The 72,089-nt window shown below is 37.1% G+C and overlaps 1 protein-coding gene across 1 annotated transcript; it reads left to right on the forward strand.

The window, feature by feature from the left end:
- Positions 1 to 25,223: 25,223 nt before the first annotated feature.
- Positions 25,224 to 52,018, forward strand: LOC139122530 (prolactin-releasing peptide receptor-like). Its single transcript, XM_070687996.1, has 5 exons — positions 25,224 to 25,297; positions 34,648 to 35,227; positions 42,302 to 42,703; positions 43,304 to 43,519; positions 49,682 to 52,018. The coding sequence occupies exons 2-5, from the start codon at positions 34,799 to 34,801 to the stop codon at positions 49,898 to 49,900; spliced, it is 1,266 nt and encodes a 421-aa protein (XP_070544097.1). The 5' UTR covers positions 25,224 to 25,297; positions 34,648 to 34,798; the 3' UTR covers positions 49,901 to 52,018.
- The last annotated feature ends 20,071 nt before the right edge of the window (positions 52,019 to 72,089 follow it).

Below are 72,089 nucleotides of genomic sequence, written 5' to 3' on the forward strand. Positions count from 1 at the left end.
AACTGCAAAAACGTGACCAGACGAGTTTTGCTGTTTGGAAACCCAAAACATAAAAACATAAAAAAAACACCAGGAAGAACATAAGCAGAAATGGAAGGTTAAACAAAGATAAGAACTCAGAAAGATTCTCAGATTCATCAACAATCTTGCAAATCAAACCTTAATCAAAGCATTGAGTAAGGCTTGTAATTTATTCCCACTCCGGAGTGCCTCTACAGAAAAATTGTCGTATGAGATATCAACAAATTTATTCGCTTCGTGAGATTGTACGATATCATGAGAAACAATCAATCAATCAATCAGACATCTGTTCTAAGATAAGTCCATGTTCGACACTACTAACCGCGGAAAACCCAAAAATTGCAAAACTGTCTCGAAGCAACTTAGATCGATAGAGGAAATTCCATTCACAACCCACATCAGAAAGAACATGACTCTGGCAGAAAAGACTGTCCTGAACAATCTGTCTACAAACAAACAAATCTCAATGAAACCCAAATAAAGGATGAGGCATAGCAATTGTGAATAAGATAAATGACATTAAAGAAAGTTATAGACAGCTGCGAAATGTTCACTATTACACTTGGCGACATTGACTATACGGTGGATATTGCATACGAAATCATTTATCTGCGACAAGAAGATCATTGACGAGGTGATTTACAGTTTCCCTATACCCAAAGTAGAATAATTTGTACACCACGATGGTATTTCCTGCCAAAAATACACAGAACCAAAGCAGAAGAAACAATCATCACCCAACGTCTCAATAGAAATGGCTACTCGAGCCCAATAAAACAAATGTCGGAATTTCTAGACCTTGTCATAAAACAATCGTCCAAAACGGCATATATATGCCAGGGACACAAAAAACTTTATTCTCTAGTTAGAACCAATTAAAAAACATGCAAACTCTATTCTGGTAACATTAGTCGTGATATCAATGTAGAAAAACATGCCAAAAATGAAGCAATGAATGACTCTGAAACAGTACCTGCCAACTGATATGATACAAAAAACCCACCATCAATATATTTTAATTCAACTGAGAAAAATACAAACGAATCTATGGATGCAGTATGGGCTCACCAGAAATAGCTGATATCTCATACCATGAAACGGAGAAAGTTAAAGTAAATCCAAATCCGGTCAAATATTCGTAGGGAAATTTAAAAGGTGACATGTTCATGGTTTACACAGGAATCGAACATCAACTTCTAACATTCAGAACATTTGTCGAGGAGTGCAACACCCTGTACTGTACGTTCAACTTGGGAATTCATAATTGAACATTCTATCAACAAACTCTCATACCTTGACACAATCGGGAGAGATGGCTCGATTTTAAAACCCACACAAAACCATCTGACGATATTTATCTGCCTTTGACTTTCAAATGCTTCACTGAAGGTGAATTACTCAGATATGTACATGCAACAACACTATGGACTTCATAAAAAGGTCAATTTCTCAACGCAAAATCTTCAACAAAGAGATTACAAAAAGAAAGACATAGCTTGTATAAAAAAGAACGTAACAAAACGTCAGCCATCCTTCATTAACAAAGTAAGAGTAATGATGTAACAAAGTACTTGTCAGCACAGCCTCATCAAAACCAGCCTAATCAAACAATGTGATAAGATCTTGGAAATTATGAAGGGCGATTAAACGCTGGTCATGGTTTTCCAGAAAATCTATAATAACGTACAAAAGGAAGAAAAACATACAATATATCCTCCTTCAAGCAAAATTCAAACACAAGGAGAGTACAAATGAACGGTCTGAGCAACAATTCACGCAAAAATCTGGCCAAAACATAAAGATTTTAGCATCTCTCTTTGATGAACAATGGCTACCATTAAACTGAGCATGTGGGAATACAAAACCATTCAAGTGACTGAAGAAGGGACCCCACTTTGGCCCGAAACGCCACTAGGAGGAATAACCAACATAAAACCTTATTTCCGGGACCAAGGTCACATTACGAGGGTCACAGCACAATCGACTCACTGGTTTCTCACCATTTTCCCTTATCACCAAACCACATTGATCTACTTACTATACCGTATCACAAGCAAAGGTAGAATCAGTGTGTGAAGTTGCCTTCATTTCCTTTATATCGAATCGATTTTTCAAACACAAACCACATTTAATAATCAATAATCTCATAAGAGTTTGTTACTTGTGTTGAACTTATTGGCTAAGTTTTGATACAGTTATCTTTTATTTTAAGTTTATGGAATATTAATACAAATTGTACATTACTTTTATGCTATCATTTTGTCACATAAATGGACTATTGTACCAAGCATAGTAAACTTCATAATCGTCCATTTTGTAACTTTTGGTTGCCATTTTGGTTTTATGACGTCATCTTAATGATTAATTTGCATCAATTATCTGTTTTGTCTGTAATTTGGGGTGTTAATTTTAGTTCAGGTGATAAAATGCTGAAAACAGGCTTCATTATCTGTGTTTTAACATTTTTAGACAATATTACGGCGGACATTTTGAATTTGGTCGACCATTTTGGCTTTATGACGTCATAATAATACTTAAGTTGCGTCAATTCAATGTTTTATTTATAATTGAGAATGTTTGAGTCAGTTTATTTACAAGAATAGTGAAAACTGGCTGAATAAACTGTATTTTACCATTTTTAAGCAATATAATGGCGGCCATTTTGAATTTATGACGTCATCGAGCCTTTCTAGTGGTCCAAATTTTTGGAGCAATAGCTAATTTTGATCTAAACACATATGTGAACCTCTGTAGCAAATTTGGCACTTTTGTCATTCGTGTAACGATCTTGCTGTTTTTTGTTGCTAAGCCACCTGACTAATGAAAGCAGAATACAAATCATTGCGTTCACTCCACTCAAACATTCACAAATCACAGACTTGAACCAAGTCTAATAGTTTCATTTCATAGTTGAAAGGTAATGCCTGAAGCTAATAGTTGAATGTACATTTCGTGATCAGTATACATTTGGTAAGATAAAATGAATCTTCACTGTCCTCATTCTATAGAAACTACTCGCATTGTGTAGATAATGATCTCTGAAGTCACATTCAATGTGTGCGTGACAGTGTTTGCTGAAAAACGGTTTGCATGGTAGTGGACCGAGGTCTATTAGGAAGAGGTTTTCTAAATGTTGTTCTGATCGATTTTCATTTCCCTTTGAATAAGCTGCATACAGAGTTTATGTCAAATATGGTCCGGGCTACACGAAACGACTTCGAACTTATCGTCAGCCCTGTGTCGTTTTGAAGGTTAAATACTCTCAACAAGCAGCAATTATAATACCTAGTTCTTTGTTTACAAACCTATCCAACGTTGTGTTTGTATATACAGAATGTGCATCAGCCGACGTCATCGACTATTATTCAGATGTAATTAGTAATTTCTAGAATCAGGGGATGAAGAAATAGTACCAATGATGATTTGCTGAGGCACACACCTAAATCTTGGAGTATTTGAGAGTTTCCGAGATTAAAGTATAGGAGAGGCAAAATGAAAGTGGACGGTTGGACGGCCATGGGATTTAAATTTGTTCCCTGTTTATAAATTCTGAATCGGGAACGCAATTACTGCCAATGCAAAATCAGCCATATTTCCTGAAGGCGCTTTCTTTATCTGATGCAGGGAGAAATAAAAAGTCACGGCTCCAGCTGATATTTTACGCCTAGTAATTTTTATAAAGGCTTGACTATGAATTGTCAAGGTGTCACGATTATAGGTGTAATGCTGCTTCTGGATATTGAATTTGTGCATTTTTTACGAGTCAAGCTACCTCTCTAGGGAGAATTAATTTAGTACAGTACATCAAATGAAAATATAGGGATATCTAGGGCAGTTTTGGTCATGTTTCACATGATTTATTTTGAAGTCAATATATTTTCAAATTGATACCAGCAAGTTTGGCGTCTGCACTTCATGTATTCATTTTATCGACAAGTAACTGAATCCCTTTAAATAAATTTGTAAGACTATGGGCTGTTCACATCGTGAATACTTACAACTATTGCAGCTTAAACTCAATCAAGGTCAGTTGCAAGTGAATTATAATCAGGGAGTTAGGTTCATGCTCATGCAGTATTTATGGCTTCATGGTTTAGTACTGATGAATTGCTTCTGCCGTTTCATTTACTCACTGTATTTCCTGTATTCAAGAGTAAACTAAACTCGGTCATCTACCTATGGTAACATCGTTTCGAAATTTTGTATTTTCGAAAGATTAGTCACAGTTAGATTGTGACTTAACTGATCACATTTTATCTTTAAACTTTGCTTTGCGTGGCTCACACAAAGAAAGCAAAGATTCGTCACATTTTAAGGTCATGCAGATTCTTTTAATAATATGGGAATGGCGGCTGCATAGTTTTCATAGGTAGGATGAATTTGTTGAAAGCAACATTACATAAATTAGCGGACGTTGTTTCCAAATATAGTCATCACGGGTTCATACCTACTCATATAACGCCGCGAGACACTTGCCATATTCAAGAGTTTACCATAAAAGAGATATTTGTCGCTGGTTGGATGCAAACAAAATCCGTATTTGAGAACTTAAAATATTCAGTTGAATTATCCCTATTCGACCAACGACCACCAGTCCACCTTTCCCATACTCTAATGCTGTGTATCGTAAGCAAAATATATAATTCTGAACGGAGCTAATGCTGGAAAACGGGCTCGACCAGCGATGATCATGACCAAAGGTCAAGTACAGTAACTCCCAAGATCAGCGACGAGACGTTATTCTTGCACATCAATTTTACCCTTTGTTAATTCACTCTCTGTACGTTGTCTTGCTATATTTGTCTAAATCGAGTCACCTAAATGGCTAAGCTGATCATGTATTTGTTATCTTCATCTTCAAGTTAATATTTACCACCTTTTTTTACTACTAACTTATTAAATTATTTTGGATTTGCTTCAGCTGGCTAATTTTATCATTTGAATACTCACGTTAATCATATATCAACAGCTATGATCACCTGTCAGAGCTCGATATGTTGGTAGAATGTATAGTACGAAAACGTTTTCATAGCCGACGAATAATACCTGAAGTAGATAGCCAAACGACTTTCTTATCCATATTTGCTCAGATAAAATGAATCTTCACTGTTCTCATTCGTTGGAAACAACTCGAATTAGGTCTCTCTTTTTTTCGTGTTCACTGGTGCCATAGATGACGAGTTTGCCCTATGGCTTCATACCCCAGTGATACTAATGACACGCACCACTGCTCTTCGAATTAAGTGTGGAAGGCCTTAGGTTATTTTCCGGCTTATACGACTTCTCCTTCTTCTTCTTCTTCTTCTTCTTCTCCCATCTGATAATCAAATATTTATTCTTTAGTATTCACGTCCATGACATGACTTTCCTTTGGCATTGATGGTTGAGCATGTAAAGAAAAATTTTGACCGCAATTTAGGACAATTTCATTGTAACAGTTACCATATAATGTATGCTTTTGCTTGTACGTTATAAAATCCGCTAACTACCTTACTACTTTAAGTGGGATCTACACTGATAAGGGAATAGCCTCGCTCTCTCAGAAAATCCGTCGACCATATCAGAATACATTAAATGGATGGTTAGTTTCGAAGTCACGCCAGTAACATTACTATCAGTTTACTTGAAACCGTGAACATAAAATAATTTAGGATGCTTTTAATCATGGTATTTTTTGCTTTTTGTTTGGTCATTATAAGTATGGCAATAGGTAACTGGGTACGGTTACTAGGCATTAAACTCATCGGTGATTATCTCCGTCATACGAGTACCAGCTCGAGTGCTGGCAACAATCGTGATCTTGCCCGTACTACCACGTTTTGTTTATTTTATCACACCGAACAAAACATTCTGTGTCCGAACCTAGGCGTACAAATACTAGCCACGGCACAGAACATGGTAACAGGCAGGTAAACTCGGGAACGGTGTGTCCGCTGCAGTCAAAGTCACCCAACCAAACAGGTCTCCCAAACCAGGTTTTATCACATTTTTCAATATGTCACGTGACTAAATCAAAGCTACTCACGAATCGAATGATATGTCAGATACAAAGATGAACTTTATCATGAGAAGATAACACAACATACAGGTTATTTGAAATGCAGAAACGTGGTATAGTAAAATAAACAAGTGGGATTCGATTGCGGGATCTTAGCCAAAGAGACGTGGGCCGGGAAAACATATATTGTTGCTTGTCAAAGTATATCATTAGTTCACTTCGAAGTATGAAGCTTGCTTTAATTTCCTGACCGGAAGCGAAGTTCACCACTGCCTCTAATGTACATGAAGATGACCACAAAGCTGAAATTACGATCAAATCTTGGTAAGTTGTAACTCCGTGTTCGCTTGACTGCTACACTTGCTGACCTTAATTTGCTAATGTCAGATTAATTGCCCATACTGGAAATGAAAGCTAAATTTATCTCAGGACCAATAGTGCATTTTTCATCTCACAATTTCCCAAGAAATATCTTTGTAGCAATTCATTTCGTAAGATGTTGTATTTTTCATCTCATCAGCTAACTTCCGTCAGCCACCTTTGTGTGCTGCGACTTCATGTCTTACTACTTGTTCATATTTAAATGTTTATATTGTTTTTGACTCCATCACCATTGTAGAAAATGTCGCACAATACGGGAAACCAATAAAATCGACATCAGTATATTCGGCAAATCTGCAAATGAACGTAAACTTTAGCTAACATTCTTAAAGTTCGCTCTGATGAGATTTCTGTTACGAAGATTTTATTCCAACCTATACGAACTTTTAATTCATCTATAACATGCTGCGATCAATTGAAACTGTTAAGCAATATTTATCGACAACTTTACAAACACGATAAACAACAGTGGATTTACTTATCGTACTTTAATCAAGTGTCGTTTCATGGAAATTCGAGAAAATGAATATGCCTCCTCAGCTATGCAATGGCAATGAAGGAGACGGCAAATAATGAAATTATGTCAAAGAGAAGGCTAATTTTTTAAATAGATAAGTAAAGTTCTAAAACTAAAATGTCATCAGCTTACCTCCTTGCTTTTTGAATGCGACATTTAACAAACTGCCTCACGCCCGTTACGGCATCATTTATAACGCTAATTGAGAGGTCCGTTTACCACTCGTATGAGTACTATTTTACCACATTCGGTGTTACTACTTATTTCGAAACAATGTAACATTTAAAGGAGATAAGAAATTGTCTTAGTTACGTGTTGATTAGAACACTATAGAATAAACATTGGATTATGTATACGTTGCCATATACACAGGCTTGCCATAGTTCATGCTTTGCGAAATGAGGAGCACTTCTACTTTAATAAGGACGATACATTTGCGTAATTGGTACAATTTGTCACATGATTCTTTATTAAATCGAACTCTAGGTGCTTCTGGTACAAAGAATCAATAATCGCATACGATTCGGGATCATTTTAGTCAAAATTCTGCCAAGTAGTTTACATAAATATCATTTTGTAGAAATACATGAAATCCTGACATTTAGTGGCTTTAAAATTAATCTTTGTTCAATTTTTTAACAAATACACTGCTGTGAATTTTAATTTTTTGAAATGCATAGCCCTGTTATAGTGTCTTTACTTCTTTCCGACAAGGTTTGTACAAGCTTCAGACGATTATAATAAAATTCAAAAATACATACACTATCAGTTCATTACCTTTTAATCCTCAAATTAATATTATAGAGGATTCAGCCCTTGGTGTCGCGCCAGAGGTTAAGATTGGCAATGTTATTTGTATTGGTTCATGATAAAATATAATTAATTGTTACTTGATATGACAACTATGCCCAGTTACCCTCTGATGAAAGCAGTTCACGTACGTACACGACGTCAAACCCTGCAGCAGTGCAGGTATAGATATCCTGTAATGTGTAAAAATGTTGGACAAAAATTGGCAATATTTTACCATGATAACAGCCTATTGCGTTAAACAAGGGACGTATTATGCAATAATTATCATTGCGATGGTAACCGCACTGCCCAACGTCCACTTGCAAGCTGAAAACTACAGCGTTCCGTCTAAAAACTGGCAATTTTTGAATCTAATTATTGACACAGGGGGCGCTTTTCTAAAATTAAGTCCCAGCATTCTTTGCGTATGCCCCATTCATATGCACGACAGTTTTCTCCCTTTTCCTATATTTTGTGCGTTATATTAACGATTTTTTGTATCAGCGACAAGGTGGATAATAATACTTACTGGCTAATATAAGAGATATATTTTACAAATGGCATGTTATAAATAATTTGCACATTTCATATTTGTTTATTTACGAGCACTCAAAAAAAACATGGCAGCGCCCTTAAAAGTAGGGTACACTTCCGGTTACTCGCATAGTATATTATGAATCTGCGCATGCGTAGTCAGTAAGCCACTGGCGCGACTATTAAAATGCAAAGATAACATTCTTTATCGCGCATCAATTTTGCAGTAAATATAAACGTAGTTCATCGTAAAGACCACTACAATTTTCTGTTATTTTCAAGCATGATGGAGTAGATTTGAAGGGGTAGGCGGTGGTTCAATGGTGATTATGACAACGAAGACGACAAGGCCGATGATGATGATGATGATGTGCTGATGATGATGACACTGATATCAGCGTCCGAAATGATAGCGATTCTGTAGTTAGACAGAAAAGATATATTCTGATTATGGCAACATATCATATTTGATTAATTTACTGTACTCTGACAAGCAAAGTATACAACAAATTTTGAGAGTGGCTTTAACATATAAAACATATTATTTGACGAATAATAAATGTTATGAAAGGCCATAAACTTAGATTTCTTTTAATTCTCCGACACCCATTTTGAATCACTGTAGCAGTATCCGGTGCAGAGTTATTGCAATGCAATATAATGGTGTACCAAAAAGATGTAATTAAAGTACTGATATACATATATATATATATATATATATATATATATATATATATATATATATATATATATATATATATATATATAATTTATATGAGCTTCATTAGGCATTTAATTACTTTCCTATAAGTATACCTTGACGGTTAAACACTCTGCACCATCGTAATAACTACAAATTAAATACGGAAACTTCGAATGTCATCATCGATAAATTTTAATTCGAAACCTTCTTCGTCCCAAGAGATGCAAATAATTAGCTGGTTATATTTATACCAAGGCACAATACCTGATGCGATTATACGCAATTTTATCTGGGCGATAAATGTCTCAAATGTATGCCAAATCGTGACAACGCACCGCCAATCGAACTTACAATGATACCAAAAACATGCACATTATATGTTAGTCCATTTCATTACCAACTTTGTCACTGTACCATAACATTAAAGTTTGCATGTAAAGTAATGTGTTTCCATCCTCGTTTTGATAGATTGATGCAATGCACGTGACACCAGTCGGTGAAGATTGTACCCTTTGTATGTGTTTGGTTTTTCTACAGTTATGACATTTTCACAGATAGTAAAACATGTTTTATTAAGTACAACATCGAGTATGTTAAGCTGGCTTCTAATTTTCTTTCTGGAGAACTTGAGACGAACAGTATCGGTGGCTCTGAAACGAAAATACTCTTCTATTGTATAGATAAGTGTCACTGTGTATTGTATTTTGGCTTGCACTCGTGTGCGTATCTGACGCAAACATCGGTATTTGATTATAGGCCCAATGACTCAATCTAATTTCATTAATTTTTTTCACGATTTATGAATCTGTGTATCATTTATCGGTTCTAAAACTAGACAGAAAACTACTTTGAATCTTCTGAAATATTTCAACAGCGTGAATTTAATGCAGCGATGTGTCACATGAGAAGGTTTGCCAAATGTTTCACCGTAAACTATAAGGTCAAAAATACGAAATGTCAGACGATCCTTTTGCTAGAGATAGAAATGTAAGATTATCTTAGATATGAAACGACATTTCTGCGTCAACGGAATTTCAGGCACCATGCAAATAAAAACCAAGGTGACCGGTGTGCTAAATTTACACCACTGCTTCATACATGAATCTTTAAAGTATTAAGTGCCTAAACGGAAATATTAAACTTGGGCTAAGTTTCTAACAAGGAAAATTTAAACAATTGCCTTTCCAAACTGAGAAATAACGGCTTACGCAGCGCACTAGAGAAACAGATTACCTAAAATTAACCAATGTTTGAAATCCAAAATCCAAGACCCAAGATCTAAGGTGAACTTTATCTTTTCACCGACATAAGACGGTACAAGCTTAAAAGGAAATTCATTCAAGCAGCATACAAGCAACGTACGGTGAAAAGTCTGATCTGTCCCTCGAGACGTCCTCTAATGGATGTTCTTTGAACTCGAAGATGTTTACTTTGTATTATTTTGTTAGCCGACTAGATCCCGGGAGATATCGATGGGGATTCGTACAACAGAGTCTCAGTAATTTCTGTGATAAAGAATGTGTATTTCAGCTGAACATTTTGAATTTGAGAATAATAACTGTAAAAGCAGCTGACAAGGCCAGACAAAAATGTTCCTTGGAACCACCACTTTTAGTTCTATATTAAGGTAAAACGCGCCTTGGGGATAGGTAGTTGGACTCTCAAATTTCTACAATTCTTTTCTGATCTACCACTTGTGGGGTTTAATTTTAAAGCATTTTGTGAAAGAACAACTTACATCGTCCTAGTCTTTCGAAAATCCAATCTTTCATTTTCCCCTATGGAATTCACACGGGAATGGCTGTCATTTTGAATATCAAATATCGCAAAATGTTGGGTAATTTATTTCGCTTGTTCCAAATTTTGCACTGTGACCTCGATTTTTTTTGTTGGTTTGGTAAGAGAATAATTGAAAGTTTAATTCAGGGAAGTTTGAGCAAAAGTTTAAGTCTTTCAATATCGAGACACATACTACTTTAATAGTTGGTATTGATTTATTGGAGATTTTGTAATATACGGTAGAGCTGCAAACACTTCCCCATCGTTTTCATCGTTTTTAAATCACATTGATTTTTACTTCAGTCTTTTCCCGAAAAACAATTAATTCCATGAAAGTTTGGTTAAACGACAATCTATGACTTGGTGAGTACAACGGAGATAACATCCTACAACGCAGAAGCTATATCATATGTAGTATGATAATCCTTCTTTTAGAATGCAAGACGTATCGAAATCAGTCTGATCACATTACCACATCGTTCTCAAGATGTACAATGTCTAGGGTTACTGGTAAGCTGGCGAAAACACGAAGACAAAGTAAAAGTATGAGATAGTTGGAGGGACAGCTACTGCATATTTTTATACTTTACCAACACTTTGGCGTTATGGGAAAATATCGAAAGAAGTAATACCTATACGGCTGTGTTTTCCTGAACAAGCAGCCGTGTTCTTTCGTTTAGAATTGGACGAATTCATTTAAAACAATATCATTGTTTGTCTCCTTGTATATATATATATATATATATATATATATATATATATATATATATATATATATATATATATATATATATATACAATGAACATGATTAATAAAATTCAGTATAGGCTCGATCGAATTCGAATTCGAAACGTACGGCACAAATTCACCTAGCTAAGCTGTCAGAAGCCAAGACCGATCGGTTAATTTCAATCCTTAAAACGCGGTTTAACGGAGCAAGTCTGTGCAGTCTGAAAACGCCTCTGGAGGGGCGGGAGAATTCAAAAAAGTTCTCAGAATTTTTCAAAGGCCCCTCCTAACAAGCTCATAATGCGTTCAAATCCCCCTTCAGACTTGCTATAATTATGAAATCCCCCCTGTAGGGAACTTGACAGAAATTACAGCTGGGTCGCATTTTTGCGCAAACATTTTTGAAGTGGAATTTGTGTTTTATCACAGATGTGTTTTGTGATTACACCTAGCTATCTGCCTTCCTTACATCTTCACTGTTGTCCCCTTAGCCAATCGGCTCTTCTACCCATGACTGTTATCAATCCTCCTTCCCAGGGTCACCAATTTTGCGCAAGGCAATAAAACGTCTACAAAGGTCGGGTACATACCCAGAATAGGTTGAGAGAATATTGTGTTCAACATTCTCCACGAATAAACTGGCGTGAGACGGGCCCAGTTGGACTCGTCGTACCTGTGTGTGGAATTATTGAATTAAAAGCAATTGAACATTAAAACCAATTCAGCTAGACAAATAAGAGCGACAGTCGGTAGATCTTAAACCTTCACGATAGTCGAGAAAATATGACAGGGCATAATAAGCCCCTATGATGGGGGATTTAAGTATGCAATGCCTTCACGTCAATTGTAAAAATAAACCGATGGTTCCCAGGAAAAGGAGAACTTTGAATATCTGTATGGCATGGGATGAATCTTTAATGACATCGCGCACAAATTTAAAGCATTGAACACTTCGCTAAAAACGCTAATTGCCAAGGAACTTAGACGGACGATATTTTGCCTGGCTGCGGATGCGGATAATTAACTTAGACTGTATCCATCCGTGTTTTGAGATAGGAATTATGATAAGAAGATATTATAATACTCAGGGATTATTATGCGAATATTAGCTGATATCACATCGTTTTCAAGTGATGTGTCTGAATATTTGCCGATACAGACATACAACTTGAATACAACGCGATATCGGCCAAACTTTATACAACGTTCCCTTTACAGACATACTTTTGCGATGTAATTTTCGACAGTGACAAGATTCATACCGTCTAATGAGAGATGTATAAAACTTGTCTCTGTAGAAAATTTCAAAAGTCTCGAGGTGATCATTAATATAAAGTTTAAGTAGGGAAAACATGTAGAAGAATTGGTCAGTAAAGCATCGAAACGGTTATTTAACACTTATGAGTGATGTGTATAGTTAGCGCGATTGTTCATGATCTGAAGAAGTTACATTTTACTTGTAATCAACATTGGAATACAACTTCATTGTGTGGCACGGTAGCTTACATTTAAAGTAATCTGGGAACTGTGATTTTTCGTCACATGTTCAAAAACGTTCGATTCTAACTTTGCTATTGATATAATGATATATATTGTAATTAGAGTATCCATTGAAAATAATTCCTGCGGAAGTAAGATACACTTATTCGAGACCATGGGCAATTTATCGTGAATTAAATAAAATTTGATAATTTCAACATGATGTCGACAACAGCATTTCACGTCGGAAATCCTTCCTGAATGCATTATACAGATATTAGCCATATTGTATTCCAATGACGATAGACATACGCCAAAAGTAACTGATCGTCACCAAAATTTGCATCTTCCACTTGTAAAAGTATCTTCTCACATTTCAGCTGCCATGTCATCTGCCTTGATTGACATGGTGCTGTTTCCTTGGGAATGTGATACTTTCACAAGAAAGGACGATTGCAAACTGGTCAATGTACGCTACGAGTTGGTTGGGACTGGGGACAAGGGCGCCTAACGCATTGCATGTATTGCCGGTATTTTTTTGAGCATCAGAAATAAGTACCCCTCATGTTTTGGCTTATAAAGTTAATCGTGCGAGTTAGATAATTTACACCAAGACTTTCAGAGTCAGTAGGTAGATACTTGAAAATAGCTCAGGTAAAACGATCCAAAAATAAAATACAACTATTCAACAAACGAACGCACATGCCGTCACTGACAAGGCTCCAGTGGCAAGAAATTGCATAAATCTTTAACACTTTGATATTTTTCGACATTATTTTTATTCTTCCATCTTACCATACCGTAATAAAATCTCCTAGCAACGAATTTAGCCCCGAATACCCTTTGCCAAATCCCTGCTAAATCGAATGCGATATTTAAATAATAACACATGAGAGCGAGGGCAAGATCACGATTTATTGCCTGCCCAAGGGATGGTGGTCATGATCGAAATACTGATGATGCCTACGGCTCGGGCATCATCAGTATTTCGATCATGACCACCAGCCCGAGGGCAGGCAAAAAATCGTGATCTTGCCTAAGCTCTCATGTGTTATTATTTTTATTACACCGAACAAGCAAACATGCAAAGAAACAAAAACACAAAGACTTCTTCGAGTACAGTTCGCCTTCCGAGTCCGGACCTCAGCGTAAAATGTTGTCAGTGCCAAGTCTAGGGTTGCCGCTAAAGTTTGCCGATCTCCTCGGTGGCGTATCCAAATTTGTTGCTTGCATAGTCGATGAACACAAAAATTGCATTCCTTGTTGCCATTTTCGTTCGTTTGCTGTTTACTTGCATCAAAATACCGTCTAACTGTGCCGGTGACAGCTCTGCATGACGTTTCGCAGCCATAAGTTGCCAACTGCAAAGTACAACAAGCGAACGACAATTTGTTTTGCGCAGAAAGGATGCGCAGTAAGTAAAATGACGTCATCCATGTAATATCAAATGCAGAGGGCATCATCAAGTTCGCAGAGGGCATCATCACATTCGCAGAGGGCATCATCACGTTCTTTTACATGTCACGTGAGTCGTGTTTAACCAATGGCAGTGCACGCTGAATGAGTGAGGTGTAATAAATCAGGCTAGCAACAGATAAATCCATTAAGCTAAAAACCAAAATATACACATCATTAAAGACAGTGCTTGAGTGGCATCCAAGAATAATCAGATGTACAGCATCAATGAATGTAATCTTGATATAGCCTTGCCAGTGAGCTTATCTCTACGAATACATGTTTTTATACATTTGTCGAATTTACCATCTTAGAAAGGATCGTAAGCGGATTAGGGAACACTTGATGACCCGTGTAGTGAGTATATACAGCGTCGTAAATTGAAATTTATGTTGCAGTATAGATAACCAATACTAAGATTTGTATTTGTTGGGGGTACTTTGTACCCGGATTCTGTATAACTGAAATTTTACCATCATGAATCACTGTACGGATCGAGAACATTCGACATGTACATCTTCTCTTTCGTGTATTTTTAGTTGTGTAGTCGGATTTTGTCGCTCATTAATGGCTATGTTGTATATAATTCATTATCTGGATATTCAAACTCGCAAACAAGAAACTTGTCACACTGAGCTCCGCAACCGTACTCATCGACTGTGTATGCGACATGAAAAACATGTACAGTCCTGAAGGATGAAAGGTAACGGTGACGGTCGAAATACCGTACACATGAATTTTCAATGTTTTTGAGAGTTTGTTTGTATTTTGTAAAACTGTACGTGTACGAAAAGATTACAACAGAAGGTTGACGATATTGATTTCACCTGCCATACGTGTCATATTATATGTGCATGTATATGCAATCGCATACGCGCTTTATAAGTAGTTCCGGTCCGGTTCCGGTCACAGTAAAAATATGATTTATGTATTAAAATGTTAAACACTGCTTCATATCAGTACTCTCTAAACAATAGGATAACGGCAATACAGACATGGCATGTATGATAATTGCATTGTTTAAATAATCACATTATTACATTGCCATAGGTTCTTTACCAGCACATATTAGTGCCTTACCCATGGATATTTACCCCTGATATTTGGAAAGAAGGTAACTCATTGGACGACAGACTTCATGACAAATAGACCTATCCATTTAAAGCTCCACAAGCTGTATCTTTTGGCTATTTTTCAGAACTTTTGTTTTGTGCTTTCCCTACACTTTCTGCATCGAATCCCTAAACTCTAATTAAATGCCAAGTGTTTACAACCTATATGAGTATAATCTACATTGTTGAAAATTGTATTCAAGTCTTGACTAGAATTCATTTGTAAACAATAAACAATGATCACTACACACATACAAGCTGTGTTGACAAAAAGAATACTTGAAATTTCAGCATGACAAACGAATTAGGGTCAGACACGGTAGTTGATATACAGAAGCAGAAAACTGAAAAAACTTGCCACAAGTTACAGCTTATATGCCTGACCCCAACGATTCTCATCAGCAGAATCTTGTTTCCGAAGGGCGAAAATTACTTAGAGATCGACATGTCAACACGCAGAGGGAATGATAATTGACTGCTCATCAGAGAAAGTGTGTAACTATGAGGAAACCATTTTTTGCATAAATGAAATCTGGAAATTTCAATTCTGTTGCCGCAAACATACCTCAGTTTAACGATATGACCTTATAGTGAAAACGCGACAGTCAATATTTGCTATTCGGCGGAGTTGAGCTCGTTTATGGTTTAAAGAGAGGTTTTATTTCCGCTATAAAGATTTAGTAGGAGGGTTAAGCTCTCCACAATTTTTGTATCATATGTTTGCAATAAACTTTGTCGCAAGAAAACATGAATTGCCAAATTTATGCAGATAGACTGACTGAAATGACACATATTTGGTGACTAGAGAATTTGAATTTTACAATAGGACTCAAATAATTTATGTATTGCAAGGATATCAATTGTTACGGTTGTCATTTTCACGAAATATTGCAAATTGCTTTGTCGAAAAAATGATGCAATGTGAGGTACATGTATAACCTTTCCTGCCACGGCCTGTAATTGTAAGAGAGATACAATTGAACCAGCCTGACAAATCATCATTGAATAAATATTCACTCATATTATTCAATTTATCCTGACCATATTTTACATGACAGAGCATGAAAACTGTTTCTTTTACATACCAGGTTTGATAAATGTACAAATGTATTATCTCAAATCCACTACGTTAAAATGTCACATTATTTTCACCTTCGCCATTCTCACAAACCTAACGCGGAGATAAAAAGGCCATTCCAGAAATATATCATATATTTAAAACATTCGAATAGGGTTTCGATCAAGAAAAGCACTCCCGTGTTTTTTCAAAACTTTAAGGCGGGTCTAATTTGAGCCATAAAGGTCAAAGCGATGCAATGATTTGCCATGCAATTCGTGGTGCATCTGTAAAGTTTATGAACGTTTCGGATGTGATTATGAGCCTTGTTTGATGGACATATACTGCTAACATTTAGCTCTCCTGCATGGCATTGGGATCGTTAAGTTACTAACGTGTGATGTCATAGTGTCTCTGTGTATGTATGGAAGTATACAGATGTCCTCGTGGGTTATTACAGTGTTCTATGCGGAAAAGCAGAGCGATATATATAATAACTTAAATTACTTCATGTAGAAAGTGATAATATATGCATGAGGATGGATGCAGATAATTCCTCACCTGTAAGTTTCATGCATCCTCATTTAGATTTTATTACTTTGTATATGAAGTAATTTGTGTTATTTTGTATTTGAAGTAATTTGTGTTATTATTCATATTATATATATATATATATATATATATATATATATATATATATATATATATATATATATATATAATTATGTTGCCATATACAGCCAAATCACGAGATCAGTATATCGATCGATTATATATTGTATAATATCAATGGACATCTTGTTATTATCTTTCTGGAGAATCATGCGTGACATTTACTTTTTCAGTCTCATAAATCGAAAAGCTATTATCACAGAGGTCATACACTTTGAGGTCAACTTTGCTATCGTTGGCTAATAGCTACACATATTGCCTTTTGCCTTGTCACCATTAAGTCAAGGACTAATAAACAAACCGTACCACATGGGAACTGAATGTGCTCACGTGTTTTACAACAGTTTCATTTATAGTATGCGCTTCACAGAACAATCAGATGTCTGTTATATCACTATATGTAGCAGGTTTCATCAACTTTCGCACAGTACTCTCAGAGTTAAATCAGTAATTACAAAACTTTATTTAATATGCAATTGAGCTGTTAATTAATTTGACACTGCTCAATTCTTCATGGGACAATTATATATTCATCAGAACAACATTTTTAGCACGTCTAATTAAATTTAATGCTGTAATTTTAGAGTTATATACCTGATTACAAAGTTCATTAAATATGCAAATGAACCCTTAATTAACTTGACACTGTTCAATGTTTCATAGCATTATTAGATATTTATCTGATCAATATCTGTAGCAGGTTTCACCAAATTTGGTGCTGCAATTAAAGAGTTATATACCTAATCAAAAAATTCGTTAAATATGCAAATGAACCCTGAATTAACTTCACACAACTAAATACTTTACACCACAGTTAGATATCTGTCGGTTCAGAATCTGCAGCAGATTTCATCACATTTGGTGCAGTTATATTGGAGTTATATGACTAATTACAAAACTTCATAAAATATGCAATTGAGCTATTTATTAACTTGACACTTCCCAATGCTTCTAGGTATAATTAGATATATATCAGATCAATATTTGTTGCATGTATCATCAAATTTGGTGCAGGAATTTCAGAGTTATGTCACGAATTACAAAAAATCATTAAATATGCAAATTAGCAGATAATTGACATGACACTCACAGTATCATCATAATGTTCTGACATTGTCATCTGTTAAAAGTTTCATTAAATTATGTGCAGTTTTTCTTGATATATGTCGACACTGTCATTACTGTCTCCCTAGGGAAACCATTGTATGGAAAAATGAGATGTCATAACTTCATTAATATGCAAGCCACACTAACCAAAATCTAATCAGTTCTTGCAATAAGAATTGGTACCTGTCTACCAAGTCTGACTTGAATCTGTTCAGGCGTTTTTTAGTTATCGTGTGAACAGACAGACAGAGACACACACACACAAACGGACAAACAGACAGACATCGCTATGACAATAGCTCACGTTTGTGAACAAATAAACTAAAATGATAATGATATTGACGTAGCAGTGTAAGAGGGTCTAAACAAGCATGATATCCACATGTACAGAGGATGATATTACGAATTTACATTTTAATAGTGTGTGCATTGACCCGTTGGCATTACCCGAACAAGACATATTGTCCAAATTAAGGTGCTGCAAACAATATAGAGAGAGAGAGAGAGAGAGAGAGAGAGAGAGAGAGAGAGAGAGAGAGAGAGAGAGATAGATAGATAGATAGATAGATATCAGGTGCAATCATCAGCTAGGTGGTAATACCAGTCTATCACAGAGAAATTATTTCTGCCAAAGTTGAAATATTGTCTCGCAGGTGGTCATACCAAGTCAAAACAACTATACCTGAAAGCAAGTGAAATGTCTTGGACAGTTACCTAGCTGTACGTGAACGTATATGGTATAGTGTTGTTTTGACTACGTCTACTCTATGAACTAGACAATGTGTCAACTTTCGAAGGGTTGATTCCTTTGTAAGTGACTGATATTACCGTTTTGCTAATAGTTACACCTGACAGTGTTGACAACACCTCAATTTTGACTAAATGACTACGTAGTTCGTCTTTTGCTAATGGCTCACAAAAATTACTGTTAATAACCACTGTAACAAAACACAGGCAAAAATAGGAGATAATACGTGGCACTATATGTAACATCCACATATAAAATATGAACGGTGTAACTATTAAAACCTTTGAGCCGCTACTCTGTTTCAGTATCCTGAAGTCCTCTTGCTAGCTATTCCCCGAAGGTGATTCTTTTATACAAGTCACTGTGGGGACCTGACAACCAGAAATACTCCCTTTCATGTTTTACTGATTTCTAACTTTTTTGATATTCGACCTTCATGACGTTAATAATTAATTTTTGCACTCTGGTAGCTCTGCACTGACTCACCTTTACTCTAATTACAGCTTTGTTCTCCCAATTTTAAGGTCGACCGGAAGCAGTGAGTATGGGGGACTTCGGTTAGGTAACGGATGTGTTCAGAACCGAACACGTTCACGCTTGGTCCATTGAAACTGTAATTTAATTTTTGATTTATTTTATTTACCCAGTTTGAAAAAGCAGTTACAGAAACACATAAAATTCAGAGGGAGAAAGTAACAAAGTAAAGGGCAAATGGGGAGTGGGGAAACAACTTGTCAGAGACTCCAAGTTAGCAAAGAGGGCTCATTATGACAATGACAAAAAGTCCTTTCAAGAAAAAAGAAGAAAAGCGCCGAATTAATGACAATATCGTAGAAAATTATACACACACACACACACACACACACACCACACACACACACACACACACACACATATATATATATATATATCATATATATATATATATATATATATATATATATATATATATATATATATATATATATATATATATATAATCAAATATATAAAATAAACACCTGTAAACACCTGTTACTGATTGATAAAATGTTGTCTGAAAGTTTGTCTGAAAGTTTGTTTGAAGTTATGTTAACAGTTTGTGGACTTACAACGCTTACAGGCAAGCCTTGCCACTTTGATACCTGGTATGCATGTTTTTTACACACACTTAACGTTTTCATATCATTAACAGGAAGGAACTTAATGACTGGATTGTTTGTAATCTGGTCGTAAAGACATTAATTTGCACCCCAGACTGGTGATAGTAATCTGTCTCAAGGCTTACATGTCAGATATATTTCGGTGTCAGTTTTCTGTTGTTTATCCTGTACAAACAATCCAGTCATTAGGTTCCTTCCTGTTAATGATATGAAAACGTTTAGTGTGTGTAAAAAAAATATGCATACCAGGCATCGAAGTGGCAAGGCTTGCCTGTAAGCGCTGTAATATGAGCAGGAATGTCGTTCCAAACTCTTGCTCCAGAAATTGAAACTGGCCTGACTTTGTCATTGCATGGTATGGTCGTAGGTTTCGAAGTTGGCAATTTCTAGTATTATAGTCATGCCAACTGACGCTTAAGTAATCTGATAATGTATGTGGTGAATGCTTTTGAATCAAGCTGTAGACGAAAGATCCTAAAAAGAATTTATGGAGTTCATCTAAAATATGTTAAGTGAACCAAGGAGCTTAGTGGTCTGTAGTTAATTTGAACATCATTGCGCGAACAATCTGTTTTGGGCTGCTAAGATACAGTTTGAGCGTGTAGAGTACGTACTTCCCCAGACTTCTAGGCCGTAGCTGATATGGGGAAGTATAAATGCATTTTACAAAAGTAACAAAATATGTAATGGATCTGAGTCTGAAAAAAATTCCACATTTCTCCTACATTATCTTCTTTATCTTATCAATATGATCAGACCAAGAGAGATGCTTATCAAACAAAATACCAACAACAGGAGCAACATCAAATTTTCTGATTTGGTCGTCACGGATGAAAACAGAACCCGAGACATTTAGTTTCTTACGACGGCCTCTAAATAAAATAAAATTTGTCTCACTCCTATTTACCGTTAATTTGTTGGAATCACACCACAAATGAAAATCGTCTAAGGAAGATGATACAGTAGTAAGGTCAATACAATCTGAACCAGAGTGAGTATTGGAAAGATTAAAATCATCAGAAAATTGAAAAAAGGTCCAGAATTTGGAAGATCATTCATATATATTAACAATAAAATCAGATCCAACACTGATCCTTGGGGAACATCGTGATGAATGCTAGATTTCTCTGACTCATTGTCACTAAGTAGTCGAAGATCAGGAAAATGATTTCAATAATAATGTAATTTCATTTCAACATCATTTGCTGGTTATTGCAAAGTTTTGGCGTTCTGTGATTTGCGATCGACGTTGGTGAAATCATATGACCATTGTTTGAAAGCTGACTGCCTTCGTTTCCATGTTTCAGTTTAAAGGGGAAAGTAGCTGTTAATTTTTAAACTATTTGTGTTTTTAATGCAACTTCATCTTCTTGTTCTACTGCAACAAGCATGTTGAGATAAAAAACATTCGGTTTGTCCACATTGCCTGTACATGCGTAAATTGCATTGTTGACAAGTGGCGAATTGAATAGTGGGTATTTCAGCATCTATTGGGAGTAGAAATAAGGACTTGCTATTGACAAACAAAACCTAAAATAGCGGATATTCATCAAATGTAACAGATACTGCCCCCTTAATGCATTTATTACAAGTTCGTCGCTAGATTAAATGTTTTGACTCGCATGTGACATTGAGTATGAGTGGGTGCTTAGTGTTAATTGTGCATGCAGCTGTGGTCATGTGGGGATTCTAATATTGCAGCCTTAGAAGGAGCGTAACTTAGCGATGTTAAGCCTGCTGCACAAGAGATAAATTAGCTGCGTAAAGTTCATATCACGGTGCATCCAATGCCTGTTACACCGAAAATAGTATTTCCCATTACGGACGTGCAATTGTCAGACGTGTCAATCAAAATGTAAAGACAGGGATAGAAACTTCAAACCTTGTCATATACTATTTCTAAAACCTCGAATGTGTTGTTTTGTCGTGACGACTGTGTTATATTGAGGATTCATATCAAATACACGTCTTAAATATCTATTCCAAAACTATCCAGTAAAGTTCCTTTCTTTTGATATTACTTCTAATGTACTCTTAGTTCAAGGTGATTTCCTAAAACGTAATTCATAGTGTATACACCGGACATGAGTAATAGCTTGGTTGGAAAGCGGTTTTGATGAAAGACTATGAGGTCACCTGGATGTACTGACTCACGCTCTGATTTCTTCGTTACTAATTGGAAACTGAAGGCCGTGTAACTGTTTAACGGGTAATAATATCCTATTTACGAGGCACCAGGCTCAAGAGGTAATGACTTGTTTTAAATTTTTGAGGTGGCAAAATCTCGCAAAATGATCTTATCCGAGACTGTAATATGGAATTTTGATACTCCTTAAGGCATAAATCGATGCAGTACGCGCGTATACATTTCACAGTCACTGTGTGACTTTTACCTGAAGTGGTAAAATTCTCACAGGCACAAGCTTACACATTGCCAATGTCTGATATAACACAAAGGATGGGTGATCAGACTAATATTTAGAAAAATGTGCGACAGAAGTCGTTACTCTGTTAAAGAATCTAAGTTGAACATTCTGAGTATGTTTATGCATTTCAGATTTCTTTCTTTTCTTTACCAGCAAACATGGGGCCGAAACAAAGAATAGGCATTTTCCGATATCATGATGCCTTCTGAAATTGAACGAAAAGGTATGAAACAGTCCATTATTATAATGAGGTTTTGGAAAAATGTATATTTAGCGCCGTCTGATTACTTTGCCTGATTTTGCTCACGTATATAAAATAAACACGATTGGAACTAATTTGGGATAATTGGATAATTGGATCTTCATATTTTTTAAATTTCTCAAAAGTGTTAGCTGCCTTATAGCTAAATGTTGCAATATTACAAATCACTCATAAAAACGAGTCTGTAACTTAAAAAGAAAAGCAGATGAACTTATATTTGCAGATATAAGCGACATTGCTTCTCCATACAATTATCACAAATAAGTTCCAATCGTGTTTATAATACCAGACTCTGTCTCGATAAAGAATGGTGGGCCAGCCCACACACCCCTACCCTGGCCGTACTACTGAAATCAGATGACAGATTCCATATAAACGCTCAGAGGAACTTCTCACATATTGATGTAAACCAGCTATAACATATTTTGCATCTACTCAATGTAATGTTGTCTATCCTGTGAAGCAAAAAAGGCATTTTCAATTAAAAGCAAACATAATTTCCAAAATTCAGTTCAAGCAATCTAATTTAAACATTTTAAATTACTCATGAATAGCGTCACATCTTTGTTCCAAAATGAAATGTCGCCTTGACTTTGCACGTCGTTTGCTCTATTGCCTACTGAAACTATATGTCATAAGGTTAAAAGCTTTGGTTACAGCATGATCACTGATGTTGTAGTAATTAGAGACTCCAAGATCAATATGTAAATTAAAAGAATTCTGCGAAACAATGCACATCTTCAACCATTTTACTAAGTAAGATGTTTTTACAAATGTGCAGCGCTGCAGTGAAGTTACGAATATATTTATCGCTGTACTAGATAGTAAATTACAATAACATCGAATACCTGGTATTATCTTTTAGATGTGAACAGGGTTAATCATTTTGGCTTAATGCCAAGAAATTGTAATCGCATCCTTCGTCTACAGAAGTTCATGAATATGATTAATAACTCCAACGGCTAAGTTCACAAAGTGTAGTAATGCTTCTTTAGTTCTTTTATTTTCAACCGATTACCTCCAGCTATTGTTGGCGTTAGATGTTTTGCCTCAATGATGTCTCCCTTCTGTGTGGTTGTTTTTGTTTTCTATGGTAATGTAGATTTACAATCATATTGTAATGAAATATTATTGTAAAGGAAGGCTGTGCTTGGCCTTTTAATTTGCTAATAAAATCTACATTAAAAAAAACTCCAACGGCTAACCTGAAGGACCATCAATGCCAACAAGTATACCTATAGAGATGGAAATGGAGGACAGCCAGAAAGTTAGAGGAACGTTTAAAAAGAAAGGTAAGGCAAATTGGCTTACATAAAGTACCTGCAAACACTAATACGTGACTGGGTAGCTGCAGATGTGATCACACTGCCCGCATGACCAGATATAGGTGATACCACAGTGACTGCCTTTATGTTGAAAATAGACCTATGTACGTTTCACGAATGATCAATATTTCAAGGGTTACATCTGCATCAAAGCGGACAACCTTACATAATTAGCTGGTCTCTAATTAAAATGTCTGCACTGTGCAAAAGATGAGGCTAGGCAAGTAAGATAGCTCTATACGAAGGGAGCCAGTGGGAGTTCCCCCTAGAATATCAAAACCAGATCCATTTTCTCCCTATTTAATAGTATACTAGCAAAACAATTAAAATAGAAATTGCAGCAGATTATTGTTATGGTTATCTAACCAGACCGATAAATAATACTCCCCGTTTAAAGAAGGCGGTTTTAAAATTGATCTTACCCTATTTATGCATTTATGTCGAGGTCCACGGCACGCTATTGCCTGGCAACAGGTCAAAACACATGAAGCAGACTGATAGTTGACCGGTAAATAGACATTTGAACCCTTAAAAGTGCGATAATAATTTACGTGGAGCAGAACTATGCCTGACAGGGCATATAAATCATTTACAGTATAAATATTGTGCCGTCGCTTCAAACCGACAAAAATTTACGATGGGACCGATAGTGTTTTTATAAAATGTTTTCGCTTTTGTATTCCAAAACCTTGCGCAAAACAAATTTTGAATTATTAAATATGACTTTTCAATTTTCATATATAAATATCATATTCGGAACATTTCGTTATTTTCAAATGACTGATGCATAAATTTAATTTATTTCAGTGAATATGCTAGTTTACTCTTGCAACACAAAATCATCCATACGCTTATTGGTTGTTGCACTCCCCAATGGCTTAGTGTCATTTAATGCATAAACAGGGCGTGGGCCATTCACTTGGCACCTCGCGAAAGACGGATAAGCCAACTGACAAAATTGTCACCTCAACTGTCGCGATTTTAGAACTGCACACATCCAAGGCAAGCAACGTTAAATTCTGCCTTCGGCTCACTCTTCTTGAAGATCAGCAGCAAGGTGAGCAAAACCAACTAACAAGTATAGGATTTTATCGCTAATAATAGAATTCAGCTGTATCTTAACCGACTTCAAATGCAGTATGTGCTGAAGCCCTCAGATTTCACGGAATGCACAACATCATATAGTATCTTGAGTTGCAGCTTAGTTGCTTGCCGTCATGACAGCAATATTCATTTTACATCGTTTCTTTAACCATACTGCGAATAGGTCTACTTTGAAGTACATGAAATAAGGAACAAGCTCTAATCCAACCAAGCATTTTTTGCAGATGAAGTATACGTGTACATATTTTAGCTCACATGTTCACAGAGGTGAGCTAATGTCGCAACGATGTATGTCCGTCCGTGTGTCTGTGTGCTTTTGTCCGTGTGCCCGATATCTCAAAACGGCTTAACAGAACAGACTCAGATGGATTCTGTTTGAGAATGGCAAGAACTAATTAGTTTTTTGGTGTGTGTGGCTATCATATTTCACGCTTATTTGAACAGTTAATGATTTTAGAATAAACGGACATACAATGAAAACGGCAAAACATGTAGATATGAGATTTGCTACAATTGTTGATCACACAAGGATTTATCCGCCATGAAAAACGTAAAGTTGTTACATAAAAGTTAATTGCTTATTTGCATATTTGATGAGGTTTATTAATTAGGGATATATCTTAATTGACTTGACCAAAGTTGATGAAACCTACTATGTACATTGAAGATACTACGATACAACATTATTGGAAGTCATTAAGCATTTTTACTTAAGCAAATTCTTAATTTACATATTTAATAAATTTTCCTAATTAGGGATATATATCTTGATTAACTTGATCAAAGTTGGCAAAACATGGTATGTGTATTGATGATATTAGGTAAAACAATATTGAAAGTCATTCAGCATGTTTTCTTGAGCTATTCACTAATGTCCATATTTAATTAATTGTCCCAATTAGGGATATAAGACTAGAGGGACTTTAAACAAAGTTTATGAAACTTGCTATGTGTATTGATGAGACAATTACGTTGTATAAGTTGAAGATATTTGGCATTTCCATGTTAGCTAATTTATAATTTGTATATGTAATGAGCCTTCACACTTTGGCATATATAGCTTGAAGGACTTGACCATACAATGACAGCAGTCATATAAATTATTTCGACTAATTACATATTTATATACTTAATGAACTTTGGAATTAATCTGTTATGAATATTGCTCATGATGTTGATCATAACACTTTCAATGAAGTTGCAAACATATGGTAAAAGTTTTCATTCACAGACACCGACTGAAACACATGAGCATTTTCAGTTCATATCTGGTTCACATTTGTAGTCGTGCCATTTGCTTTGCACTTAAGGATGATAAATACCAAATCGTTCATTTTTCTGTCAAATTTTCAAAATTCTCTGAGAATACGCTTTGAAGTAAGACCCAGAATTGAGATGTGTCGCCAGTTCAAGATAAGGGATGGTTTCCATGTAATTCACGATTTTTAAAAATCAAAACAAATGCACGTGGCTATCCCGGTTAAATCGGGGAGCTTTTGTAAACATTGAGGACACATTTGCATTGCTATTTCCATAATCCATCTTGAGTGACACAGCGTTGCGTTGCACTAGCTAATTTACATAATGACGTGCTGTGACTTCTCCAAACACCTGGATTACTTTCGTCTGTAAACAATAAACCGTAATTAAATGTTTGTCGAAGCCTAGTCCAATAAACAAGTATTCGTACAGTTCCAGACATAGTCTACACCAGAGAGCAAGTCATTTTTCTTAGTGTGGTCAAGATATCGTGTCAACGACGATTTCTCAGCAGTGCGACGTTTTATCACTCTTTGCTTAGGGTTGGTCGGAGCCTGCACACGCCGCTTTACAGTGGTTGACGTCTTTTTCGCAATATTAGATAAACAATTACACAGTGTTCATTCTAGGATTTAAAAACAACGGGCCACTGTTGGCCCCAACTCCTGTCCCAAGGGGGCCATTTTAGAAAATCGGGGGCCATCATCATCACACATGTAAAAACCTTGAATTTTCTGCAGAAAATACAATAGTCTATCAAGTCAAGAAAAGGAGAATACTGGAGATCAGGCGCCCCGTAACCAACCAAGCCTACTGCAAAGTTGTCCCTTGTACGTACGCAACAGGCCCAATAATGGCAACAGCAAACCGTTTGGTTTGATTCAATTGTTTACGTAACTTATGTGATGAATTATTGATATGTCGGACTTGAACAACTGTACACATTGCTAAGGACTGTGATTTTGACTGTGGAAACGATCATGATCAAAGCTTAGCGCACCGGTAGGATTTCTCCGAGAGTGGCCGTCGATTTGCACGCATCGACAATTAGGCTACTCATACACTGATATAGCACGAGACTGTAACCCGTACGACCTAAATAAAGTGATCGATACATCAACTTTTAAACATAACTCGTATGTATTAGCAAATTTACGATCATTGGTTCTGGCCAAAGGGTTTTACACAGCGGTGTTGTTCTATGCAAAGACCTGGCTACTCTGGAAAACGAGATGTGTCCGACCTAAAATGTGTTGCTCTTCAAAACGATCATAGATGTTTTCCTTGCAGTGTTCAACGTTTCGTTTGTAAGGACGGTAGACGTTGCAAACGCTTCAATTTAAGGGACTGCCCGATCATCCTGGGTTCATCAACTATACCGGCGTTAAAAATCCGAGTGTCGACTAGCTTTCCACCTTTACGCAGAGGCCAGTGCCGTTGTTTTATATTCATCGGCCATGCCACATGCGTACGGCTCCAAAACACCGTTGCCCCTACATCAGTCCTTTCTACCCAGCTTCCTATGTACCACCATATATGCTGTAGTGGGTATTTAATTGCAAAGGTTGATAGGTAACTGAATCGTTTTACATGTCACACTATGACTGAGGTAATGACCTTCGGGGAGCTACGCGAATGTATGAACTACGTGAACTCTGCGTGATCGACCCATTCATATAATGTTGCGCCCTTAGTGGCGCGTCAAACGTAGAAATGAGGGCCATTCGAGATTTTATTGCGCAATGGCGCGTCCTAGAATAACTTTGCAATTAGTGCGATAGTACGCGCTGTCAAGTCTACGGTTCTGCAATGTCTATATAGCGTGTGAGGGGAGTGTGATCTGGGGAACGCAAACAAGCTTATCTGAATATGAAATTAGGACACGCCCGCTATCAGTAATGACTGCTGACGTCATTGTTTTTCCCTCTGAAGCCATTCGCTGTGGCGATGTATCGACACGCAAGGCTCTAAAAATTGGTAGTTTTCTGCGATTTATTTTATTTTCCTGGGACTTTTTCTCTGAACAACTGTTATTCCCGGCCGACATCATCACTTGGTAACAAAGTATGCCCGTGTTGAGGCTCGTGCACGTCTAATTATCAAATGCCGTAGCGTAGAAGTATCAAAACATGTTTTTTGCGTTTTTCTCGACTTCAATGTGTGAATGAAGTACCCTTCTTTGGCACCTCGTCAATTCGCGCTCACAAACACTAGCTGCTTGAAATGCACACCGTCCACGGAAACATAATGAACTCAAAACCCGTGTCTGGGATTTCCTTTACATGCCTTTGTTATTTTTTAATGCGCTCTTAAAGGTGTTGGACGAAGGTGCTTTTCAAGGAATTTTAATTATCACGCCATATAATTTGAATGGAGCCTCCGAGAAAAAATCGCAGACACAGTTTTGAAGGATATTGTCAAGGCTTGTCAATGAAGAAATTCCAACCGGAAATCTTGCAGCGTGTTTGCATAAGGCCGGGAAAACCGGTTTTTGGAAGGTTCAGCAAAACGCTTGTCACGTGACTCTTATGCAAATAATGACCGTGCACTGTGCTTGGTCGGATAGCTCTATATCAGGGCTTTTAGAAAATATATACTTTATTGGGGTTTGGGACATGTTCAATTAAGAAAAAAATAAAAATCTGAAAGTGTCTAAAAGGTATTTATCATCCTTAAGTTGGCATAAGCAATTTCGGGTGAGTACGTATATTAGGGAAATTTTTAAACCGAAATTAAAACGTTCAACCACATCGTCACAGTCTTATTGAAAATATTTTGCAAACATAAGTTACAGCAGATGTAAACATCCTAGAAAATGCAAAAGATTGAACTAATATGGCGCTATCAGGAAGGATAGACAAATTTATCTCAGGTATGAATTAGAACCGTAGTCTAAGTTTGCCATTATTTTTGTGTGAATAGAAATTATACCAAACGTTGTAATGTTTATCCCCTAATCGACAGTATTAATGTAAATAGTGAATAACTCCATCAGCTTTAAGTAATTGGGGTTATGTTTGCTTCGCCCGGAGGTATAGATAGGGCTGAGAACCATTGAAAATATATTATACTGTGCATTCATGGCTATTATGCTGTCCCTTGCAAGCAACATAAATTATGATGATAGCGTTGGTATGAACTGCTTTTCAACACCTTGCGTACAGCAAATTTTGAATTATTAAATGCGGTTGATGAATGTTCATATATTAGTGTCATATTCGGAACATTCCTTTACCTTCAAGTGACTGATGTATGAATTTATTTTATTTCAATGATTATTTTTGTTTTCTCTGCCAACACAATATCGATAGGTATTGGTTTTTTGCCCTCTTCAATTGCTTAGTGTCTTTTAATGCATAAACAGGGTGTGGTAAATTCATTTGACACCTCGTTAAAGACGGACTCGCCAATTGACAAATTGTCACCTAAAAGGTCGCGATTTTAGAACTGCAGACATCAAAGGCAAGCAAATGAGATTGTGCCTACAGCTCACCCTTCTTGATGGTTAGCAGCGAGGTGAGGAAAACCAACTAGCAACTATGGGATTTAATCGTTATTAATAAAATTCAGCTGTATCTGTTACTTTGTCTGTACCTACTTCAAATGCAGTTGTATGCATTAATCATACGCTCGAGTCCTAAGATTTCGCGTAATGCACTACATCATATCTAAAGTTGCTGCTTATTTGCTATGCCACCATAGCGACAATGTTCATTCTCCATTTTATTTAACTATAGAGGTCTACTTTTGCCCAGTAAAGCGATATATTCATTGCTCTTATAAAGTTTGCATGCGATGTATGATAGCGAGTATATGTGAGTGCGAGTGCTTCATACAGCGTGTTGAGGGGTCGCAGTCAAAATTATCTCGGTTATTATATCAGTCTTTTGAAGGCTGGGGATATAGCCGAGCGGTTTTGACCGTGACTTGGTGCCTATGTTGTGACTACGTTATGCAAGCTATTTCAAGCAAGCATTCCTCGCAGATGAAGCATGCGACTACATATTGTTCGTGTTCGTAGTAGTGTCATTTGCACTGCACTTTAGTTGACATAAACAATTTTAGGTAAGTGCGTATAATGAGTAAATATTGTAACCGAAATTAAAACGTTCCGCTACTTCGTCGCAGTCTTATAAAAGATATTTTGCAAACATAACTTAGAGCAGGTGTAAACACCCTAGAAAATGCAAAAGACTGAACAAAATTGGCCCAATCTGGAAGAGTAGACAAATATATTTCAGTTATGATTTCGACCTGTAATCTTAGCTGGTCCACATTTTTGTGACCATAGCAATATACAACGACGTGGTGCTAATGTGTATCCTGTAATCGATAGAAGTTTATGTAATTAGTGAGCTACGCCGTGCGCTTCAAGTCAGTGAGGTTATAATTTTTATTTGCTTTGCCTGGGGCTGTGGGGCTGGTAACCATTGAAAAGATACGATGGCTTGGTCACTTTAATTCTCCCAGTACATTTTAATTGAAACCTGTCCCACGATATGTTTTTGGTCAACAATCAAACTATTGTGCCCAAAGCGCTAGGCTGCCAGCATTGTCCTAGAATCCTTGGAATACATTGCTTTGCAAAGTAAAGTATTAATAACTCAATGTGCCAGCTGTATTTCCCGCTATATGTCTAGCAATCATAAACTGAGACTGGTTTTGTCTGATGCCTGTTTAATATTAAACATTGTTCAGACTTTGTTTAAAACATCACTGATAATGAAAATGTACAAGACCAGATTAGACTCCAGGAAAGACAGTGGCAAAATATCCAGATTTCGACATATACCATCAGAGTCAGCACTTAACATTGTAACACTTTGGTCAAACCTACCAATATGTCATCAATTTGTTTCATACCATACAATGTAAATAACGCTAGCGGGTAGGAAAAAGATGTCTACTGTATTTCCTTTATTCCCAAATGTGTTAATGTTTATTTGATGTTTGTGTGAATGGTTATCACATTTTAGATTATATCTAAGAATTTCAAACAGATATCCTCGAAATATCTTTTGGCATATTCTGCGTTTAAATTCGAGTTCCTATGTAACAGATACAGAAGTAATATACAAGCGATGTGTTGCTGTGTAATTTTCAGAAACTACATGTGAAACAAAACATCGCTACCTGCACATTTACCAAACATTACCATCAAAATTCAACGTTAGACATATTAAAGGCAAGAGATATTTGCATTAATATAGCCTTGGTTTTATTTATTTATTTATTTATTTATTTATTTATTTATTTATTTATTTATTTTTAAATTATTTATTCACAACGATACTTTCAAATAGGTTGCCTGTTCTGGATTTGGATATATGTAATAACACTGACAAATGATGAGGCTTGTCAGGCTTAAATGCACCATCAATCCTCAAAACCCATAACAGTATTGTCAAACCTTGATTCATGCATTCTTTAAGTTTTCCTTTTACTCCATTGTAGATACATTAAGTATGTCGTTTTAACGTTTTCATGTTCCTGAAACTGAAAGTTCGCGTAAAAGAAGTCACATTTGACCTAAAGGAGAACTGAAGAGCCTAATTTGTGTACAAGTTAAGACCAAGATCAGAAAGATCAGTAAATCAGAAATATTCACAAAGGAAGACTGCTGTGAAGGCAGTGTTGTTTTTAATCTGCTCTCAATATCTTTAGCGAGCTTCATCTTCATCTGATATGTTATTTAAGTGGCTTTCAAGATTGTACTAGAGAATATCAAGAAACGTATCATGCTGAGTGCATCATTATATCTGTTACGCTTATTCTGTTCTCGGCGAAATGGCTTAGATTTTCGTTAAGGAAAACTTTATCATGCAAATTAGCCTCGATTATGTTTGTTGATGGTATCGACATGGAAAATGTAGTCATCTGCCTTTGCCCTTTGCTGAAACTTTTGCATGAAATTTCGTTTTATAATACAGATATGTCACCAATTGCAGCGGCCCATAGATTAATTTAGCAAATGTGGCTGATAAAATTTGTTTAAAATGAAGATGGTTCTGCTTCATATTATTTTAAACGCACTACGTTTGTGTGATCGTTATCAAAAAATACCGTTATCAGAGGTATACGTAGCGTCATTGACCAGGGCTTGCAAGGTACATAAGGAAAAATGTATGCTGTTTACCATTAACGTAGACCCGATCATTCATGCCACAAACATGAACATTATGACAGGTATTATGCTTGGCCTATCCATCCTGTTTAATTAACATACGGCTAAGTGCTTTATCAAGTGTAATTGTAACACGCAAATATGCATGTCAAAAAAATGACAACTCTGCTGCTCCGGTAATTAAATAAATTATCATATATTTTTGGAGCGGAAAAGGGTCGAAGAACGAGATATGTCAAGTAACACATAAGAAAACCTTGATCTATTCTCTTGGAGTTACCGGTAATATAAATATATGGTCACGAGCAACAACAAAGGAGACACATCCCCAACGGCGCCGTAACGACGGTAAGAATAGAACAATGATAGGGTAACATTATCTACGCCGACGCTTTGGAAACATCCGTCATGAGATGTTGACGTTACGTTCAATTTCAACCCTTGAAAACAAGTGAAAAGCTACCTGTCGAATAGCGAGAAAATTGCTAACACATTAATCCTTTGATATTTGATGTAATTTCATTTTAAATTTATAGTTATAAATTGGCCAATATGGCTTATTTCATTTTCACGAAGATGAAGGCACGTGGCGGACGGATACTTCAATCTCCATTCTCTATTGGAACGATATTACACAAATATCGAAAGTTTGGGAATCGTTATGTTTTATGTGCGCAGAGAGAGGGTAATAGGATAGACGGATATATGCATGCATGTGTGTGAGTTTATGAAGTACATATAAGCTTACCTTTTATGTTTGTTCATCGACGGTTGGTCGAGTTTCAATGACATTGCAAATTCAGCCGCTGTGATCGATAAAAACTGGATACATGAGGATCGCGTTACCATTACATAATTCAACCTATGGATAAACCTGTTTACGAACTTCTTCGCATTACATCGGTTTCAATTACAGGTCTTATGTGGCTTTTTTGAGACAAGTAGATTGGAAAGCGTAGTACTTTAATTCAATTTTTCATTTTTGCAAAAAAAAAAGAATAGATTACCGAACAAAAATCATCCATGGGGCTCATAGTCTTTGTAGAATTTTTGTCTTTTTATGTGCTGCAGCCAATGACTTCGGTTTCAGTCGCTGAACTTGCTTAACACGTCTCGAGTTGGATGTTTGCGTCGCCTGGTACATGTTTCAGTTTCAGAACCAATTTGCATGAATTTCCATAATAACGCCGTTGTAATAAAACTTAAACTTAATTTTTTATCAAAAGCTGAATTTCAGGGATTTGTTGCGTACCGTTATGGACTTAAATAGACCAGAACGATACAGCTGAAAATGTTTCCATCAACTTGCTGTAAAATCTGTCTATCTTCCCAATTTTGTCGTTGAAGCTAAATACATGTACACAATCCTTCTCAGGGTCTATTGTTTTAATTTATAACCCCTTTAGGCTTACACGGCAAGGTTTGTATATCTAAACATTGACTTTGCTACTTGAGCACTTCTGTCGACGTCGTGATGATTTCACATCTTTGCCTCAAAAGTGAAGTGCATTTCACCAATATATCATATGATAGAAGGGATGAAATATACATTTGACGATTCCGAATACAATAGTCGAGTTTAATAATGTAGATAAAAATATATCTTCGGAAGATGAGTTTATTTAATGACTTCGACGGATTGCCTTTAGGGTTCTGTCTACCGCCACCACGGCGTTATCTTAGATACACTAAATCTTTCATCAACAATAGTCTTCTACGTCACAGGCGTCAGGTCAAAACTTTGCGATGAAGTCACGTGAGATTGACTTGAGGAACAGTGAACAGTTTGCTGAATACAATACTTTTTAACGAAAATCAAGTATGAAAATTGTTATTCTGTTTTATGAGGAGGTCATAAACTTGGATGCTAATACTTCACACAACTCACGCTGACATATATTATGTTGATTTGCTTGCAGGTCTTGCTTTTGTGACGACATGATGCGCAGTGTCGAGTTTCATTTGCGTTGAACGTCTGTGCTGATCCTGAAAACTCCGAGATGACAGAGCTACATATCTAGCCGCTGACATTTTCACTTCGAAGATTTCATACACTCTGCAAAATAAGACATGGCCAGTGAAAATTATACAAACCATTCATCAGATTATCTTAACTATCTTGAAGCTTTTCTGCGAGAATTTATACGAAATAAGACCTTACGCAGAGAACAACAACAAGAGGAACACCAACCAGGTCCAACAGAACAAAACCTTGAGATCACCACATACGAAGAAATGGCTCTTTCCTTTGAATGGAGAACGACCTTAATTTGTGCATTCAGTGTTAATATCGCACTGTCTATCGTAGGAAACATCGGAGTCATCATTGTACTACTCGTAGGTCGATCTAAAACGGTCTTGAACAGGTTTCTGATAAACCTTGCTGTCGCTGATTTGACGATGGCCATATTCTGTATGCCGTTTACTTTTCCTACTATCATGTATGGACATTGGATATTCAGCGCTGGTATGTGCCCGACAGTCATATTCCTACAACACGTAAGTAAACTTCCCCATTTTGTGCTCTATAACGTTAAGTTTATGTCACATATCGTAAACGCGTCAGGCATTTCTTTTCATACTAAATATATAGACATATATGAGCTATCTGTCTTAGATACTATGTGCTATCTGTCTGAGATCTATCCTACAAAATATATGACCAAAAGTTGTCCATCATTTAGGTTTTTGTGATCTGTCGGTTCCTCTAACATACCAGTTTTTCTGCTTTCATTATATGACACAATGTTCATGGTACTGTAAAGTGATGTACCGATCGCGATTTCATACAACTGAGCATTCACTATACCTTTACCGGACAAAGGGAACGTGTAAACGATTAAATTACTGAGGAATAGAGATCGAAATACTCGAATCAGCAGTCCATTTTAACGACAACGATGTGTAATGTTTAATTACCCGGCTGGTCGATATACCATGCGATTTTCATGTTAGTTTCATGCTTTCTTACATTCCATCGTCTGAGCTTGGTGTTTTGTGTAAACAAACAAAACACTATTTATTCTCTTATATATCAGTGAAACAATCATTCGGAGGCATACTGAACCATTATCTCGTGAATCTTGATACGTTAGTCTTGAATTTAGCGTGAAAAACGTTTCACGAACACTAGCATGCGAGATTTACATTCGTATGTGATATGGTGATGATGATAGCCATGTCCAGTGGGTGCATTTACGAGTGGTCTAGTTTTTCTTATAATGTCGTAATTAATGGCGACAAGGTCATTTTTCCCTTGCTATAACTTGCAGGTTAATGAGAATGGAACAGACTCCTTATGTATTTTCAAATTCGTATTCTCAATTAAAGGTTCACTATCCACACGACAATTACGGGAAAATGTTTTAAAGGCGAATTAACGTGACTTTCATGTCCAAGTCTCTTACTCATTAATATTCATAGAGTGATGTAATGTAAATAATTTCAAGTGCGAAAACATAATTCATATTACTCAATTTCATAAACCTTGTGATCTTCAGTTTGACAGACGGACGGACGGACGAACACAGACCGACAGACAGACAGACAGACAGACAGACAGACAGACAGACTTCATTTCCCCTTTGTCTCATTTAATATGATTGGAACGTAACGTACCTTTAGGCTATGGTCTTAGGCTGTATTGACGTTTGAAGAGTAATATTTGTATTAATGGCGACAATTGAAGATGGGCTCAGAACGTTCAAATTAACAGCCAAGATGTATCAGCGTTGATTATTTCTAGCTTCTCTAACAGGTCAAGTTTGCTATATTTGCTACTTTCAGAGTAACTCAATGCTCTGGCAATAATCGACCATGTCACATCAGGCTATTCCTTGTTTTTAAAAGAACAAATTAACTTTGATAATTCAATACTATTTTCATATGTCTTGTTATGTAAACATTGCATGTGATTAGCAAAGCGAGTCTTGAAGGTGTTATCGTTGAGGCCCGGTATCGATTCTTGTTGAACCTCTGGACCTACAGTCAACTTTTCAACGGAATTGTAGATTTATCCCGGCAATAACATACAGCGATCATCAATCTCTATGCTGGTTTCTTGCGATCATTCTTCTTGGGCGATCTAATTATGCTGGCTTAATTCCCCAAGCAGCTACAGCTCACTGTACAATTACATTAAATGAGAAGCATCGATTACCTTGGTCTATTCTATTGAATAACTATGGCCTCAAGTCGGCTGTCACTATACGGATGAAGAAAGAAACAAAGAGCCAATCTCTACTTCTAGTTTTAGTGATATGGCATTAGAATTCTACTCGGCTGGACTTGGTTAGACTCCGAAGGAGAAGGAGAGCTGAATAGTATGGAAACGAGCCGTTCAATATGAATTGCGTGGACGCTCTTCCATTACGTTGAAAGGGTTAAAGACATCATATCTGTACGCGATCGCAAAATAGAAGAATTTCAACTGATTCAATCATAAGACATTATGATTTGGCGACAGTTGATAACTTTGTTTTTAGAGGACACGGCAAACATTCAAGAGATTGTTTACTTTTACGCTAGACGTTTGCGGTATAACGTTTAATGCATTATGGTACATTATTCTTGTTATTCCAACTATTCTTTTTACTCTAACGCAAAAGCAGTGTTCAATGCAGTGTAGAATAGCAACGTAACGATACAATTTAGAAGCTTTGAAGTATTTTTCGAACGCGTGGTAATCCGCAAGGTTCTTCGGGCAAAAATTTCATCCCATGGAGGTACAAGTCGCCCTACTCAGTCTTTATTCGATCAATTTGTATATTTGCGTCGTATTTTCATGTTTGAATGGTATTGTTGTATGGCTTAGGCAAGCCTTTAGTAAAAATAACTTTAATATTCCAACCTTGACGTCCTATTTTGAGAAGTTTGCAGATCAAAGTTTTCTACATCACAGTGTGCTAAGCTCACCAGTTTTTATACTTCAAGTTTTTTTTTTAATCAAAGTTGAATTTTTATATAACATTTGTAGAGCTAGGATATTAGCTTAAAAACTTTATTTGTGAACACACCACCGCTAAGTTGATGAAAGACAGGAGGGTTTATTGCAAAAAGGAGAACGTAAACGCCAACAAAGTATATAATAGAGCAAAAGATGAAACGGCAAAAATAAAGCAGTAAAGGGCATAGAACTAGTGCCCTCGCAGATCTCAAACTAAGTACTGTCAAAACTTACAATACAAAACAGTCAAAATATAAGTAGCAAACTAACCTACAATAAAATATGAGCAAAATATATGGGAGAGGGCCCCTTCAGTCAAGCAACCGAGCAATGGTCATTGGTGACCTTGGGGTCAAGGTCTGAATGACCTTGATGATGAATCCATCCTGAGAGGCCGCAATGTGGGAAAGGAGTGGAATTCCCGAGAAATGGGGGTCAGGATGGAATCCAAAGCCCAAACGAAGGAAGCATGACTGGAGTGACCCCCAAAAGGAGGGAAGAAATTGAGAATGATGTTAGTAAAGGGGTTCTCGCACCCAGGGGAACACCGCGGTGGTGATACCCCTGGGGGGAGGGGGTCCTGGGGGACAGGTAAACTGTACGAGCCAAGGTGGAAACGTGATGAACGGAGACGAGGTTCTCGCACCCAAGGGATCACCGCGGTGGTGATACGGCTTGGGGGGAGGGGGTCCCGGGGGACAGGTAAACTGTGCGAGCCCGGGTGGAAACATGTAACGAAGACGAGGTTCTCGCGCCCAAGGGATCACCGCAGTGGTGGTACGGCTTGGGGGGAGGGGGTCCCGGGGACAGGTAAACTGTACGAGCCCGGGTGGAAACATTGAACGAAGACAAGGTTCTCGCACCCAAGGGATCATCATGGTGATGATACGGCTTGGGGGAGGGGGTCCTGGGGGACAGGTAAACTGTGCGAGCCCAGGTGGAAACAACATGGAGGAACGTTAGGTGACAGAACACAGGCGTGGAACACGACGAGACATGTAACGTTTGAGTCATAGTGCAATGGAATGAGGCTGACTGCAATGACGACTAGGCACCCAGTGAGTCCAGAAATAAACAGGGTGGTGCCATGAGAATTAGGAGGCTAGCCGTTGAAAAGCATGACGCAAGGAAGTTTCTGATGTTCTTATTTAAAGTCGATAGCAATTGCTGGACCATCTGCCCAATGTCTGGATCAGGTGGTCTGGAATTTGTGATGCTGCGGCTGAAGTGGCTGCTCCAATGCGGAAGGAATGGCCGGCGAAGAAATCTGGTCGAAGGCCGATACGTGATAAAACAGTCCGCAGAAATGTTGTGAACGTGTTGCGGTCTAAAGATGTTCTTTCTGGCAGGAGGAAAAAGGGTTCGGATGCACTTGGACACATAGCTTGACGGACAGACATGAAGCGAAGTAGTGTGGAAACAGGACAGATTGCGGTACCCGTGGGGAAGAGGCGCAGGTTGAAGCTGCGGCGAAATTGGTCAGTTTTTGATGACTTCAGTCGTACTGACAGACAGGAGACTTGTCCGTTGGATGCAGTGGTGGTAACGTCCCCGAAGCAGAGGTTACGCTGGGGGTCAAACTTATGGGTGGTGGATGTGAACTCGCTACAGCGTAGAAACCCGAAGAAGGCAAGGAGGAATGCCGATTGCAACAGAAGGTCTACGTATGGGCCGAATAATCCTTCGTTGAGGATGTTGCACATGCGCCGGAGAATGTCGGCTGTAATGGGGAGGCGTGGTCTTGTGCTTGAGCCTTGTACACGGTGGATCCCCTTGAGAACATTCTTGAGGCGTGGGTGAGGTTGGCCGTATTCTGACACGAGGGGATTGCGATGGCCATTCATAATGTAATAGGAGCGTATTCCCGCTAGATACAGTTTGGTAGTGGACAATTTCAGGTGACGGAAGGTGGCACAGTGGGAAACAAAAAGACTAAAAGCTCTTCGGAAACATCAGGCAGAGACGTTGAACTCACTGGAACGTCTGACAACGAGCAGAAAGTGAGTTCAACGTCTCTGCCTGATGTGTCCGAAGAGCTTTTAGTCTTTTTCTGAGCTGGTATGGCATGAACTCAGCGGCTGAATGAATGAATGAATGAATTAATTGGAGCGATGAGACAAAGGCTTGATTATGTAGTGTCGTGTGCAAACGTGGCTGATTGGCTGGGAAGGATGATTGATAACAGTCATGGGTAGAAGAGCCGATTGGCTAAGGGGACGACAGTGAAGATGTAAGGAAGGCAGATAGCTAGGTGTAATCACAAAACACATCTGTGATAAAACACAGATTCCACTTGTTAATACAGTATACTAGACGCTGTTTTCATTTCATCGATTAAAACTCCAGTGCCCAATGTTCATTTCATCCGCCAGGCTCCCTGATGATTTTCGTAAACACAGTGTAATCTGTATTGGGATCACTTCGAGAGTTATGGGATGCAGTCTTTCTCATAAAATATAATTAAAACATCGTAGACCACATCGTTTTTACTGTTGTTCTTATCGGTTTTCGAGTCATTAAACTGCAAATAGTTGTAATTCTAAAAATGGCGATAGTAAACCATAGTTTTAGTGCTCAACCATTTGAACATTTTATCTTGTTTTTGATCCGTCATGGTGCGCAGCTGCGTTTGCCTACAACATACTTTTTGCCACCAGTTTATCAGGGAATGAATAAAGAAAACTATCCTTACACACCGAACTGATTTTGTCTGAGGCAGGTGTACTACACGAGTCACACGACAAGAGAATTTGGGAAAAAAGTGCCCTCGATCCTGTATGCATGCTTAAATGGTGAAAACCACCTAAAAGCCTGACTGCCTAACACTAATGATGATTGTTTGGCGGGGTCATGGAAATCAGTTGAAATCAGATTTACAAGACACATCATGATGGTTCTGTTTAAGTTAAACGAACACAAATGCTCTACACATACATGCTACACACACATAGACATTACACAGACACGAACTCAGACTTTTACAATGGCGCAATGGGGGTTATGCATTGATAATAGCATTTTATAAATCGTGATTAGTAGCGTTTTACGTACAGTTTACTCAGCTAGATTGCCTAAATTAAAAGACATGTCAAAACCATTAAGTGCTGCATCTGTATCCATAAGCTCTTAAAAGTCAGCAGAAAAGCAAAGGTTTGAGAAGGCGTCAGAGGCGTTCACCATTTGAATAGTCTACTTGAAAATCGAAAAGTGAGTTCCTCGAATACCGTGTGTCATTTGTACGTTTTGGTTAAAAGCTGATATTAAAATGATTTTTTTTAAAATATGTACATAAGTGTTCAGTGTAATAGTATCGGTTGAGCGTTAAGATGATGCGAATTTTTTGAGTCATTTTCAGTATTAAGGAATACTCTAACGTTCATATCTAGAGGTATCAATATTACATCATAGCCAACTGACGAAGCATATAAAAAAGAGACCTTTTATGAAGGCTTGGAAGTTCAATTAATATCTATCAGACCAATTCAATTAGTATTGAACTCAATGTACAGACTTTAAATTAATCAGATAATTATAAATTAACCGATCAATTCAACAAAGTTTATATAGTGCCATAATAATAAAAACTGTCTTTTGCTTTATTACGCTCTATTGCTAAACCAAATTGTATGTTATGGAGTACATGTGTGTTTTCAGTTTTCATTTTAAAGTTTTCAAGTTTTGGGATCCTCGATGTCGAATTGTAGTGCATTAGCTAGTTTAGTTGCAGCCTATGAAAATGTTTGGCCACCATAGGTGATGGTTTTGTAGATTATAAATGTTAAACGTTTCTTTGTGGATGAACGGATTGTACGAGTTGGAATATAGGGCTTTGGTAGAATTCAGATGTATGCAGGACTCCGGTTGTAAATAGCCTTTAAATTTAATAGCAAAATGTTGTAGTCAATCCTGAGACGGTTATTCATGACATTTTGATGCAAATAGTTAAGACCAAAGAAGGACACTTTCAGCTTGAAAAATGCAATGAACTTGTTTGTAATTTTGATGCAAATAAGTCGTGGATGCTAGATACGAAAATCAATCAAGGGTCAAAGTTACATTCTTTCCATTGGAAATTTATGATACGTAGGGTGACAACTGATCTGAGATTATTGTATTGTGCAATTAAATAGATATAAACAACGATATAAGGTTTGTATAATTGCCAGATTTATATGAAAATCTGTTTACGATATTTTTGAAAAATACTAAAACTGTCACTGCATTTTAAAATTATTGTAGGATGGATCGAAATGAAAATAACAATAGGCAAATTAGTAAATTTGCCTATTTTATTTCGAAAACGGGCTATACATGAATGCAATACCTGAAATTTAAAATACTTCTGCCATCCACAATAGTAATAAAAATGAGCTTTTATAGAAAGCTCGAGAACAAAGCATCAAGGTTTTAAGTGATGTGTTATGTGAAATATTTCATTTCGTAAATTGTAAGTTAAATGTATAAGTTATTTTACTGAAGTCAAATAAACATGTAAATGAAACAAAAGTGAAATACAATCTATACATATGATGTACTGCATGCTTAGAATAACAAATATGGAATTAGTCAGCTTTCTTAAATGGTAGCTTGATCCAAATATATACCTTTTCCATTTTTCTTACCTCAAGGTATCTGTTTTTGTGAGTGTCTACACATTGGCTATCATTGGCATCGATCGATACATGGCCATAATGTGGCCCCTGAAGGCAAGAGTGACCAAAAACAGAGTGAAAGTCCTGATAGCATCAATATGGTTGGCTTCAGTGCCGTTGGGATCTGTACAAGCTGCGTATGCTCAAGCAAAACCATTCAACTACGGAGAGGAAGTTGTCTACCTGTGCACCGAATGGTGGCCCTCAACAGCCGCTGAAACAGTACATGAAATATGTATTGTTTTAATAACATACTGCTTGCCATTGTCAGCTCTCCTTTTTGCATACTTCAGGATTGGGAGAAAATTGTGGGGAAGAAAACCTCCTGGTAATCCAGACAGACAAAGGGACAAAATGTATTATAATAACAAGAAGAAGGTAGGAATACATGACCGTTTTTCTTACCTTCCAAAAATTACTTTTATAGCTAAATGTAATTACCGACCGTCCTACCTACCTACCTACCTACCTACCTATGTACAAAAATAAGTATACAAAATACACACATACATACATACACACATACATACATACATACATACATACATACATACATACATACATACATACATACATACATACACACACACACACACACACACACACACACACACACACACACATACATACATACATACATACATACATACATACATACATACATACATACGTCCTGTTCGCGATATGATCGGAGGGTAAACGCATACATACATACATACATACATACATACATACATACATACATACATACATACATACATACATACATACATACATACATACATACATACATACATACATACTGTAAGAAGGACCTTTCACCATTTATTTTTTGTCATAGGCATGACTTATTCATATGGTAAAACGGAGATATAGGTAGACAGTAAATTGATGTTATAGAGAAGTAAAATGTGCAATAGCCTCCATCCAAACTGCCTAAAACTGCTAAACGGGCGGTAATTTCTATTCCACCGACAGGTGATCAAGATGTTGATCGTTGTTGTTCTAATATTCACTGTGTGCTGGCTGCCTCTTCAAGTGTTCAACTTAATTGAGATGTTCTCACCGTACATTTTTGATGATCACGATCGGCAGAATACGCTGAGGAAAGTCAATGCCTGTGTCCTGTGGCTTGCGATGTCAAACAGTTTTATGAATCCCATCATCTATACGTTCTTAAATGACACTTTTCGGGTAGGTACATTCTTATTGTTTCATCGTAGCATCGTGTTGTAGAGGGGAAAGAGTACAAAATTTGGTTGCTCAGGGTTACTCTTAGAATATTTGAATATCCGTTTCTTTTAAATCTCATACTGGTATACTTGCGCTTAAAGAAACGAACACCGTAGCTATTTACATATTTTAACGACGTGGCATTCCTAATCGTTTATCTTATATAAAACAGAAGGAGAATGCAAGATATCTCAATTTTCATATATCTCAAGACAATGGAACCAACTTTAAATTCAACGAGCCACGGAGTCGTTTTGGAGTGACCAATCACGTCCACGTGATGTGAAATCTGAAATCTTTTGTTGAAAATTCGTAGAGTAACTATAAAATTGTGCCTATTGCTTTTATTCCTTCTCCATTCCACAAATGTAATATTCAAACAGGTCAACTCATAATAGATTATCACGTGTAGGTTTGACCCTTTTGGTTTGACCCGAAGAACGCGAGTGCGCTTGATCGGAGCTGACACCGCCGTTAGTTCAGATCAAACGAACGATAAAGGGCGCGCGCGTCGGGTCAAAACAATGGTGTCAAACCCTTATGCGAGAGCCAATTATGAGTTGACCTTATTGAATATTAAATTTCAGAGTATAGAAGGGATAAAGGCAGTGTTCACGATTTTATAGTTATTGTTACAGATTTCAGACGTTACATCACCTGGACGTGATTGGCCACGCCAAACGACAACTTGACCTATTGAATTTACAGTTGGTTCCATTGTCTTGCAATATATGAAAACTGGGATATCTTGCATCTCCGGTCTGTTTCATTCAAGATAAAAGACCAAAGGCTTGCGCATTATTACGATTAAAATAATGGAAATTACAAATCGAAAATGTCAAAACAAATGTTTTAGAATTAAGTATCACAGAATCAGAAGCGGTGGACGCAACTTGCCACGGATTCTCCCCCTCCCTTTTTGTTTACTTATTAAATGTCAGATTCCGTGTTGTCTAATACTGTCTAATACGGCTGTTTGAGTGATAAAACTAAAATAAAATATTTACTTAAAGACAGTAAACAGCTGTTGCAACTATAAGATTAGATGACAGAAAAGTCTTTCAGCGCAAAATTAAAAGCTCTTCTAATAAAAACAAATTTTATCTTCAATAACGCCGACATTTTACCGTCTAGTCCCGGTTATACATTTTATTTGTGTAAGAAAAGGGCTCGAGTGGAATATTTTCTTCACCTGCGTAATCATTCCCAGCTACTTATCGTGTTGGCGTTTGCTTTAGTACATATTTCATTTATATATTCATGTATGTATACATGATTTATCTCTTTTACTTGACGGCTTGAAATTCCCATGTGCGGTTTAGTCAAGAAGTCGTTATCTTCTTCCTTTCATCGAGTCAGATGACTTTTTATGTACCCTCTTCGCTCTAATCATGATGTAATACCTTATGCAACGTACAATGTCCTTCAACCTTTCCGTGATTGTTTACCAGGAGGGGTGGAAACCGTCGCGGTAATCGATTTTGATCAGCGAAAGTGTATAATTATGGAAGTGGAGTCGTCGTGCAAAAAGATTGCTACTACTACGTAACATCGCAAGTCTAGGTCAAGAGTAAGACCCACTACAGAAAATATTACAAAAGAGGTGATTGCTATTAAAAAAATTAAACGTAATAAACTTACACGCAATATACTTACTTCGTATATTAATTTTGACACAAGGCTATTGAGACCCAACAACTTTTGGAATACCTATTTACATCAATTGGTGATGTGGAAAGGTTGCTTTTTGAAAACTACTTTCTCCATCAAGACATGAATCATGAATCCACTCAGGGGTATTATTTTTATTATTTCAAGTGGAAAATACAGAAACACGAACATTTTTTCTTGTATGTTTTCACAAAAAACAGTAATACTCGTAGTCTGTGGGCCGAACTCTAAAAAAGGCTCTAGAAATTGAATTTCGTTCAGAGGATCTTTTATCTACAAGATGTCAGCTGAAAATGATTGTTCATAATACACTAATTTTAAAAAGTGAATTTTCAAGAAAAATGTAAGCTTCAGGAATGAGATTTTTGACCAAAAATTGAGGTTTTCTCTATTTTTTGGTGAAAATGAAGAAATCTGCATTGTTACATTGTAAATTAATTTCACTGAAATATTTCTCTGCGGTATCATGAAAAAAAGTTCACAAAAGTACTTAAATGGTCAAAATATTGACTAAAATTGCTGATTTGACCAAAAATTGCCTTTTTTACCCCAGAATCAGACACCTGTATAGAAGCATTGTTTGTGGCTTAATAACCACTTTTTGTTCCTGTAGTCTAAGTAAGAGATGTATAGTAATTGACTTACATGTGAAACCTCTGACTTTTTACCAAAATTGATGTTATTTCACCCAAATTCAGGTTTCCTATATTTTTTGGTTTAAATTAAAAAATCTGCATCCATATATTGTAAATTATGTTTAATGAAGTATTTTTCCATGTTGTTGAGATATATGCACTCAGAACTGCTTTAATGGTCAAAATATTCATAAAACTAACCAAAAATTGCCTTTTTTACCCCGAACCCAGACATCTGTGTAGAAGCATTCTCTGTGGCAAAATAGCAAACATTTCATTTATGTTTTCTCAGTTTAAGTAATACTTGATGTAATTCTATCAATTTAGTCTATGAATTTAGTGTAATATATTTTTAAATTGCTGAATAGAGCTTCGTATGTTTTAAACAACAACTGTGATTTCATTCACATTGCAGGTATACAGAATGTTAGTTCATTCAGGATCCCTGTCAATGTCTGAACAGCTGTCATCACTTTCATCTTCTACACATTTATTTTGCTCCTTTGTGTATGTGTTTGTACAGGAAACATACTGACACAACTCAGTGCACGGCAATTCCACTTCTCTACACGAACATCTTGAAGAGCATCCAGACTTCTTGCATTTACAGCTTACAAAATTGATGATAGAATCTGGTGCAGGGGGAAATGACATCCACTGGATTGATAACTCTGAGTCTTGCACTATCCGTCCATGTCCATGTGGGCTAGGTGCATCCATTTTGGCTTGCAAACATAGCCTGTAGATTGCTGTTTGGTAGTTTGCACGCTGTGTATGCAATTTCAGACTGTCTTTGTTTGGAGGGAGGGCACCATCATTTTGTGAACCAAGATGAAAGCAATTGTATCTTGCTTCATTCACATCACTACATTTATCTTGACCATACAATCCACACAAATGACTCAATTTGTGTGGAATGTATCAGTGTAAGTATCACTCATTAGCAGCATATTTGCCATCTTCTTCTTGCCCTTGCCTCTGAAAGCACTTACACTGTCGCAACCTGAAAACACATGAAGACCAACAAGAGCCTGTGCAGTTTCATCTCCCAAGGCCTCTGTTATTTTGTTGATATGTATTATCTGACCATTTTTGCTGGTTTGATGTAGGAACAGCTTGCTTTGTAATTGATGAGCGCAACTCACAGCTAACATGAAGACATCTGTATCAGGACCGCAAATGACAATGTTGTCTACCTAGTACCTCCCTTGAACTGCAGAACTTGCAGTGTCCTTTGCTTTGACTTTGTGATTGTAACTTGAGTAGATTGGTTTCTGTCAGTTCCATTAGAGTCATCTCCATGGCTCCTCTGAATGATAATACCATTTGTATTGTGAGTTGTTCCTTTCCCTTGAAAGGTAAAGTGAGATGGAAACAACTGTTGTGAACCATAACAAAATAAAATACAAATTGTGTGTGACTTTCATCGTAGTCATTGTGACAAAACTTGAAGTAAAAACTGTCATTAGTTACATTTTCACAATCATTTTAAGGCACATCCTCCCTCAATGACCAATATCTTGTATGAGAAATAATAAATAGACTCAACCTACCACTGAGAGTTTCTTCACCGAAATCATTATTGTCCTACACCAGTGTCGTGAATACTTCTTGACAAAATCCTGGTGGAAAGCCGTCACCTTGAAGTTGCTGAATAGCCAGTGCTGTGTCATGCTCTAGTACTTGTGAGTGTGAAACACAGTGCCCTAAACCATTGAGTAATCCTATCAATGATGAAGATCCAGTCACATGACGACCTGCCATACCAAGTGACAAATGTTTAGAGGTGAGTTTCCGTCCTTGAGATGACAAGGAAATGATATCCTGACAAATTGACAACAACTTCTGTTCAGCATCAGCGGATACTTCAACACGGTCTGTTGGCAGAATGTCCTTTGAAGTGCCAGTACACCATGCCAGGACTTTAAACAGCTTTGTAGGTACAATATCTCTGCTTTGTTCGGTTGTTGTTGGTGTAGGTCTTCTGCCTTTGGAGGCCAACTTTTGACACCTTCCACTTGTTCAAGTAGGTTACATATATGCATTTAAGTGTGCACCATCTCAAGCGTTTCATCTTGACCGTTTTCAGAAATTGTTGTTGTTGACTGTAACTCTACTCCATCTTCTTCGTTGTCAGAATCTGTATAGGTTATGTTCAAAATCTGACTAACCGAGGAAGATTCTTCTTGTTGACATATTATTAGTTCACATTGTCTCATGCCTGGCCGAACAAACATGAACCTGTCACCAAATCTCTTTTGCAGCCTCTTTTTCAAAGATGAAGTCTGATATGTGGATGCATCAGTATCTTCATTGTCCTTGATCATTTTATCAAAGATGTTTCTCAAAACATTCATCTGCATACATTCATTGCCATCAATTAGTCTCTTCTGTACCACTTCCTCGCAAATTTTTTTGAAGGTTGGAGCATACATAATACCACTGTCTTCCTCTGCTTTTTTCTGGTAGGTATATGTTACACACTTGACGTAACTTTGATAGCATGATTTATGATACTTCAATTCAATGCTTACCAAGTCCTGACCACTTATTTGAAGCAGAAGCTTCTCGTCTTTCTTCGATTCAGCAGCTTTAATTAATGTACGTCCGTCAGTTTCACACGACACTAGTTTTTCAAGTGACCTCTTTTGGGTAAAGCGGTCAAGTTTTCGTTTCTCGCCCTTACATAAAATGCATATCGGTGGTAGTATATGTGTACTTCGGCGTTTGGTCGTTGAAATGGCAGTAAAACTAGGATTCGACCTCAGATATCGCTTTGCAGGAGAACCTTGCTCATTGATGTCATGTTTTTCTTCTGCTGATTGAGCTGGTTCATCTGGCACGAGAGTTTTACGCAGCTTGCCTTTCCCTTTACGCTTTTCTGCTTGAGCTAGACGCAGTTTATCTGTGAAACGCTGATAGCATACACGCTGATAGCCCGACTAATCGCGACATTCTAGGTTGAACTGTAGTGCGACTTCCTGCTCCACACTGTCAGAATTCTTCCATATGTTAATACAATGGAGTATTTTTGCCCAAGATTTGTCCGTAAAAGAGCAAATCGGCTCATTTTTCTTTGTTTTGACGGAATGGCATATGCATTCCCTGCTCATAGAGGCAGCCATCTTGCACTGCTTCTAACGTGCGCTGTGATTGGTCAATTGACGCAATCACCAATGACGACGCTTGTTCTTAAACGGGTTAGGTACGGATAATGACCTTTGATACCTATTTGCATACTCTGTAAACTCGTGATTTTTCAGCGAAATTTTGTGCACAATGAAACTTCTTTTTTACTAGAACGTTGGTTTTTCTGTGAAAGGAGAGTAAGGACTCTCTATTTATACACATAATTTGTCGGATAAAACTGCTCTGAAGGTTCTGAAACGATAGACTCGGTCGGCCCACAGACTATCGTGGATGGTAGGCGACTTTTTATAATGTGAAAAAAGAATGAAAAAAACAGTAATAATCGTTAATGGTATGTGACTTTTTATAATGTGAAAAAAGAATGTTATAATTCTAATACATACCTTGAAGTATAAGCCATCATCTTGACAAGTTGCTGCAAGGTATCGGATGATCGGCTGACTGTCTGTTGTATTCACATTTATATTTCTTTCTTTAACTTAAGTTTATTTATATATTATGCGCGTTGTCCCTAGGCTTGGTTCAGTTCGCACACAAAAACAAACAAGCACACTTACAGGTACACACAGAGATACTCTCTCTCTCTCTCTCTCTCTCTCTCTCTCTCTCTCTCTCTCTCTCTCTCTCTCTCTCTCTCTCTCGATAAATTCTAAAACTGTTTTTCTAGGTTGACGTCAAGGAAATAGTTATGCGCTGTGGACTTTGTTGCAGTCCCGAAAAATCACCGTGTACCTGCCAGCGATCCAGGAAACGTTTGTTTTCACTCCCCAATCTGTATTCGAATGGAACTGGCATGTCGACCAACACACGACGAAGGAGCTCAGACTCGCGTCGGCCCAAGCTGTCACTGATTACCAAAGAAAAATCGGACACTTTTGCCGCATAACAACGCAATGACGCCTTTAAGGGGATTCAGCTGCTTGGTTACGAAATAAGACAAGACGTTAGATGTACGTCGAACAGTGCAGCAAATGTTTCCATGAATAGGTCTGCGTTCCATGTTTTCAATATATACTACGTCTGCCTTTCAGCTTTGACTGTCAATATACATTGGTCTTAGTTTATGGTACACCTTGTAGGCCTTTGAATAAGGCGCAACTGCTTCTCTTATTTGCTCATTCATTAGAAGAAGAACAGTATCAATTATCAGTAGCTAGATTGCAAATATACAATTATGATGATTCTATGATAATATACAAGAAAACTCTACAGTTTCGATGGCAAAGTTGATTAGAATATTTTCAGTATCCATACACTCCAGTAAAGTCCCTGAAAGAACATGTATGAGTAAAACCTGATCGCAAAACGGCCTTTCATGCTGTCATCAAACGTGAATTGTCATTGAAAGATTAACGTCACTAGTGCCCTACAGGGCGAGGTGCGAAGAAGAAGCTGCATTTCCAATGTGAGTCGTGAAGTTGGTCTTTACCAAACAGAGTGGCCGTTATTTTCTTCGTATCAATTGGTGTTCAACAATTAACCGTAGATGTACTCTCTCCTGTGATTGTATTAGGTAGCGTAAGGGTGACCTTTTTACTGATCTATAAGTATCTTTGGTGCCATCAATATCGTCATTGTCTAGTGGTATATATTCCCGTTTAATGGTTGAAGAACAACGAGAGTTCAGGATGATTAAAACGAGCCATATCGCAAACCTCGAGAGGGACACACATGTAAGATGCCAACTTGATTCGTACTGTTACTTACTTGAAGTTAGATCAGTCAAATGCATGGCTGACCCAATCTTTTACCTACACCAGCAACTGTGATTTCTATTGGATGCGAGACAATAATAATGTTTGGTGCAAAAGGAATTTTTATATGCTATCTTCACAATTAGGAGAGTCACTACACAAATGAAAGTTTTCGAAAATGCTATGTATCATCACAGACCCTAAAAGTGTTGTATCATAAAGGCGCGCTGACTTAAGTTCAGTAAATAAACCTGTCCTTTGTCATTCTAAAGAATGTGGTACATCAAAATAACGACCAAAGACGTCATACGCTTTTTATTACCTCCGCCCTAGAATTAAACCTTACCTTATTCTCAATCCCATCGACGTTGGAGTTGACGTGGTTGTTCCTCCGAGGAAAGTCATCGATTGATATATTACCCAGTGAGGCAAAGTGGGGCTAAAAGAAATTTTGTCTACATTGATGTAAGTTCAATTCCAACTTTTTCAAAAGGAAGAGTACTCTTTCAGTTCAATGTATATTTAACTTGTATATTTCGCTGGTAACTGTACAATCATTTATAGACTGTCGATTGTTTGACCTCAAATAGTCCTGTAGATTTTCTGGAGAAGTCCTTTGGGTGTTTTTGAATTTTCAGAGACTTTGAGTGTATTGTACGTTGCCAACTGTTTCAAAAATATCTATCGTTAGTGTATAAAATGTCAATTTTCCTCTGAAATAAAATTTGGATAAAAAAGTGCTAAAATATCAGCCAGAAAAGTATTTCTTCCGAAATCATACGACCAATAGGAAAAAACAGCATAAAGTGAACGTACCCTATTCGGTCTTTTCCGATTTAATTGAAGCTGACATTTTGTTTTTATTAACTAATGATAACTATTTTGAAGCATTTTACGCTCCGTAGTATAGGCAACATATCGTTATATTATTCAATGTTAATACTATGAAATGATTTAGAGTGTGCCTTTTATGCGGGCCCTTTTTCGGTCAGTATAATGAGTGCCTAAGAAATCAACAGTGTGATATATCTGTCTTACCTTTATGGGTTCACCAAATTTACTTGATTTGGGGAATGTCAACTGTGTTACTAAAGATGTAACATGCAATGAGATAGATTACTTCTCCTGTAAATTTCACCTTCTACGTATTCACGCGCTATTTGTAAATCAATAAAAAGCACAATCTGTGTGTGCAATAAAAAAGTACAATAGGTATGTTAACAAAAGTCAAACCATGAATCCCTTCAAAGTAAATTGTATAAGCGTTACCCTTACTTGGAGCATCTCCAATAAAACAACTCAGTCCACATTCATACTTTCTAATTCTCATTTATTTGGGAAGAAATCGCTGTGATATACAATACCAGGCATTCCTCGTAAGTTTTATGAAGATTTTCATCACTGTACTTGCCTATACGAAGGACCATTTTGACAATGCATTCCGCAAAAGGAAAGAAAAGCTAAAATCCGAACAAAAAGATGCGATGGTTGTATGTTTCAGTAAAGTTTAAACTATTTTTGTACCGTATGTAGACAACAAGTTTCTGTATAAACTGCCCCAAGCACATCGAAACACCCCATAACATAGCTTGCCAACATAATGTGTACATGATAAACACTACCAGCATTCTTGACAATTGACTTGTATTCTGGTCTACAATTCTATTGTAAAATATAAGAATATAGTCTATACATTTAGAGGCTTCGTTGAGAATCGTTGTATACAATACCTCAACATGCCTTTCTGGAGAACAAGCAATGTCAAAATTGTCATATAAAAATGGTCGAAAATCACAAATTACAGCTCCTTTCTGTTTTAGTTCAAATCACTATGACATGGGATAGACTTGAAATGACCTTCTAACCTTTAATAACTTCCGTTTTTTTCCTCCGTTGACACAGTAACAGTCATGCAAAAATATTGAAATATCGACAGCGACAACAGTCCAACCCAGTGATGTCGCTTTATTTTTTGTCTAAATATAAGGATGCTATGCATATGCTATGCTATGATGATATGCCTTCTTTTTACAATAAATTTCGATTTCCAGCGGTTATAGGGATCACTTGCAACATTGCTTGTCTACGGAGGAGACGGTATAGTACGAATATGTCGTGGGCTTTGGACAACATGGGTTTATTCGATGATTGCTGGCGTGATACATTTAGCGGCTTTTAGGTTATTCTTTCTGCATAGACATTCTAGGTTTTACGAGAATTGCCCTCTTACAAATAGTTCCTGCACAATCAATCTTAGATCGCTGAATTTTACGTATAGTAAGGGATAAGATTGCACAATTTTAGTTCACATAGATGCCAGTCTAAAGTACATTATGAAAGTGGCATTCCTTGAATAGTCTGCGGGTCTTTAGGAGCGAAATGCCCGAATAGCTCCATTGAATGCTTCAGGCGACGAGTTAGATCATAAACTTGTACTGTTGGAATGAGAAAACGTGTTTTACAATCGCTTTCTTGAATGCCAACCTTCATATTTGTCTTTTAAACCTCAACTATAATCAAACTGAGAATTGTCTGCAAGATTGATAAAAATACAAACTTCTCACTTCTTAGTAACAATTTTAACATAAGCACACATTGCGCTGTCTTTACTCACGCTAAACCAGACATACAATCATAATATACAATGACTGATCAGGGGCAGATAGAACCGCGGAGATCTAATACTTTCGTTACGGTCGACATTTTCAAATCAAAGGTCACCGAGGTGTTGAATTTTCTCTTCAGGATATTTAACGTTTGTACAGGGTACAGAGTGTCTTAGTATTTTAATATGTATTCCCATGCCTCCAGGCAGGTTAATTTGACGTAGTTATAAGCTTATTACCGTTGCTGATGAATAATAATCGGCAAAGATGTTTTGAATAGAATGTGCTTCCTTCAATTCTTATTCGTTGCCGCCCTCTGGGATATTCCGTTGCGACTGAGTGACTGGAGTTTTACTGTAGGATAATTACATGAATGCAGAGAGACGTACTGCCACAAAGACCAGATCATCCGGAAACACCGAACTCAGCCTTACATTCAAGAAGTAGCCGAAACACCAACCTGGGTAAGTAAATTTTCTTTGATCTATCTTGTTCCCTTCCTTTCACGCTCGATGGAATTGCAAATAACAGCGTGAATACCTTTTTCCCGTTGCTTCTCATTCAGATATAGTCCAATTATTGTAATGTATATGGGTAACTATACGTGGGCGAGAGTAGCCGTGGGTGTATTTTCACATGTTCTCAGAAAGAAATATGCCTGGTGTTTTTTTTTAAATATTCACGCAACCTTAATCAATACTTTGATGATGTTTGCCAATCGCATTACTACATGACGCAATAAGACGATACAATGTCCACATGGGGATTTATATTAATCAGGGGGCGGTGGAAAAAAATTATGGAAAATGAAGTATTATTTGAGATCAAGTCATTAACCCCTTGTGGAAATAAGAGGTGATGTCTCCTAGTTAATTAAAATCATTTACCGCGCAAAAAGAAACTTGAACCCGGCTTTTAAAACAACCGTTAAGACCTTTATTTGTACTGCCGAATTAAAAATGTATTCATAGACGTTGGCTATATATTCTTCATATTGCAATTAGTCTCAAGCGGCTTTCTTTTCTGATTAATGAGATTAATTAATTTGTTAGAAGTAGTCTGGAGGGAATAAGTCTGTAAGTCATAAAATTCTGTTGTCACTTACCATATCTAACAGAAAGATATTTCATTTAAATTTACTTTTGTGTTCTTCCGTTTTTGAATCCTATTAGAAACAAGGGAAAAACAAAAAAACACACCCTTGAATAATATCAGGCAACCATAACACTGACACACGACGAGATGACGAGGTTAAGTTCTTCTTTCATCTGTGTACAGAGCGAAAATATCATATTCAATTTGGAAGACTTTATGAATGGTATATAGAGTTATACCTTCTTTGTTTCCCTGCGAACTTATAAAGGGCACTGATGTGGCTAATTAAAACATACACACCTTTGTCTGCTCTTTGCCTTTTCCTATACTGATTAATAGCCGGAAGTCATTTTACTGAGACGCATGTTGCTACGTGCTATATGCATAGACAACAGTAGGTAAGGTTTCCTGTGGGCATCTCCTATATTGATGGAATACTTTGAGTTTATACTCAACTAATATCAGAAATGCTTGGACTTCTAAAGGTCATACCACATATTTATTTACGCATGCAATTTATGTCGAACGATTTTGTGCCTTAAAATTAATAGATCTCACTGTCGTCATGGCGTTCAATGTTAGCTGGAATTGGTCGATGATTAGTGTTTAATGTACCGGCAGGATTGTAACTCTCTTTATCCGCAATTTTGTCTGAACCATATCGGAGGAAACGCCGACTGTTTTATCATGAATCACATGCGGTGGATCATAGGTAATACCTTTGCGTACTGGAGAAGTATTAACGATGATAAATTGGCTTGATCATGACAATCTTTGATATAAATCTCATTTCAGTGATGAATTGGTAACCTCTGCAGGAGTTCACAAACGAACGCTGCATCAATCAACCGTTTATAACGTTGTTATACTAAGACAAGTATCAGTAGCAATATTTCGCGAAGGTTGGTCAATGTAGAGCCCGTTGTTGATAAACTGGGGAATGTCGGTAACAGAATGGCACGTCAGGGAACTTAAAGGATAATTGGAAACCACCTGCAGTCTTACTGCAATGGCCCTTTGCCTCTTTCTTGTAATATGAGCTGATACTTTAGAATGGATAATGAATGGCTCAGTAATTATTACGGAGTGGAAATTTGTCGAAAATGTATCAAATAAATTCAATATCAAGACAATTTTGCCCGTTTTGTCAAAACTGGCAATGTACACTCTAAAGTTATGTGTTAAGTTGAAAACTTATCATAACACTTAATTTTAACACTTTTTGAATTTAGTTATAGTGTACAGTAAGAAAACTTGAATGTAGGTGTTCAGATTTAGAACATATAATGTCTATATTTTTGAACGCATTACATGTGTTAAAATTATATGAAATAGAGCACTATTTACGCGTCAGCACACTGTAACTCTTTTTGAACACAAATTGAGTGAGCAGAGCAAGTACCCAGAATGCATGTGTTTGGGAAAGTAGACTATCACCAATGTACCTGATAGTGCAAAGACAACAAATTATAGCACAAGTTTACAATGTAAAATTTACATGAAAGGAGGCAATTTTAAAATTACGACTGCTGTGAGTTACTCACAATACCGCGAGACGAAAAACAAAATTAGAAGAGACGAGACCATGCCTAATGGGCAACATTTCAAATTAGATGCACATTAAATGTCATTTTGCCACAATGAACAATACGTCCCGGTGTCCATAAAATGTCCTTTGATTCCTTTTGCGAACAGCCCTCACGCCGCCACAAAATACTCGCAGAACTCAATCCCTACACTCATAATCTGGGTGGAAATCCGCGAAGTTCCAAGCAACATGCTGTCGTCTGTTGGGCGTCTTGCATCTAATGTGTGCATACTAAGCTATTGAAGAACAATCTGGATTACCCCTGAACACTTGTGCTATTAGTGGAATGGGTAATACTAGTGTTCTCTCTTTGGCATCGTGTTAGAATACAAACATTCTAAAATTTAACAATGGAGTCAGCAAGTTGTTAACCCTGAACGTTTTATTGAAATAAAAATTAAAATATTAAAATAACGAGTTTAAAGGACTACCGTCATTTTATTACAGACAATTAATAAAAGAAAAACTTTTCAAAAAGATCAACATGTTTCACACAGACACACACACACTCACACACACACATACACACACACACACACACACCAACAGACACACACATAAACTCGTACGAGTCTTACAAATACTTTGATAGTTCGCTATGATTCAGGGGAGTTTACTGGAGCAGAAAATAAAGTAAAGGCGTCTTGATGTGTTTAACGAATGTGATCAAACTGAACTCATGCGACGCGTCCTAAGAGTCGAAAATTTTAGCATGTCAGCTTATATGAGAAGAATGGAAAAGTTGAGTGACAAAATGTGACATTAAACTGGTCCAATAATCATTTCCGTTCAAGGTAATACATTACCAGGTCTATGGGACATTTGTGATTTACAAATTTAAGTAGGACCATCCTGAACCACTGATATTTAGTGGTGGTACCAGGTGTCCGGAATGGGTAAGCGTACCCTGCTAGCACGCTTCACCCGTCAGGATTGGTCCCAAAATTGTCTAAATATTGTATGAAAAGATACAGGATATGAATCACTGTAATAAGTCAAAGCCGGGAATGCTGTCGTTTATCATTTGAGTGACCGAGGTGTCATATTTGGCCACAATGTCGTCATATCGACCGTAGAACTTTTTGAAAGTCCTAACGAGTCTTTTTGTTGTGTATCCTTATCTCAGTAATTTTGATGCCAATGAGCTGTGTCTCCGTTGAAAATCAGTGTAGGAATCACAAGCCCTACAATACCTGAGAAGTTGAGACATATACACACCATAAGCAGGTGCAGACGGAATATTACTTGACAAGTGGGGATAATTTATGATTTCAAAATCGAAATCATCCCTTTTGTCATACAGCTTAGTGTGTAGCCCATTAGTACCCACTTGTAGGAACAGATCAAGATACGAAGCAGAGTTCCTACCCTCTGTTGTTTCTTTGATTCCAATTCACCAGGGTAAATATGATGTAAGTAATTTGATATGTCTGGATTGTCTAGACTAATTAGATCATCGATATATCTGTGCGTGTTGTTAAAACGCCTTGCAAGTTTTTTAGAACTTGCTTGGTAGAGAGATTGTAGGAACTCTGCTTCATATGAATACAGAAGTAAGTCTGCAAGAAGGGGTGCACAATTTGTACCCATTGGTATGCCGATAGATTGTTGAAATGTCATACCGCCAAGTTTAACAAATATGTTGTCGATTAAGAAATTAAGCATTTTAATAATTTCTTCATCTGTGTATTTGTGCTGGGCATCCATGTTGTTACTGTAATAACCTGACCTATGTTTGATGGTAATGTATTGGTACCTTCTACTGCCTTTTTTATGCAGGAAAGCTTGTTTAACAAGAGATGATAGCCTTGTTTTAAGTTTATCGTGGGGAATTGTGGTGTATAATGTGGAAAAGTCAAATGTTCGGATTGAGCTGAACTGTTTTTCTTGACTTTTAAATCAAGCAACAATTCCTTCGAATTTACAGTAATAGAGCGCGAAGCCACTGCAGTGAACTGCAATAAAACTGCTTACACTAATTAGTTTCAGCTGTAGCCGTGGCCACTTTGGTGTTGAACAAGGCTACTTGATAAAGACCAAAAAGTCTGCTTGTACAAAGGCAAAACTAGCCCTGTCTGAAGCTCGAGTTGTAAATGAGAGTTTACGATTGGCACCCTGTGTTCAAAATTAAGATACAATGTAACATTACCATGCACTGGTCCATGTACAAATCTTTTTTATTTCAACTTCCCCAGACAAACTGTCTGCATGGGACATACAATGTTGTCGACTTTGCCAGCTGGCTACAGCTGAAACTAATTAGTGTGAGCAGTTTTATTGCAGTTCACTGCAGTGGCTTCGCGCTCTATTACTGAAAAGGGTAGTAGTATCCACATTTGATTCAACCCACTTGTTTCATACACTTTGTCACAATATCGAAAGGAGAGGCTTTTCATTTGATAGACGTACAAATGCTAAGGATGGTCTTCATCGATGTAACAAAATTTCAGTATCTTGCGGCAAACACGCAAATATTAAGGACAGTAAGTTGAGACTTGTTAAAAGTCACAATGCTGATGGATCGGGTATAACGTTTAGGAGTGAAAATTTTGAAGGGAATTTGAAATAATTTAGATAACAATATAAGATAACATCGGAAATATTCTGATTTTTCATACAAGTACGTAAAATCCTAAAACATGTTCGAATACGTGCGCTAATGTTGTATTTATGTATGTCTGTTTGTCAGGGCTGTTTTGCGAAATACCTCAGGACTTGCTTCTCGGACCGGAATCAAATTTGGTAGATAGATTCTGTTTGAGAATCGCAAGCTGATTGGTTTTTTGTTGGCATGGCGTGAATAATTCATAATTATTATACATCTACCATCGAGAAAAATAGAATTTTTGCGTGAGCTAAAAAAGCCGTACGGAACGCCCGTGCCGTAACATGCACGGTTTCAAAGTGCCCCATCCTCTGCGTCTGTATCTGTGCGTTCACTGTTGAACGGTTTCAAGGGACGAGTGCCATAACATGTCTAGCGCGCTCTGTACGTACGTGTATAGTGCACACACTATCCAGAACTTGCAGAAGCGCTTCTTTCATAGGATTCCACACTTGCGCCATAAATCAGAAGAAATATTGTTTACATTGCACGAAAACGGTATTTTTGTAATAACCTCATATTATTTGAATAATAGTTGATAACCTGTGAATGACAGTTGGATGTGCTTAAAGATGGCAGGTATCAAGGTCATATGGAGGTTTTCTACCGGTGTCACCGCTCATTGAATATCTCGTGAACTTTCCTTATCATAATAATTTATATCTTGATTGACTGGACCAAAGTTGAAAAACTTGCTGTGTCAACTTAAATTAAGATGATATAACCGTAATGAAAATCATTAAGCATTTTATATCAGATAATTACTATTTTGCTTATGAAGGAACTTTCCTAATTTGGGAATACATATCTGAATAGAGTTGACCAAAGTTGATGAAACTTGAAATGTGCTCTGAAGATACTATGATGTAACATTATTTCAAGTCGTTTAGAACTTTTAAATCACCTGATAACTAATTTGCATATTTAACGAACTTGCTTAGTAGGGACATATATCTTGAATTACTTGACCAAAATTAATAAAACATGCTATGTACACGAAAGATACTATATATAATATCAATTAAAGTCATTTAGCAATTTTTACATAGGCTCATCACCAATTTGCATATTTAGTGACCTTTACCCATCACGGACATACGACTTGAAGGACAAGACCATAATATATGATGAAATTTTGATTTTATGTTGATGATATGATGACGTTACAATTATGAAGATATTTGGGTTTTTCACCTCAGCTAATTGCTAGTTTGCATATTTCATGACCGAGTGAAATTTAACTGGAAGAACTTTGCCAACGATAACGAAACTTACTACACATCCATCTATACATGCGACAATGTTATTGTTATTGTTATAGTGAAAGAAATATTGCAATTCAAGCCAATTTTCAACCGGACATTTATAGTGAATTTCAAAATAGCTTGGAATAACAAGTGCTAGGGTGATGAAAAAAAAACGTTTCTGGTGATAGAAAATTACACCAACTGTATCCATTGCAAAGGTTCTCCTTTGATAGATTTGCAACAATTTAACCCAATACGACATCCACTCTTCTCACTTACAGAACATATTCAGTGTAGGATATACCAATCTTTGTACCAACTCGTTATCGTTCTCTGTGCAGTTTCATCGCCGGGAAATCTAATAAAGGCTTAATAAGAATGTTCAAGCGGTCAGTGTACGGGTGAGTTTTTCAATGGGAGCGCGGCAACACTAAAGATGTTGACTGTGGCACAAGAAACGTCGATTGGGTTGAATTGTTGTAAAATTTATCGAAGGAGAACGTTTCTAATGTATGAAGGTGGCATCATTTTCTGTCGCCAGAAACGTTTTCTTTATCACCCAAGCACGTTGTAATTCCAAGCTATTTTGCAATTCACTGTATTGAGCGTCATGATTCACAGCACAGACAAATAGAAGAAACAGACTAGCAACGCGGCATGGCTTTTTGTTCCATGGTCGTCTCGGTAGGCTATGGCCTTTTCATATTAAAACGAGCTTCATAGGTGTTAGATTTTTTGAGACCTTTGTTCGTGGTTGATAATTGCACGAGATTATGCAAAAAGTACGACGAGATGGCATTGTGCTGCCAGTCGCGTAGCAACCATACTTACTTTGTGAGTTCTCAGGGCAGAAACACTGCTTCACGCCAATCAAAAAATAACACGCCCGCAGTTTCATAAACACGTTCTTCAATGACCAACTTTTAATAGACGATATGACTGACCGTAAACCATTGAGTAAAACCAGACAGTATCGATAGAAGATTTTCAAATTTGGTTGAAACACACTCATTATATATTCATAAAAATGTGAGAGGAGTTTTTAAAATGGTAAAACTCACTTTTCCGAAGTTCAAAACTTTCCCGTTTTCGCCAGCATGCCGATTCCACTCAGCACCCCATGACAACAATAACACAAACTTTGCCGAACATACTTTCGCTTAAAAATTGGCGAAAATCCGGAAACTACCGAAGGGTGCATGATCGGCACTCTTCGGAAAAGCGAGGCGAGAGCTACCTGAGGCGAGGCGAACGTGGATGACTTATGTAACCGCTTAACGCCTTCAACAATACCTTTTGCCAGTCTGTTTCTATTTGTCTGTGTTCACAGTAAGTGAGGCTACCCACCATTCTCCATGATCTGTACAAACGGAGATCACTCACTGAACTGAAGCAAATTTCTTCTGTACACAGAACAACTCAGTCCATATTTCAAAATTCTGGCAACATAGCTCTGATAATAATAATTTTCTGATTTCTCACTGTGAATAATAAGAAGATCAACCCCTTTTCCGCGGAGGATATAGCAGTTTTGTAATTTTGTCGACATAAATTTTTGACAGCCATACATAATATTTTCAAGGAAACTAAGGGAATAAGTTGCATCTGTGTTCGCAAAAGAAAGGGTTTTGATTTTTTTAATGTTCGTAACAAAGGAAATTTGCATGTCTGACAGTTGGTATGATGAGACCATCTTAGTTGCTGTTAACTTTATCTGACAAGTGTGGATTTTTAGCACCTCCAAACATCGACTTCTCATTAAATTTACTCTTGAATTTTAAAGATAATCAATAATTTTGGAACATAGTTTTAACAAATAATCCTGAACTTAAATTGTAAGTTAAAAATTGTTCAGAAACTGATAAAATTGAAAAAACCTTTTGCAAAAAATGTCTGTGTGAACAAATCAAGGGGAATTGTGGGTAGCCTCACTTACTGTGTGATTTTGCATATCAGACTTTGCATATCAGGACTTGACGTTGACTTGATCAATCACAATCAAAATTACTACGTAAAGTGATGATGCGATGATATGACAGCAGTGAATAAAATTAAGCATTTCATTTCAGCTAATTACTATAATTACTAATTTGCATACTTAAAATTATTCAATTAAAAACCATAAACGATGAACATTTCTCGGGGTGTTGACAATAACAACGTTTATGAAGTTACGAACTCATGGCGGTGATGTCAGACAAATATGCCCCTTTTCAGACAAAGGTTGATTTGGTTCTAAATTACTTATTAGCTGACCTATTATAATTCGCACACCCTTGGGATGCCCCTCTGGAGCTCGCTGCATGCGATACGCAAGGATTGCCATTTTTATTGTTTCACAGAGCCTTCTCATTGGGACGCATGAGTAAGAGCAAAGTGCTACCGAGAGGCCAAGTTTGTCCAAGAACGCGTGATCAAACTTAAACGAAAAGAAATATGACACCCGAGCGTGTGCATAAATATTCTGCAATATTGCCTTCTACTGTTATGAATAATTTGAAGATACTAGAATGTGCATTATGAGCTAGCGACTAGTATTGCTGAACAGTGCCATCGACTCCTTGAAAAACTAACACTCAAGGATAAACTGTAACTGTTCAATAGTAGAGAATCCATGTGCAACATGATAAAGTTGTCACTGGCCAAGATTGGTTTTCTTACATGATAAACATTGAAAGTAGTCACATTGTTTATGCATGGTCGAGGACTGATCAGGACTTTTTCATCGGGACCAATGCCTTTATCTGTTAATTAACGTCGTCAAGGTGAATAAGATTTGTCATCCGATATATTGCCTCAGAAAATACTTTTAAAGTTCGGGATTTTCGAAATCGTACGTCCATATTCAGGTTTTGTAAAAACTCTCAGGAAAACACCCGTTAATAGTGCGCTTCGCGGTCTGCAAATGCTCAGCATAACAGACCAAACTAACCTGAGACGAGCAATAACGAATCATCAGCCGAAAACAAGCCCTGAAATGACCAGTATTTTCAACATTAGTAGTTCGAAGGTCCTTAAAATGCTTTTATGATTCGTCAGTTGTCCGTTGGTGACAGGCAGTAAAAGAGGTCATTACCCAATGTCGCCTGTTTCTGTGTCGTTTCAGCATGAGTGTTAATTGTGCTGCGTCAGACTACAGACGAAGTCTACTGTCTGATGAAGCAAAAATGAGAAGAATTTTAATGGAATAACTAGGGAATAACATTAAAAGGTTAATTCAACACATTACATGCATTCCCGTATTTAACTAGCTTAAATATCCTTGTTCCTACAAGAATTTTAACGGAATAACTAGGGAATAACATTAAAAGGTTAATTCAACACATTACATGCATTCCCGTATTTAACTAGCTTAAATATCCTTGTTCCTAAAAGTCTTTCAAATTATTGTGTTAGAAACATCGCCCGTAGTTTGTGAGCGTCGGCCATTTTGTTTGTTTCATGTCTTTACTACCAAAGTGCAAATGTAGTTCGGGAACGCGCCAAAACTGATGTCGTTTATTGTGAATTTCTCGACTTTTACAGTACTTGATCACAGCAGATATTTATGGTAAACTTCACCAGGATGGAGCGATATATGGGCACTGGTATACACTAATTGGTGAAAGAAATGTCATTTTGGGACCTCATTATCTTATGTAGTCACTGGTTGTCATGCATTATATTACCATGCCCTACCCATCGCGTTTTAATTGGTCGAGCTGAACCACGTTACTGCCAACAAATACACAGTAATGGTTCGTTTTCATGCCCGTGAATATGAAAAATATCGTAAACACAGTAACTTTAAAGCTAAAACGAAAATTGTGATTTGTACAAAATTCATAATCAACCACAAAATAAAATGGAGGATTTGTCAGCCAAGTTTAGACGATTTTTTGTCAAAAAAATTCCGGATTTGCAAAATTATTGCAGCGCGCGCTACTCACTGACAGGCTCTGGGGCCCCGTTGTCGTTCTCACGGGAAATTTCATAAATTTTGACAGTTTTTCGGGGTTCGTTGATAATATAATGGAAATAACAGACTCCGCGCTGACCATTAACGTTTATTTATGGGCGTCCGTTATTTCTATACTAGGGTTGCCGTCGTTCATATGCCAATACAATTGGGCCTTGCTTAAGGAAACGTGATGACATAAGAATGTTATACGTGTAGAGCTAGACTTTTTAAAAACGCGATCAATTGGAAATACACAAACGAAGACAAAAAACTGTGAGAAAAATACTTGGGGATATGCTATGTTCCCTTTTTATGGCAAATAGAAAGTTACAGAGCATCTTACATTTTCTCAAATAATCAAAATGCGAGACAAACACGTTGCGCGTTCGACATACGAATCCAGCTTCGTTATCACATCGTATTTCAAAGTCATTTACACATTCAATTGATTGCATGCAGTAAAGCAATATCGGTAAGTCCATCTATTAGCGTAGGATTAGCTGACAAATCATGAACCTGAAATTATATATTTTAACTATACGTAGCTTGTACAACCTTTGATTGACATGCATAGGTTGAATAACTGAGAAGGGACGATGTTATTGCAAAGAATTAATGGGCCAAAGTTATATTAAACAAAGCAGAAAGTGTAAGTGGCTGTTTTCTATATTTCACAGCGTACGCATTATGACGACACTTGTCACACACTTAGAACTAACTTTCAACTCATCTTTTGACACGCCTTTTGTTTATCTAAGACTGGTAATTTAAAGAATTGTCGCTCAAATGCCGTCAGGATCAATATTTTTTGACGTCGACTCTACTCAGCACTAACAAGCTGCACTCTGCCTGCTGATAAACGTTGTACGTCTTTAATATTGGTACACGTTGCTATGCGTATTAGTTTACGTAAATATATAATAGTTGAATGATTTGTCAGGGCCTTTACTGTAAATCTAGCTGAGTAAAATTAGAACAAAGAAATAGAGGTATTGACAACTATTCACTGCTGGGATTATTGTTAACTTATTTTGACTTGTCCCGAGGCCGTCAGCGTTCTGCAAAAATCTTGCAGTCATTATGTTGCCGGACACTATGAAGGCTACAAGATGTCCTGTAGGTTTTTTCAATGCTAATTTTCGAATTTCTGCGATAGATGGAATCCTGATAAGGTTTAGTTAGATAGCTCCTGGCAATAACAAAAGCTTCAAGAAAAAGTTACCACCCTGTTCCTTCTACGGTTTATCGATAGTCACAGAAAGGGGATTTCCGTTTCCCTACACTACTAGATCTTCACTGTAGGAAACGTAGTTAAGAAAGAAAACGCTTTAGGAGAATTTTGTTTACGACATTGGAATCAGATAGTCGAGAACTGAAACACACACTGTGCGAAGGTGTCATTTATTAAAGACTGCTTGCAATGCGCTGATTCTGACTCACTGATAAATCTACTTCTTGAAAGTTTTACAATTTTAAGGAAATTGAATTTGAATTTTAATTAGTTCTGACTGCCCCTGGAAAAGAAGTAATTTTGCGATTGAAGAAAATACTGAAATAGGATTTTCTTAGGTGTAACAAGCCACTCTCATCCCCATGCAACATAGACGGGGTTATAATGAGCGAGCTAGTGTAATAACGCGATCCTGGAACAGGTTTTATTGGGGAGAGTCGAAACCTATGGGCGTAAATATAACAACCGCGAAAGGGCTTCTGTGTCGTTCCGCAAAGAAATATCACTTTTTGAAGAGACTTTTTGAAACCCATATTTGTTGTTGTCTGTACTGAATTTGATTTCACAGTGGTTAGAAATATACATTTCCATCCTGACAAGCATAGCTCGCATGATATGTTTTATCACCAGTAAAATTGATCTTGCGAGTTTAAATTGCAATTCTACAATATCCCGTCCACTCTGTAAAGCAACTAGGACAAACGAGTCAGTGAATTTTCTGAAAGCAAATTTCCACGCCTGATTTGTTCTCGGCACATAGTCGGTAAAAACTAAAGACGCATGAGTCTATTCGTATTAATCTTCTAAATGAAGAGGAGTTGATTCGGTAAACTTTGAGCATGGCTTGATGAAATACTTATCTGAAACCATAGGCTGAAATAAAAAATCAGGCATAGTAATTATAGAATGCAGTCTTAGAATTGTATCGCTGACTGCAATTTTGTTTGCTCTGAGGGAAGTCATGAAGTAACCGATATCTGAGACACAATATATATTGAACAGCTAGAATTGTTGTTCTAAATTGATCAGCGATGTATCAGTTTTGAATTCCCAATCTCCATCCAGATTGCCACAATTACTTTCTTTGAACAAGTGTAGATTATTGTGAAAATCAGACTGTAAGATTATGCTAAGTTTTAATGATCTCCGAGACGTTTCTTAATTCTAAATTAATTGTACTATGAAACCCTTCTCACTACAAGAGAAAAAGTCATATCACAAATTGCAGTTGATCTGGTGGGATAATAAGTCCGGTGTACACGGATATAAACACAGTACTTGTAATTGATTTTCACGTTCCTCAAAAATATGAAGTGATATCTGGACCACCGGAGTAGGATCCTGTCTTATGACTTCCTATGGAAAATCTCATGCTGTAATGAATGAACGAGGTGTTTGTGAATACGTAATAGTCAAGAATGTAGTACTGGTAAATAATTGCAGATATATCACACCTCCCTTAAAAATCAAAGTCAAAAAATGGACACCCTGGATGAAGAAAATTTTGAGCCAAAAAAAGGAAACGCCCATAGTCCTCTGATCGTAGAGAGCGCCCTCGAGCGATGGATCTTTCAGTCTAGACTTCATACAGTCATCTCAGAATCTGTGACAATACGAATTAGAGAATAAATCCTTGATAATCTATTTTACTTCAAAATTCCTTGTAACGGTAGAACATGCTATGGTGTCCAATCCATGCCAAAATTACTACTTTGATTTTACAACACAACATGCCATTCCGGATTCTGTTTTACAATCCAACATGCTATTTCACAACACAACATGCACTTCCAAATCCTACTTTACAACTCAACATGCTATTTCACAACACAACATGCACTTCCAAATCCTATTTTACAACTCAACATGCTCTTCCCAATTTCATTTGACAACACATCATGCACTTCCAAATCCTATTTTACAACTCAACATGCTCTTCCCAATTTCATTTGACAACACATCATGCACTTCCAAATCCTATTTTACAACTCAACATGCTCTTCCCAATTTCATTTGACAACACATCATGCACTTCCAAATCCTATTTTACAACTCAACATGCTCTTCCCAATTTCATTTGACAACACATCATGCACTTCCAAATCCTATTTCACAATTCAACATCCCATTCTAAAGCTAGCTCTGCGGAGCAGGGCAGTGTTACTGGCTATCGAACAAGATTCAAAATGGCGGACGCGAAATGGTCCCCTCGCACAGAGAGAGAAATGCGAACTTTGCACAAGTCTAAAAACGCAGCTTAGTACATTCTGTATCTAAACAAAATGAGCGTGCTCGAAAACTAGGATCGATCACGATTATAAATTAAAAATTGGCTGTTTTTGGAAAAGAAACTGCGCGCTGCAATCAGCAGTTTTGTCTATTGTGCACCGTGCGTGGGAGGCTTATCGTGAAAGACCGAGATTTACTGTATGGCGCATCTGATACGAATATGGTCCCATCGCATAGAGAGATGAAAGTAGGCTTTGTGTAAGTTCAAAAGCACAGCTTAGCTCATCGTGCATCTAGACAAGTTGAGCGTGCTCAAAATAGGAGATCGATCACGATTTTGGGTGAAAAAAACCGAGTTTTCGGTGGAGAAACTGCGCGTTGCAACCAGTGGTTGGTTTTGCCTATGGCGGTCAGCAGGGCTGTGGTGGGAGGCCTTTAGCCGGCAAGGGGTGGACCATTGGGGAGTGGAAAATTTTCGAAAAAAAAATTCCCCACATATTTCAATAAAAATAATCAGCCAAAGAAACTTGAGAAAAACAGATGACGCACTTAGGTAAAAGGAAAAAAAATCCGTCAAAAGTTACTTTCTGAAACATTTTTATTTTAGTCTGCATCAGATATACTATGATTCTTTGGCCAAGAAGGGGGGAGGGGAGATCTGAAAGGTATGATCGTGGCCAGTAAATGAAGTAACTTTTTTATTTTATAACTTTTTGTTCTGTTTATCATATTTTTTCTTTCACTGAAGTTTGGCATCGTAAAGTAATTCGAGATATAAGATAATGTAAAAATCATATCTGTGATATCGATTGTTAACAACTGTATTGTGGGTCTTTACACTATGATTAATTAACAAGAATTCAACAATTCAGGCAGCTTGCATCGGTACATAAAATGGGAAATATTCACCAACCATATGACAAACAATCACTTTCTTTGTATTTCAATATTCAACGAAACTGATTTCCATTGTAATGTTCTAAACTTTATTTTACAATTAAACATTACAAATCCGTATTTTTCTTTTCAAAATTTCATTTGTACACTTGTCTTGACGGTTGAATACCGTGCGTGTGAAATGCAATAGTGCAGAAGAATACGGATAGCGACATTACAGCCATGACAACTGACAACTAAGCCTCAGCAAGCGGAGATGTAAAATACGAATATGGGGCCAGACAAGGGTCAAAGCTCTGTTGGAACGGACTTCGCGAGAAAGACTGTGTTGATAACAACCGATAGAGGTCGCTGTAATGTCGTTATCCGTATTCTTCTGCACTATTGCATTTCACACGCACGGTATCAACCGTCAAGACAAGTGTACAAATGAAATTTTGAAAAGAAAAATACGGATTTGTAATGTTTAATTGTAAAATAAAGTTTAAACATTACAATGGAAATCAGTTTCGTTGAATAGTGAAATACAAAGAAAGTGATTGTTTGTCATATGGTTGGTGAATATTTCCCTTTTATGTACCGATGCAAGTTGCCTGAATTGTTGAATTCTTGTTAATTAATCATAGTGTAAAGACCCACAATACAGTTGTTAACAATCGATATCACAGATATGATTTTTACATTATCTTATATCTCGAATTACTTTACGATGCCAAACTTCAGTGAAAGAAAAATATGATAAACAGAACAAAAAGTTATGAAATAAAAAAGTTACTTCATTTACTGGCCACGATTATACCCTTCAGATCTCCCCTCCCCCCCCCCTCTTGGCCAAAGAATCATAGTATAGCCTATCTGATGCAGACTAAAATAAAAATGTTTCAGAAAGTAACTTTTGACGGATTTTTTTCCTTTTACCTAAGTGCGTCATCTGTTTTTCTCAAGTTTCTTTGGCTGATTATTTTTATTGAAATTTGTGGGGATTTTTTTTTCAAAAATTTTCCACTCCCCAATGGTCCACCCCTTGCCGGCTAAAGGCCTCCCACCACAGCCCTGCTGACCGCCATAGGCAAAACCAACCACTGGTTGCAACGTGCAGTTTCTCCACCGAAAACTCGGTTTTTTTCACCCAAAATCGTGATCGATCTCCTATTTTGAGCACGCTCAACTTGTCTAGATGCACGATGAGCTAAGCTGTGCTTTTGAACTTACACAAAGCCCACTGTCATCTCTCTATGCGATGGGACCATATCCGTATCAGATGCGCCATATAGTAAATCTCGGTCTTTCACGATAAGCCTCCCACGCACGGTGCACAATAGACAAAACTGCTGATTGCAGCGCGCAGTTTCTTTTCCAAAAACAGCCAATTTTTAATTTATAATCGTGATCGATCCTAGTTTTCGAGCACGCTCATTTTGTTTAGATACACAATGTGCTAAGCTGCGGTTTTAGACTTGTGCAAAGTTCGCATTTCTCTCTCTGTGCGAGGGGACCATTTCGCGTCCGCCATTTTGAATCTTGTTCGATAGCCAGTAACACTGCCCTGCTCCGCAGAGCTAGCTTTAGAATGGGATGTTGAATTGTGAAATAGGATTTGGAAGTGCATGATGTGTTGTCAAATGAAATTGGGAAGAGCATGTTGAGTTGTAAAATAGGATTTGGAAGTGCATGATGTGTTGTCAAATGAAATTGGGAAGAGCATGTTGAGTTGTAAAATAGGATTTGGAAGTGCATGATGTGTTGTCAAATGAAATTGGGAAGAGCATGTTGAGTTGTAAAATAGGATTTGGAAGTGCATGATGTGTTGTCAAATGAAATTGGGAAGAGCATGTTGAGTTGTAAAATAGGATTTGGAAGTGCATGATGTGTTGTCAAATGAAATTGGGAAGAGCATGTTGAGTTGTAAAATAGGATTTGGAAGTGCATGATGTGTTGTCAAATGAAATTGGGGAGAGCATGTTGAGTTGTAAAATAGGATTTGGAAGTGCATGTTGTGTTGTGAAATAGCGTGTTGAGTTGTAAAATAGGATTTGGAAGTGCATGTTGTGTTGTGAAATAGCATGTTGAATTGTAAAATAGAATTCGGAATGGCATGTTGTGTTGTAAAATCAAAGTAGTAATTTTGGCATGGATTGGACACCATAAACATGCCTCGAATCAACACTAAACATCACGGGTCACCATGCGAAATAGACTGCCCTCGCACTTGACTTGTTGCAGTTACTGGCAGGCCATGCGTTGGCCAACGCCTTCACCCTAGTATTTACACTACGTGCTCTCACTGAGGCGACAGTCTACTTAAGGTTATTCCTTCAATTTATTCTGTTTTGATCTATATATGCCCACAATTTCGTTGCAGCTTTTAATATGAAACCTCTATGTTGTGTCATTTCGACAGAGCCACATCTACCTTGTGTCCTTGAAAAAAATCAGCATCTTGAGACAAATCCACACCAAATTTGTAACCTTGAAACATATCCACTATCTGTAGATGATGCAGAGTCTCACCCAAGTTTGTGATAAACAAATGTGACCATTAAAAAAAAGGAAAAATATAATACCTACATGTTTGTACGTTACTCAACAGGAATGTGTTCATGCGTGGCGATCGAGGGGCAATGAGCGCTTAAAGAGCCTTCAGTAATTAGGCGGATGGGCCGGGTAATTGGGGGTGGGTCACGTTTTAGAAAACTGTCCGAGGGGAGGGTCACTTTTTATATCCTATCTTTGGGGAAGGGTCACATTTAACAGAAGCAGATTTTACAGCTTGACCTTCGATTGTCCATGTGATAGGAGATCACCGTCAAAATACGCTGATTCTTTTAAATACATGCAAATTATCCACAAGCTTCACAAGCGAACAGATGCAGTGGTATCCTACATTAAACAACTTGAACAGTTAAACCTTATGAAAGACAAGAGACCATAACATATGGGACATGTTGTACAGTGTGTATCAATTATCAAACGTCTATAAATGCACAGATATTATTAGTGTCGTATTGGAAAAAATCATAGTTTTGTCATAGACTCCTATGTATAGTGAAACAACGGTTTCGTAAAATTCCAAAATCAAATTTCTTACACACATGTCCACTTTTAACCACCCTATTCTAATCAAGTACATTTGTATGAATTATCAATCGTCCATAAATGCACAGATATCACTAGTTTGATACTCAAAAAATGTTCATAGTTATTTCATATACCACCATGTACAGTGTATCAACATTTTCGATGGAATCCAAACATTTAATTTCTTGTACACACATGCATGTTTATTTCCCACTTCAAGCAAAGTAGGCCTACATTTACATTATTATCAAACATATATAAATGTACAGATATAGCTTTTTGTGGTGATGACAAGTTGATTGTAATTATCAGCAAAGTGTACTTGATTTCCAAGCGCAAGTGCACAATGAAACTGACTGCTTCATAGCGAGCTTTGAGCAGGATCTCCAATGCCAGTTTATCAGATGTAGAGAGATGATGAACAGCTAACGAGGTCGGCAACAATGGTAAATATATACATGTAATCATTTCTACATCCGAGTTTAACACCATTGACTTGTGATCTGAAATTACCATAAGGGTTTTGCGATGTGCAGATCATGTACGAGAGGTTTATCATCATTTAGAACAGCACACGGACAAATACTGTCTGTCTCAAGTAAAACAGCTGTCTTTGACGTCAGCTTTTCGAATGCAAAGTTCACATTGTTTCACAGGATAGATGGCGCGCTCGTGAATAGCTTGTTTCTCAGAAAATCACAAAAACGAAATGCACCAGTCGATGATTTCGACTGCGGCGTATAAAGTGGTACATATTTTGAGTGATGGCCAAAAACACGATTAAGAATAGATTTAAGTGGTTTGGAGATGTGATTCCTTTGGCTGTGATTTACCTTGTTTAGAGCCATAAACCTTGACTTCACAA

This window comes from Ptychodera flava, chromosome 22, assembly GCF_041260155.1.
Source record: "Ptychodera flava strain L36383 chromosome 22, AS_Pfla_20210202, whole genome shotgun sequence".
NCBI classification, from domain to species: Eukaryota; Metazoa; Hemichordata; class Enteropneusta; family Ptychoderidae; genus Ptychodera; species Ptychodera flava.

Bases quoted from the DNA above. Each gene is read 5' to 3' on its own strand.
- LOC139122530 (XM_070687996.1), top strand. From the start codon at position 34,799: ATGGCCAGTGAAAATTATACAAACCATTCATCAGATTATCTTAACTAT. The intron at 42,704-43,303 runs GTAGGAATACAT...TTCCACCGACAG, and splicing joins ATTATAATAACAAGAAGAAG to GTGATCAAGATGTTGATCGT. The intron at 43,520-49,681 runs GTAGGTACATTC...CTGTTTTTCTAG, and splicing joins TCTTAAATGACACTTTTCGG to GTTGACGTCAAGGAAATAGT.